The sequence below is a fragment of the Lepisma saccharinum genome, chromosome 14, assembly GCF_977018435.1.
Source record: "Lepisma saccharinum chromosome 14, izLepSacc3.1, whole genome shotgun sequence".
NCBI lineage: Eukaryota > Metazoa > Arthropoda > Insecta > Zygentoma > Lepismatidae > Lepisma > Lepisma saccharinum.
This window is the reverse complement of record NC_139242.1, coordinates 40,377,208-40,449,296: the sequence shown is the minus strand read 5'-3', so window position 1 is coordinate 40,449,296 and position 72,089 is coordinate 40,377,208.

The window sequence follows — 72,089 nt, the reverse complement described above, 5'->3', positions numbered from 1 at the left end:
ATTTAAGATATTTAGTTTCAGATTAAATTTCAAGGAGTCCAACATAGGACATCTTCTCTTTCTTCTATTAATCAACGACTTACCAGAACATTTGATTAATTCGAGGAAACTGTTATTTGCAGACGACCTGAAATTCTTTCAAAGAATAAAAAATATTGAAGACTGTGTTTGTCTACAACAAGACATACATAGGTTGAGTGCGTGGTGCTTGTGCAATGGTCTTTCTCTGAATGCAGCAAAATGCTATTCCGTTACTTATTCTAAACAAAGAACGGTCTTAAATTTTCAGTATATAAAATTAATAATACCAATGTAAAAAAATCTGAAACGGCAAAGGACATAGGAATAGTTTGACTCTAAGCTAACTTTCACTCACCATATTAACGAAGTAATAAGCAACGCTTACAAATTTATCGGGTTCATTATTAGAATGGGCAGAGACGTTCGAGATACCCAAACACTGAAGGTATTATATTACCCATTAGTACGTTCAAAACTTGAATTCGGGTCTGATGTATGGAACACTGACAGTATAGTACAGACTACAAAAATAGAGCGAGTACAATCAAAAATGTTACGTTACATTAAGTATAAACTTGAAGGTACTTATCCCAGATTTGATTCGTACAGTAAACTAATAGAGGAGCTCCGAATGCACAGGCTTGACGATCGAAGGACAGTCCGCGACCTGCTGCTGCTCTGGAAAATATATAATGCAAAACTTCGCTCTCCTCTTTGGATCTCACAATTTAAATTCCGCGTTCCTAACAATAAGACGCAACCCACTCATCAAACCTTTTTTGTGAATAGAGCGCGAACAAACATTGTCAAGAAATCCCCTATCTGGAGAATGAGTGTTGTCTATAATGCCTTAGAAAAGCGTAAAAAAATATTGATTTGTTCTCTATGCCATATATACAATTTAAAAACAGTGTAATGAAAACAATATCAAATAACGCTCACTGAAGCATGTATGAAAACCTGTATCTCTCAACTCTCTAACTGGGCGCCAGCCTGTTGACTTCATTAATGTAAATAAATAAATGGTCCAAAATTCATTACAGTTATCGGAGTCACAAAATTCATGACAAAATTCATTGCCTTTGCCCCACTTCTCCTCCTAAACATCGTGATATATTTCAGCCTTTTTATTATCAAGTTGTAAGGCAACTGATGACGTAACGATCCTATGAGTTGCGCACCAAAAGTTCAAAAATTGTAGCCTACACAGTGATTTCAAAATGTCCAAATTGTCAAAGGTGGAAATCTGTTGCACCGCATGCGTGCGTGTCTTGTATACGGATGGTTGTTTCCAACCTCTGGTAACAACTTTCATTTGGATTCCATCTTAGTAATTTCCATGTATCCACCATGGACCATGCTCAATTTGGTGTCCCTTCCTGTAGCTATGGCTCTGCAGCTTAATTTACATTGCATAAGGCTTTTCCAAACATGTTTATTTGATCCCACTCCTCCTTACGGGCTTTCCGTAAGCCATCTACGGTGCATGGACGCCTGATTCCCAATGCCCTTTCCAGCAGTCTAAAGGCACAAAAATCTATGGGAGGCTCATCAGGTGACTTCACTGAAATGTTATTGAAAGGAATAGCATGTATTTCTGTTTCCTGCTCCATTCTCGACAGGAACGTAAGAGTTGAATGATAGGTCTGACTGAAGGCTCTATCCTGATGAACACACACATGTGTTCACCATACAGAACCTGGATTTTGATGTGGTAAATTGGTGTCAGAACTTTGATTTCATAACATACGGAGTTGACTTTATCCTGATGGCAACACGGTGAATGGTTAACCTCACATTTAGATGTATCTAGGATAATCATGAATAATTTTGGCAAAGGTTCCTTGCATTCCGAGTACCATGTTTGATTTTTTTTCTCCCTTTCAACCAATGGTCTTCAACCCGCGCCCTTCTGGTTGTAATGTCGCGGTCCGCTAAAGCCCGTAATGAAATAAATGAACAATTTTAAAAAATGTAAACCAGTGAACTCAAAATACGTGAAAGAGTCAGAATTTCCAGTTCTGTACAATCATGTCCTGTTCATTGTTCTCTATTCAGCATTACTTATGTCTGCGAACAGCTCTCTTCCAAACTGAAGAATGTGCAATCAAAATTGAAGAATCGACTGAAAGATACACGTCTTCAAATCTGTCTGCGAGTAGCCTCATGAAACTTCAAGGCAAATATTGACATGCTAGTGAAGTAAAAATAATATCTTCTCATGGAGGAGGTAAATGACAATTCTTGTGTATGAATGGTTATTTTTATTTTAAAAATTGTTTCATTATGTTTATTGTTAAGTTGCAGTGACTAACATCAATTGAGACAGTGTTGTTTGCAATACTTACCCATGTTGATATATTACCAGTTATTTGTAAAGCTCATCTATGAACGTGCGATCTGTCAGTTCCTCATATAATATAAATATGGCCCGCTATAGGAAAAACATTGAAGGCCACTGCTTTGGACGGTAGTAAATCGCGCTGGGTTTGTAGCAGTCACTTACAGCAGATAGATATGTGCTTCTTCCAGTCACCACAAATTAGGAAGAAAAAAATTAGAATGGATGAATTAGTCAAGGTTTGAGTTTACTTTGTGTCGCTTTTCTGCCACTTGTAACGCATGCTATTTTCAATGGCAAGTTCTGCCTTCGTCTTAGGGAGAATTCACACCGAAGAAACACGCGACACGCGACACGCGACACGCGACACTCAACACGCGACATGCAACACGAAACACGTGTCGCTTGGAAGCCAACACTCAGTAATCAATGCAACCTTTCGAACCGAAGAGACACGGCAAGATGCACGTGTCGCGTGTCGCTTACGTGCCTCTCGGACTGTGCCGTTTTCTCATTACCGTGAATCGTGTTGTTTCAGTTTGTTGTTCGCGCATGCGCAGCGAATGCTTCATTCCAAGGAGCTGTGTTTAGACTTTAGAAGAGAGCACAACCGGCATTATGTTTGAGCCTCTAATTTGTTGATATAATAAAGTATCGATATGTACAATGTTTTAACAATGTTTTAAGATTTAAACACAACGTTCATTTCGCTTTATCAAGTTTTTTGATGCAGTTATCTATCGACTGTAATTTGCCTTGAACATCGTGTAAAGAGGCCGTGTTTTGGCCATTTACCTGACTGCTTTTATTTGAAAAAGCCAGCTTATGGAGGCACTTTAGTCCAAAATATATTAGTCAACATGGTAAAGTACTCTAGTGCATTGTTTTTCAACAACCGGGCCGCGACCCGATACCGTGCCCTCGTATCAACTATACTGAGCTGTGAAATGTTCTGCTGAAACTGGTTGACAACTATCATAATCCCAATATCATATTTGATTTGTGAGTTTTCGTTTTTCAAGTCCATTTTATGCACAAATAGACTATTCAGAATTGGATCTGCCCGGAGCCTCCCCGGTTATCGAACCCGGGATCACTTAATTACAAAGAGAGGACGTTACCACTTTGTCTTCCATATTTTTATATTTGTCAACAATTCTACACACGTAATCAAACTATTATTACTCTTTATGATTATGCTAGAATTTATTTATCAATATTTAATTTCATAGGTACATCTCAATTCATGCATAAAATCTTCAATATTGTAAAGATTTACTAGGAAAATTATCCGGCTAAGGGCATTGACTTAAAAAGAAATACCGTGACATGGTTTCATGAAGGTTGAAAACCATTTCTCTAGTATTTAGGTATTCGCTTTATACAGGCTGAAAAGTCTAGCATATACAGTTTGAGGTCAGTGAATATTATTTCTCAGTTTTCTCCCAAGTTTCAATAACTTGCACAAATTTTACAACGCAATTTACATGTAACAATGTCTCTTGTTACGTTATTTTCGGGTGACTAATAAACTGATTAATGCAAATATATCGATACCATCATGCAAACTGAGCAAAGAAACCAGTGTCGCTTGAAGCGTGCATCTTGTCTCTTCGGTGTGAAACACTTGTGTCGCGTGTTGCATGTCGCATGTTGCATGTTGCGTGTCGCGTGTTTCTTCGGTGTGAATTCTCCCTTAGAGTTAGGCAACACACGCAGCGCCTTGCAGGGAAGCAGATATTTCAGGGTGTAGGTGTCCCATTTTTATTACAGGTGACTGTACATAGGTAAATCTGCCTCTGTTACATCCATAACTGAAGGAGGTTTTTGAAAAGTATATAACGGAAAAATAATTACCGTTGACATCGAATGTATATGGATCTTCAAGCATAACAACTAAAGAAAAAAATCGTCTTGATACATGCAAGCGAGAAAATTTTCTGTGTTACTGGGCAAACGCCTTTTACCTGTATCCTCTTGCGACTACTCGCATTCTCGAGTGCAATCTGCGATTAATACCAAACTCCGGAAAATACTGATTCTCTGATTCATTTGGCAACCATGATTAAGCTTCCAAGCAAATTGAACACAGATCATCCGTTTGACAGTATATTCAGATAATTCCGTATTGGAATCACTATTGACGATATACCAAAAGGAAAGACTGCTATTCCATTGGCTTTTTAACCTAAGTGAGACCCTATAACGGTACAATTTTTAAAAGTCGATGCCCCGATCCCAATAATTTTACATCTAAATTATTTTCTATTTTTTCTCACTTCATACATTAATTAATATGTACCACTGAATTGAAATATGAAAAAAGAAATTATATCATAATCATAGAGTAAAAGTTTCAGTGTTGTATCATGATATGATACAAAGAATATGACCACACTAAATAGTTATAATAATTACATGAATGAAATACAACGAACACACATTAAGTTACTGTTAGTTGGTTACTCAGTTTAATGATACATTATGAATGAGATAAGCATTTCAATAAGATTCGAACATTATCTAATTTGAGTTTAAGTCTATTGGGAAAGAAAAACTGGTATCCAGCAGTAATTCGTATTTGAAGAAAAGGCATTGATACGAACACATGAAGGGCTGGCGCAACAACATGACAAGCCACATTTTTGGCGAACATCGTTTCTTTGGCCGAAGTGGTATGCTGCCTACTACCGTATCCAACTATATCAGTTGTTATTTCCGTAAATTTCTAAGAGATAGCAGCACTGTACAGACTACCATTTTGTTGCCCAAATGCATTTCCCTCTCTTTCTTGAGAAAAAACTTGACAAGCCATTGTGTAAGATTACGTAATGCAATGACGTGTTTCTTAATCCCAGGAGGAAATTGTTTAATTTTGACACTTCGTTCCATAACTCTAGTGATGATTCCAGTTTCCTTGTAGTTGAGGACATTGACTATACACCATTAGGTGGTAATTCATAGTCTTCAAGTCAAGTAAGTAAACAATAAAATAATTTGTGGCTTTGCATACTATTGTCCATCGGATATCTTCATAACAGTTGGGCTGAAAAGTTCGTAGGCTGACTCATAGATGGCGATACTAGAATTAAATCCATGTGATTTTTACTTAGTACTAACCTTCAAAAGATACGTGTATAAATTTCACAGCTGCCGGATAATTAGTTCGTGAGATATAGCATTGTGAGTGAAGCAGCTTTTGTTATTGTGAAAAAATGGATAAAAAAGAATTTCGTGTGTTAGTAAAGCATTGATTTTTGGCAAAAAAAAATACTGTTGAAGCCAAGGCTTGGCTTGATAAACATTATTCGGACTCTGCACCAGGAAAATCAACCGTTGAGAAGTGGTTTGCTAAATTTAAACGAGGCGAAATGAGCATCGAAGACGATGCACGCAGTGGACGCCCCAAAGAGGCTGTTACCGACGAAAACATCAAAAAAGTCCACAAAATAATTTTAAATGATCGTAAAGTGAAGTTGATCGAGATAGCTGAGACTTTAAAAATATCAAAGGAACGTGTTGGACATATTGTGCATGAATATTTGAACATGCGAAAGCTGTTTGCAAAATGGGTGCCGCGCGTGTTCACAATCGATCAAAAGCAACAACGTTTTGATGATTCGGAGCAATGTTTAGCGATATTCAACCGTAATAAACACGAATTTTTCCATCGATATATTACAATGGATGAAACATGGCTCCATAACTACACTCCAGAGTCCAATCGACAGTCAGCCGAGTGGACTGCACGTGATGAACCGAATCCAAAGCGTGGAAAGACGCAACAGTCGGCTGGCAAGGTTATGGCATCAGTATTCTGGGATGCGCATGGTATTATATTCATCGATTACCTCAAAAAGGGTCAGACCATCAACAGCGATTATTACATAGCGTTGTTGGAGCGTTTAAAGGATGAAATCACGAAAAAACGGCCCCATTTGAAGAAGAAAAAAGTGCTGTTTCATCAAGACAATGCACCGTGTCACAAATCAATGAAAACGATGGCAAAATTATATGAATTAGACTACGAATTGCTTCCCCATCCACCATATTCTCCAGATCTGGCCCCCAGTGACTTTTTCCTGTTTGCAGACCTTAAAAGAATGCTCGCTGGAAATAAATTTAGCACTGATGAAGAGGTAATCGCCGAAACTGAGGCCTATTTTGAGGCTAAAGAGAAATCGTACTATAAAAATGGCATCGAAAAATTGTATGACCCCTATAATCGTTGTATCGCCCTCGAAGGCAACTATATTGAATAATAAAATCGAATTTTGTCAAAAAAAAATATTTTTCACTATGTTAGCCTACGAACTTTTCAGCCCAACTGTTAAATTAACAACTGTAGCTTCTTAGACACAAATGAGCTTAATGTTGTAATAATTATTAAAGTTATTTAAAGAATGTGAATTATCATATTGTTGCCGAGAGGCTTTCAGTTGGTTTATTATATAAGGGCAAGAACATGCGTGTGTATTATTTTAGAAAAGAATTAAATTTGAGTAAGGTAACACTTAAAACATATTCCCGTTTGACTATAGAGATACTATGTCCATTTCAAAAATTAAAAATCGCTTCACTGAAAAGTTTACCAGATGTGGCTTTGTGATGTAGTTGTACCAAGTCCTTCATATACAGGGTGTTGCAAAATACCTGTTACAACGCTTGGGAGGTGATTCTACAAGTAAAAACAAGGAAAAAATGTCATGTGAAAAAATGTCGAAATCGGCACCGTTTTCGAGTGACAGGCGTGCGAAAATCGCCTCACACCATGTGTAAAGTACAATAACTCAAGAAGGAAGAAATATATCAATGTCGGAATAAAATAATACAAACAAAATCGTACCTGGTGAATACAATGGTGCATCAATTGAGGCCCAGTGTAAATTGCGCAAGGGGACTCTCAAAGAAAGTGGGGAATCCCCTGATGGAAAATACAAGAAATTTACTACTATCTTCTACATAATGTTGAGATCGGAATGTAGCCAGTAAAAAATGGCGACGTATGTCCACATGTCCCACTACTGCTGGGACACCGTCCCACACCCTTGAAATAGGAAAATAACTGCAAATCTCCTGTTGTACATGGTTCACATTGCGGTTCGAAGAAAAGAAACCAATTTGTCGCATGTCTCACTACTGCTGGGACACCATCCCAAATGGAAAAAAATACTGGAAAATCATAAAAAAAAGTTTTCAATCCCTTAATGTTGACACACTACTTTGCAGTACGAAAAACAAAAGTTAAACAATGGCCACATGTCGTTAGGCTGTACATATACTACAAGAGAGCTCCCCAAAGAAAGTGGGTAATCCTCGAAGGAATGAAGACGGAGAATGGCGAGAAAACGCACACAATGGCATGTAACATTTCCAGGCACAGCACATCTGGAAGGGATTCCACTGAGAAGCGCACAACCTCCGCACATGCAGATCGACGGTATGAAGTACAGCGATATCCAGCATCTTCACTCGTACCTTTCACTAAAGGACACTATGTGGTGCTGATAGGGGCTCACACAAACACCGGTATACTCAGAGACGTTGTTGAAAATGTCCGCCATTGACTTCAAGACAAAGATGGCATCGGCGAAGCACTGATTGTCTGGTACGTGCAAATACCTCTGGCATGTCACCAATTGTCCCAGCAGCGGCACTAACACGAGCAACGAGATCCTCAGCACTTTCCACAGGGGTTTCATACACGAGCCTTTTCATTTCTCCCCACACAAAGAAATCCAGTGGTGTGAGGTCGGGGGAACGAGGTGGCCACGGTAAAGGTCCACCCCTGCCAATCCAACGATCGCCGAAAATATCGTTGAGTAAGGCTCTGGCTCCCCGGTCGAAATGTGCGGGGGCGCCGTCGTGTTGAAACCAGATACGTTGTCTACCTGCCAGTGGCACGTTTTCCAAAAGTTCAGGTAATACGTCATGTAGAAACACCCGATAATTCCCACCACACAAAGTAGATGGCAAAATGTACGGGCCTATCAAGTGGTCACCTACTACGCCACACCACACATTCACTGCGAACCTATGTTGATGATGGCGCACAATGATTGCATGCGGATTGTCCATATCCCAGACGTGGCTGTTGTGGCTATTGAACATGCCGTCCCTGGTGAACATTGCCTCATCGGTCCACAAAACTATTGTTGGGAACTCTGGAATGGAAAGAGTTTGTTGCACGTACCATTGGCAGAAATCCATGCGTAGGGGAAAGTCCGTGGGCAGTATGTGGTGCACCTTATGCAATTTGTATGGGTGCAATCCCTCCTCTCGAAGAACGCGGAACACATTGCTATGGTGGGTTTGTTGAGTACGAGCAATGACACGTGTGCTGGTGTCGGGACGGTCTCGTATCGCGTCCAACACGTCCTCTTCAAATTGCACAGTGCGCACAGTGCGGGGTCTTCCACAATCCCACCTACGGGGTAGTAGAGATCCAGTTTCACGCAGTCGAGCATCAAGTCTTTGAAAGAGTGCATGTGCTGGTAATCGCCTATTGGGAAAACGTTCGTGATACAAACGACGTGCTTCACGGCTGTTTCGGTTTGCCTCTCCATAAACGAGATGCATATCAGCAAGCTCGTGGGTAGAGTACTCCACCATTGTCTTGTTCGAGAACTGCCCAGAAACAGGGGCACTTTCCCTCCGAGTGACGGATCACAACTACCGTGATTAGCACCCACGTAATGTCACACAGGTGTCCACGCAGTTGTTGCAAACCGAGAAAGAACACGGGAATACGTACTCTACGTACAGTATTCCTTAGCGCAATTCAACCATACACACACGCCAGACTAAACTCCACGCTGCGAGACGCAGAACAAGACAGGAAAAACAACGGTCGACTACAGTCTCTACGTAGTATCCACCAACACTAATACGTAACAGGTGACCTACACTCACAGCGCCTCTAGTGGAGCTTTCTGTACCAATTAGCTGAAATCAATCTGAGCGTAATTTGACGGCATAGCGTCATTTTCGAGTGAATTTCCTATTTCCCGAGTGTGGGACGGTGTCCCAGCAGTAGTGGGACATGTGGACATACGTCGTCATTTTTTACTGCCTACATTCCGATCTCAACATTATGTAGAAAATAGTAGTAAATTTCCTATATTTTCCATCGGGATTCCCCACTTTCTTTGAGAGTCACCTTGCGCAATTTACACTGGGCCTCAATTGCTGCACCATTGTATTCGTCAGGCACGATTTTGTTTGTATTCTTTTATTACGACATTGATATCTTTCTTCCTTCTTGAGTTATTGTACTTTACGCATGGTGTGAGGCGATTTTCGCACGCCTGTCACTCGCAAACGGTGCCGATTTCGACATTTTTTCACATGACATTTTTTCCTCGTTTTTACTTGTCGAACCACCTCCCAAGCGTTGTAACAGGTATTTTGCAACACCCTGTATAACTAAGAGTGCTTTGACAGGAGCTTTGATCTTAAAGTACGTACACTGTACTATATACTGCCGATATATATATATATATATATATATATATATATATATATATATATATATATATATATATCCCATTCAACATAATCATCTCTGGAACAAAGGTGACTTTCATGTCCCCTACAGGGAAGCGTTTGTCTCTCTCAGCAATATTACTTATGTGACCCATTTGAAAAGCAAATGTTTTCCTCATTTTCAAATGTAATTATTACGTCTTGCTCATGATACAAGTATCGTTTCGTGCTTTTAAATGTCATTGGTTCAAGTGTTGGCAACAACTTTGGTAATTGTGGAACTGAAACTAACAATAGGTACGTTACTCGTACCTAGTAATTATCAAGTTTTAGTTGGTTAGAAAGAAGTATTATGTTTATAAATGCAATGCAAGGCATTTATAAGACGGAATTGCACTATTATTGCAAGCCTTTTCATCATTCTCACGTATATTTTTACAAGATGATGTAGTTATCGCCAGTTTATATATTTACAGAAATATAGTGATTCAGTAAATGTTAATTTCGTTTAAATATTATTTTCTATAAAAAAAACTTCTAAATTTGGCGTAGAACAAAAGAGGTTAATATTTATGTTACAATGTGTATTACAAATTCGTATAAAGTGAAAATGTCAGCATACCAACAATGGAACAGCAAGCTATTAGGAAAGAAACTAGTGTGGATCATGTTTTAATTTTTTTTATTTATTTTATTTTATTATAATATTTTTAATTGGAAGTTAAGTGTACTTTAAATATACTAGCAAGACGTAATAATAACAATCAAGCATCGGGCGGATAAAGACAGTAAGGTATTTGGGATACTTTTTCGAACAAAGTCCCTACATAAAGGATCCATTACTTTGTATCCCCTTATGTTTGTACGACCAGAACCTTTTTTCCAAAATATTGTATTATATTTACACCCCCCCCACACACACATACATATATATATATATACTACTAAGGAATATGAAAAGTAATTTCGTACCTATCAACTTACCGACGGTAAAGAACTCAATATTGGTTATGGAGTAAAGTCTAATCTTCATCACTGGGTTATGCTGTTATCTATATGAAAAAAAATTGCTATTTTTTTTTACTATTTTGCACTATTTTAATTTTTTGTACCCATCATAAAATGGGTACTTTGTATGTAATTTCTGTATCGTCAGAACCTCTTTTGCAAAATATTGTAATATTTTTTGTACTGTTCAGTAATGCATAAAATATTTTTTGCACCAGTCAATTTACTTTACTGACCGAAAACTCATTTTGGGAGTTACAGAGTAACATCTGCACCACATCATTGGTTTCAGCCAGTTAACCATGTCAAAATATTGTACTATTTTGAACCATTAGTTAATATTCTTGTAACCATCGGAAACACAAAAAACGGAGGGAAAATTTCGGGTTACAAAGTAACGACTGATCATAAATTCAACTTTATATAGCTTTATAGCGAAGGATTTTGCCGGGGAAAGTGAAATTTCCAAAATCGACATACATGAAAGGATGTTGTTGAAATATGATTTTTACGTAATTAGTTCAAGAACTTATTTTTTTCACAAGGAAGCTATTTTCAATTACATAAATCTCGGGGTCTAAACAAAGAGACAGAAACGTTTTTTGAGCTCGTCGTAAAGCGGGAAAACAGTAGTATCTTGTGAGGATAATTTGTTGAAAATTACAAATGATCAGATTTCAAGTTGAAACAGATCAAAACACTCCCAATTGATTTTTCTCATTTTGGAATGTTTTTAACTACCGTCATTCTTCTTTAGACTGAGAAAGTATTATCGTTGTGTTTTTCCATTTAAGGAAGAAAAATGAGATTGAAATTGGTCTCGCCCTGCAATCACATGAACCCAGCGAACCTATGTTGAACCACGCAAGGAATAATTATGTACCTATTGTACAGATATATCATAATGTTCCACGTCATTATTGGTTTATTTATATTCTGTTATTATTAATATAATTATACCTTGATTTTCCATATTTTTATCCACGTTACTTTGTTACAAGATACGAAAATGTCAAAAGTAATGAGACGTACGACCGTTTGTGGGAAGAACTATTATATAATATGTCGTTTTAAATGTTCGGCACATCCTTCATTTACAATGTGCCGATTTCAATTTCCTCCGACAAATTTTTAACCTTTCCAGCGATTTATCATCCATGTTGGGAGACAATGAGAGTGTTTTAACAAATATTTCTAGCTTTGTGAGAAGAATGGGCCCTTTCCACACTCTCTGAATTTTTTTTTAGTGTGTTCTTACCTTTGTAATATGTTGTTTGTCTCGTGCAGGTCCCTTTACACCCTGTACTTTTAAACTTTCCCAAGGGAGTTTTTACACTCCATTTTAACTTAAGTTGATTACCCCTGTATACATTGAAGGGTGTAAAATGGCCATATGTGCGATTCACCTAAAGTTCTTGATTAATTAATTAATTCTATTTATTTTTGTTATATTTAAATTTATTACATATGAATACAAAATTGTAACTTTCATAGGATATGCAGACATGGAGAACGGGACTGAGTGTAATTCATGGACCTTTGTGAAATTAACGTTATTTGGAAATGTTACATCCATGTTAATATCCTTCCGTTTGTTGGTGGGGTTCACCTATGTGATCACCACTTTTCATCTCTTTGTGGTCAGGTTCCTAAGTTTTATTTTCCCCTATCTTCACACAAGGAAAGCGTCTTTATTTAATCCGTATTAACCAGAGCTGCTGCACGGTATGATCTCATTTCATGAATAGATGATGCAAATGAAATCTCTCTGAAAGGTTCTCGTTGTTGTTGTTCACTCACGACAGTTATGGTAATTTTGTAAATATTGTGTACCCCAGTTGAACAATTTTTGATGTGCTTGGATTAGTAATTTGTAAGGTATCTGTAAATTTTGGTGAGCTTTTAATTTCTTGAGAGTGCCTACTAATGCATTGCTCCAGCCTTTTTTATTCAGCTTGTGTCCCGATGTGCAATAAATTCGATACGTTGAACTTGCAAAAAAAGTTTTAAAAATATTTACGAAATTTTCCAGTGGGAATTAATTTAGTTACTAGTTACAAGATTCATCAGCATTATTTCTTCCAGAAATAATATTTCCTCTCTTCAGAATTTTACACAGAATATGTAGATTTTCCCCTTCGTGAACTGTCCGCATTCGAAATGTATTGATATGGACTATTTTAACATCCTGTCCTTCATTTAAGTTAAATTTTAACATACTGTGATTAATTTCATGATCACCTTAGAACCTCCTAAGAACATCAAAAAATAATTTTAGAAAGATCTTAGCTTAGTAAAATGTAAAAATATAATGCTCCAGGGGGAAACTTTCCACTCTGTGGACACTGTTAAAAATTTACTATAAAAGTCCACAGATTGTATCACTCTTCACTCCACATCAGGGAATGGACGCCATTGTGATTTCAAGAGACAGTTGGAGTTGCTTGTATTGCCTTTTGTATGAGATTTGTGCGATTACGTGCAAAGGTTCCAACTTTGTGGAGATCAGATTTCCACTCCATGGACAAGCTTCTAAAGGCGAGGAATTTTGCAAACCATTCATTAATACGATTTCAGTTAACATTATGTACGGTGCCCATCTGAAAATTTCTGGTTGTCTACCTTGAATTTCCATGAAGTAATACAACAAAAGAAGAAAAAGTTGTACCCTACTTGGAATTTCCCTTCCTTGGACATCTCGGTCCACGAAGGGGAAAATTTCATGTTTTTATCATTTGTTGAATCCAAATTAATAAAAATATTTGTAATTTTAGGCTCGCCTATCCTTTTAAAGTGAGTTCTTGTAGATTCGAATATTTCTTTTGTTTTCTTACATCTCTTGTTTACCAAATGAATAATTTAACTTATTGGAAATTAAACTTGTTATTGATATTTCCATTTTTTTAAATAAAAAGTGAAACTTTCCATCATAGTAAGCCCTTAATAAATATTCTGCAATTTTATGGATTACGTGTAAACAATTTCATAAAAATCATGTTTGATGTAATTTATTTCTGCTCCAACTCCACTCCGTGGACAATACAATTTTACAAATTTTAATTTTCTGATTAACTAATGGCAAATTATATTGGCCAAGGCTAACATTTGATTGGGTTCCTTAAGGACAGAATATTTCATTATTTTTACAAATTTTAAACAGTTTAATTTTTTGTAAAATCATAATCTCGTTTCTAACCCCCCTTTTTTTTAGAATGGTCGAAATATTTTTAAAACTTCACGTTAGAATAAACATAATTGCATACCACACCAATTTACAGAGAGACTAACTGATATATTTAATGGATATTTCTATATCAATCCTTCAGCATCTATATCGCTCTAAGAATTGCAAAAAATAATTCTGAATGAAGTTCAGTTTAAAACGAAGTATAAAACCTCACTCGAAGTGAAAGTCGAATTCCTTACAGAGAAGTGTAGAATTATGAGCGGAAGATTTGCGTTCAAACCTATGTACTAACAATGTATTTTAGTGTAAAGCAACGTTAGATTCTTGTACAGTTTCAGAGAAGAGAGTAAAATTGTATGGCTTTAAATTGTCAATTTTCAATGACCTGCGTAATTTCACACAAATTATCAAATAAATGACATCGTCCTTTGATATCATGTTTATGACATTTAACTATCACTGCACGTAGGAGGATTACGACTTTATATATTTCTGTGAATTTTCAGGAAAGTCGATGCATTTTCCAACTTGGGCAAAATCACGAAATTTCATGCAAACTGAAGGGGGAAAAAATAATTTCACAATATTCAGTGCCATCTCTGAAACATTTCAGTTCAACCATATTCAATCGTATTATCGAATATGATAATTTTGATTTATGTATCATATACTGCAACGCGAGAAATATATTTTAAATTTCTATCAACGACGAGTAGTATCAAACGAAATAAATACATTAAGCAATTATTGAGGTTCATTTGGTTTGATTTGATTTTTATTTAGCGTCGCTTTTCTGCTTCTTGGGGCTAATCGCGACAATGAGGATGAATGATGACATAATGAATTTGATGAGACATTCGCCGTACCTAGAGTAGAATTCCCGACTAGCGCGCTTGTGTTGCTGTGTTAGATGTGGTTTCTTCTTCGGAGTTTTCTTCTTCATCTCTGTACACCTTCTTCTCATTGGTCGTTCCGATACCTTTTTCCCGATTTCACCGCTCCAAATGTCAGCTAATCGGCGGGTAGGCAGTTAACGAGAAAGCTTGTCAGCTTTTGTTATACATTTCAATTCTCTATCATCCCTGATTGTTGTAACTCGTTTCCTTCCCCTGCCTTTTCTATGGTCTGTACTTCCAGTCTCTGTATTCCGCCGAACAACATTTATGACAGTTTTTGGATGAATATAAAGTCTTCGTGCAATTTATTTCTTGGACACATCATCCTCTAGCATTTGAAGTATCCTTCCTTGCTTTCTTGGACTAAGATCTGTAACACCCTGCTTTCTATTCATTTCGATTTATTGTACTTTGTGTGAGCATGAAGGAAGACTTCTGATCAAGAAACATCTCAGCAAGGTTATGAAACTAATCCCTGAACAAATGTAACAATTGAACTATACATCAGACCAAACAAAGGTAACTAAACAATAGCGGAAGGCAATAAAGGCCATACAACTTAACAATTTAATCAACTAACCGCTTTCTTTGATGATTTCTTCATTATTACCTTCATTGTTAAAGTAAGTAAAATATCAGAAAACGTTAAAATTACGTACAGTATGTACAATTGTCAAAATAATTACCAAAAAATAAAACATACTGCTTGAAAGAAAATATTAGATTTTATCACTAGGGGGCGATTCTTTTTTGCAGCGGAGTGTATTTACGAATTTTACCACTTAAGGCTAAGATATGGCATTTCTAGAGAAATGATGATGAAAAATATATTATACAATATATCGTCGCACCAATGCCAAAACCACCAATATATTAAATTTTACTTTAAGATAAAAGCATTTTAAAATTCAATTTCCTTGGATTAAACACCTTTTACATTTGGATAAATGTTTTCATCGGTCAAATATGTGCCTACAGTATTTCTTACTGACTATTGATTAGGTCACATAATTCGTGGTTTTGGCATTGGTGCGACGATATGAATGTGTACCTGTGATTTTTTTTGTTGAACTCTCCATTTCCAGTACGGTGACAGTTATCCTTGGAGTAGCTGCCCGTGCCTATTTGAAGCCGAAAAGTAGTATTTCTCTGTCTTTGCAAACTCATCTCATTTCTTGATAAAAATGTCCATTGCTTTCAATGTTTGCAAAAGTTTGTTTCAATCCATCACTCTCATGCATGGTACGTTATTCTTGTATAAAAAATCATAGTTTTGCGTCTGTACTGTGCTCCAAAGCTTTACTTACAGTTTTTTTTTAAAACATTCTTCGTTGATCTGTCTCTAGCCCGACCCTGTGGCCGAGTGATTAGCACATCGCGCTGCGACGCCAAGGGTCCCGGGTTCGAATCCCGGTCGGGCTTGGTTGTTTATGAATGTCCATTCATCAATTTCATCATTTAATCACTCATCCCCATCTTCGCAAATTAGCCAAGAGGCACAAAACGCGAAGTAAAATAAACTAAGTCAATCAATCAATCAATCAATGTTGATCTGTCTCTATGTTGACAATGGCATTTGTACAAAAAAAATCCCTGATATTTAACCGTACAGTTTGCAACACTACGATAGCTACAGCAGCAGACCTTACTGATGGTACTGCGGCTATATTTCAGCCCTTGCCGATTGGGGAGTAAAGGTATCGTGTATAGAAACTGGCCTGTTATTGGATGGTTCAAGGTCACCTAGTCCCGTTTACAAATCCTGTTTCCCCTGGGCGAAATACACAAACTTTCGTCAAATCGCCACAAGATGGTGCTAAGGGTTACGATCACAAAAACAAACTGAATGGGAAGACTACAATTTTATTTCTTTGAGATTGTAGAACATTATAGTTGAAAAAAATAAAGTAGAAATAAAGTATTTTGGAACTGAAATGTTATGGGCCAGCACCGCTGGCCTTGCAGTACAGGAATGAACGTGCATGAGTAGATTAAACAGTTTATCTATTTTCTACAGTTCGCGAAACTTCATAACGATTCTTAATATTTTTGAATTTATCATATTCCGCCGAATGTTACTTTTGAAAAGTAGTTTCAGTTACTTGGTTCAGAAGTAGCTGAATAACAGTTAAATGGTTGATTGAATTGGTTTATTTTACTTCACTTTTCTGCCACTTTTGGCTAATCGCGAAGATGAGGATGATTGATGACACAATGAAATAGTTGAAGGTATAGCCTTTACACAAAGAACATTCATGCCCAGGCTAAGGTTCGAATCCTAAGCGTCGTAGCGCGCTGTGCTAACCACTCCGCTACGGAGCTCGGCGAATTACAATTAAATTTACTCATTTTAAAAAGTAACTCAGTTACAGTTACTAGTACTTGAAAAGTAACCGTAAGATACTTTTACAGTTACTTTCTGTTTGAAATTTTGTTGCAGGCAAGACAACACACAGTGATCATTAATTGTAACAAAATAAATATATGAAGACTTACGGAATATGTCCCCATGTATTTATATAATTTCAATAAACAAATTATGGAAGAAGGGGTCATTGCTTGAATGATTTGTTTCCTTTCTTTCTTTCGAAAAATCGTTCGATGGCCGGCCACGCTATTTTGCATGTGGTGGCAGTTCCACGTACACCTGTTTCTTTCTGGGGGTGAGAAGGCACCTGAACGTAAACCTTACATCCACGCAGTACGCCCGGGTAATGCATTGTTGCAGGCCAACGAGGTTCTGGCGTCTGGATCTACGGCCAGTATAATCCTCTGTAGTGTTGTCTTGTGTTTTGTAGTGCTGAGTGCCTTTACAGCCTCAGCTTTGAACTCGGGAAAGGAGCTTTTAGTCCCCTGAGACAGGTAGTGATTTTAGTTACGGTAAGGGACTGGACTCGTATAATGTGACGGGTGCAAAACAACCCAAATGTTGATGCACCCACAACTTTTATTTCAATCAATCAAAACCTGTTTCTTTCTCGTCCATTCCAAGCTCAATATCAGTTCCCTCGACAATGACTTCTACCTAACTCGACTACTGCGATTTTCACACCTTTGTTTCTGTAACCCCTATTCAAGGGTAGTTCAAAACAGGCATTATTTTTCTGAAACTTGACTTCGTTTAAAAAATGGCGGCTATTTTTGTTTCATGACTTGCGACATTTCTGGCCTTTGCAGACATTTGTGAACTTAGCTAAGAAAAATAGTAGAAAGCTGGGATAAAGAACATTGTTTTTTGACTTTCTAGTTTTGCATCCTTCACAGCTAATTCTGATGTCCTGCAAGAAATTGCCTGTCATTCATCAGTTTGCTGCCATGAAAGTCTGAAGCAAACAGTTTTAGGCGAGTGTTCTCTTGGTAAATCTAAGTATATTGTTTTATAGAAGTTTAATAATTAATTTTAATCAGATGTGTGTATATTTTAAAGTGTACAAGCGTTATTAGTGCAGAGCATGCAATTAGTAGAAGTGAAGTAGCTACCATGATAACTGTTAATAATAATAATAATTAATGATAATGTTGGCAGTGCCAAAACCAAAGGATACGCTAGGGGCCCAAATTATATAATCCCTTCAGGCACACAGGTGTAGGTGTGTCGCTTACTGTCCAAGCTGCATAACATCAACATTTCGAATGATTACGTAAGTCTAATGGTGGGGCAAAGAATTTCATTTGGGGGTTCGAGTAATGACTGTAACAGAGAGCTGCGTACGCCTACGTGTATAGCAAGAATCATGCACATAGCATGCAGTATCATACAATAACAATATAGCTGAAGGAAGACGCCTTAAGCTACTGTCATTAGAGTATCTGAGCGTGTGTTTATGTGTGTAAATGTAATCTCCACATTATTAACATGTCTCCATTTCTACATTAAATAGCTTTCAACCCACCTCCCTTTTACACATATTTCTCATTACTTTTCATTACCTAATCTACAATAAAAATATTTTAAAATATACAGATTTGGTGAAGGCAACTAAAGGAAATCCAGGAATATAAATATCAATAGTCAATTTATCCAACATTTCTTGTGGTTTTACTCAACTTCGTCATAAACTTAAAGTTAAAAACATATTTCTCTCGTTGCCTTAAATGGTATAAAAATCAAAAGTAACATAATTAAAAATACGATTGCAGTATGGACTCAACTAAATGTTTCAGAGATGACCTTGAACATTGTGTAATTTAAACTTTCTTTCAGTTTGCATAAAATTTCGTGCTATTGAGTTGAAAATTTACACAAATATTTTTCGAGTCTCCTGAAACATTACAAAAAAAAATGTTATATCAGGACTGTAGTCTAAGTTCTAGGGTATACCCCATATACCCTCTGGTTGACCTTACTGATTAGCGTATACCTTTAGCTTTTTCCCAAGTGTTTCATTTTTAGTGTAATTAGCAGTATTATTAAAGTTGTTAAGAGTATATAAGAAGATATACACAATAGAAATATCAACAAGAAAGTAAAATTAAAAAACAACATGCTGTTCTGTAGCGTATGAAATACTACTATAGCCTCTACGATTAATTGCAATATTTCAAATACGCGCTTCATATTATTTTATTTTAAAAGTGCCTTCTACATTGTAATATGCTATACAATTATACATTCTATAACAATTATGGGTACATTTTCATCATCAGTATTTTGTCATCATTTTTTGTAGAAGTTTATTGATTTTATCTGTATATTGGAAACATAATCCAAAGTTAATACAAACATAGTCTTAACGTTTCACCAAAGTTAGCGCATACCATGTGAAAATTTTTTGTCTACAGCATTGGTTACAATCGTTAAGTGTGGTGTCAATTAATTTCAACTTAAATGTCATAAACAACTCTTAAAAGTTGGCGATTTAAAGATATGCACTATTCTTTGTATTCTTAAACTGTACAAGAATCTAAGATTGCTTCATTCTAAAATATCGTCGTAGCATTTTACATAAAGTACCTATTGCGTAGTACATAATCTTGAACGCAAATGTTTCACTCATGATTCTAAACTTCTATGTAAATAATTCGACCTTTATTTCCTGTTTGTTTTTGTACTTTGCTTGAAACCACTTCATTCTGAATAATTTTTCGGACTTTTAGAGGGATATAAAAGCTGATGGATACTGAAAGTGAAGGTACGAATATAGTTCACCTTAAAGAGATACTAGTTGATTTCTCTGTGAATTGATATTATATACCCGAATATTTAATTGTCCTGACATCTAATTAGCAGTTTCAATTTTTTTTCATTTTTTCAAATCCTCTTAAAAAATGGGAAAGTGGTCGTTACAATTACACTAGATTTCTAGTGTAATTTTAATATATGTATTTTTTTTATTTCAATCATGATCCAACCAGAGTGCACCATGACATTTCCGTTTGATATTCTGATTTTTTAAATATATTTTACAAGTTCAAGTTATAAGTTGAAAACCTTATATATAATCAGTACCAGATTTGCAGTTTACATCTACAAAACATTCAGCAATATTTGTGTTATGATGTTCAGTCGTTACTTTGCAACCCGAAATTTTTCCGTCTTTTTGGGCTGTTTTTGTTGTGTATAAAAATTTTGACTGTTAGTGTAATAGTAATACACTATTTGATATGGATAACATGGCCGAAAAAAATTATAAGGTTCTGATGTTGTCGCAATCTAACGCACAGAAAACTAAGTTTCCTTTCTGTCTTTAAATTGGACAATTTCTCTCTTTTGTATTTTTGAGTAGTACAAAAATTTAATCGTACAAAAATGTGGGGTTACCAAGTAACTGAATCCTACATAAGGTGCTTTGGGGCTCACCCAGCCTCTAATCAATAGATACCTGGGTCATAAAAGCGATCGAAGCGTGGTGCTGATCACATCACCTCCACTATGGCCGATATCGAGATTGTGTAGAGCAGGGTTTCCTTTCGTTTCACGGCGCCCTTAGTATTTAAAGATTTTTCCGCGGCATCCAGTTAAGATTGTAGGCATATCTAACACTTGCAATGCTCAGTTAGTGTGGTTAGGTCCCTTTCCTTAAGTTAAATAATAACCACATGTTTCAAATTCAGATACATTTTATGTAAAGAATTCTAAAACATGTGTAGACTGACAAGTAAGTGTCATTTCGCTGAAAGTATTAGAACATTTGGCGCCGCCCCTGTAAGCCAGCCACGGAGCCCCAGGTCGCCGCGGCGCACACTTTGGGTACCACTAGTGTAGAGTCCTACCTCCACATTCCCATATGCTGGCTGCTTCATAACTTGGTGCAGGTTTATTTATGATGATGATGATCATGATGTGTATTTATCTCTACGCTATTGACACCTGAATCGAAATATCTTAAATTCCCTAAAGATAAGTTGTTTTCTAATGCCAAGGAATGGTCGCTACTTTGTGTAGTTTTTTCCTTATCGAAGTTGTATCTAGCTACAGCACCATTATTTTTTATACTTGTTATTGATCTGTATCTTTGTGTCTGTTCTGTCATCTATTTCATTAAGTGCGTTATGCAATTTGGCGTTGCTTTTCTACCACTTGGGGCTAATTGCGGCGGTGAGGATGACTGAGATATGATGAAATTGATGAACGGACACTCCAAAAGGACAACCATTGCCAGGTCGGGATTCGAACTCGGAACCCCTGGTATCGTAGCTCCCTGTGATAACCATTAACTCAAGGTGACATAAATATTATTATTGTGGCATTGTTATTGTTTTTCTAATATTAAGTGCATTTCTCGGCAATTTTTTATCTTCGCGGCTCTATTCTATAGAACGCAATTTATGAGACACCCTGTACGTTATATTTTTTTAAAAAATCCTGGTTCTCGATCACATCAGCACCATGTGAATTTGTCAGTAGTCCATTCGGGAACCGGCCAATGGCAGTCCTTAATCCTTTCCCGCCTAAGGACGATTCTACAAAATAATTAATTTCCACAAATTGCGGTGTCGTGTGCTTTTCGCCCGCACCCCGCGTCCACCCCCCTCCCACACATACACGATAGGGTTTCGGTGCTTGTTTTTGCGCCCAGCCAGCATTTCGCTGCGATTTTTCCCCAAAATACCAAATAAAAAGTACCTCCAACAAATGAACTCCGCTTATTATTCGTCGCACAATATGCTCATCAGAAACGCTTGATGTTGGTGACGTCATTGGGGTTGCCATGGCAAGGATTATCCTGATGCTGTGTCATGAAAAGAGACTGGGATGTTTTTTTTTCTCTTTCCTTTTTGGCCAGCGCTTGTTCTACTCGTTACCCAACTGGTATTGGCTTCGAGTCGCGCATGCGCCAAGCATTCGTTGCAACGAGAGTATGCGTTTTTTTGTTATCTTTTAAAATATAATCCTCCCCATCCCGTCTCTTGACGTTTATTGACCAGCAAAATAGTTGGAAATAATCAATTAATAGTGTACGTTGCTATCATCAGAATTTCATGGAAAATAATTACGTGTATTCGTTATAGCCTGTATGAAAATAAAAGAGATGCACGTATAATTTCCTAATTTTTGCAGTTTTGCAAAATATGCTATAACCCCTTTGGGTTACAAAATTTTCTTGCGAAATTCCTTTCACACACACACACACACACACACACAAAGAGTGATTCTGTGAATAATACCTTGAATTTTTGTGTTTCAAAATTTTGTGTAATGATTTCGAGTTAATATGATTTTCTCATTAAACAAACACATGTAAAAAGGCAAATTTCCTTACTCTACAAGTTTCAAAATGAATACCTTTACATAAGAAAAGAAACAGACAGAAAGATTGAAAACTTCAGACGCATATTTTGAAGTGTTTTTGAGAAGGTACTATGTAATATAATAATATAATATGTAGAGGATCAAAAAGCACTGACGAAAGAACGAAACGTAATTGTAAAATAGAGAATATTAAAAAATACTACTATTTGTCGTGTTTGAAAATATATTTTAGGTATGAACAAAAATCATTCTGATTCTGAATTTATTTGTGATCTATCAAAAGCATTTGATTGTGTAAGTCATGTAATATTTGCTAGAAAAACACAAATATTATGGAATCTCTGGAATATCAAATAATATCATTAATTTTGTGTAAGGAGTGACCATTTCCGAAGACACCCAAATGCTGACCTCCCTTCCACTGGACTGCATTTTGTAGACTATCGAGGCTCTGGCGTCTTCGTGGGGCACGTGCTGTGTCGTCCCTGTTGTCCTTTCATCCATATCATCCTATCACCGTTCATCCTCATCTTCGCGATTACCCAAAAGTGGCAGAAAAGGGAAGTAAAATAAACCATATTAATCAATCAGTATTGGGCTATTGTTTTCATAATCTAACTGAATAATCTAATCGTCTACGTATATGTTATGTGCGCAGTCCACATGTTATGATTTAAAGAGCTCGGGAGTTAAACATGGCAACTTACTTTTTGGTCATTATTGAGTTACAAAGTAAATGGAGCCATCCTTCAATTTTCGCTTGTAATTGCCATGTCATTCAATATGCATTGGACTCCTTGAATTGTTAAACACAGCACGAAAACAGTTTATCTTCAGTATAGCTTCTAGTAACAGTTTTTTCTTAATAAAGTCAGTAGTGACCAAAATGTGACTTACCATGTTTTCTTCCCTTCACTTGTAATTTGTAATGTAGAAGGACCGAGGCCCCTCAGTGGCATATAAGTTGTCGCAAATTAGCTTAGCTAACGAGGCACAGGCGATCGAAATCTCTGTGTTCGTATTCAGAAAAGTATGGCTTTTTTTTCCCTTTCCCCTTTCCCCCTTTCCAAGTGCCTTCACCAGTTGATTTTCACCCATATTTTTCTTCAAATTTATTTTCGGTTCCAGTTTTAACAATGGAGAAAGTTTATGCTTCAAACTTATCCCGTGCTCTGTAAACTTTCTTTCAAATTACTTCTGCCCTAATTCATCTTGCGCTTCCAAATGTTGATGCACCATTTTTTTCGTTGTCCCGTGCACCTATGCTAATTGATTCCTACTGTTGCTGTTGTAGGTATGCATCGTGCTGTTGAAAACCGGTTCTTCGCTCTATTCAAAAGAAGTCTCGCACGCGCTCCTGTTCCCTAGTAGCGAAATCCGGTTTTCATGACTCTCAACAAACTCTTTTAACCCTATTGACCTTCAGCCTTCATCTCCTTTTCCACAAGCATCCAGTTATTGTTTTTTAAACGCGATGACTTTGCAAAGGAAATGATCAAATGAAGCACTTCCCGTCAGTTTTGCACCAAATAAATACAACATGATTGGAGTCTCAGTTCTGTCAACTTATTGAGAAAGTACAAGTGAGCTCACAGTCCGTACTGGTTTCTTCTGCCACTGCATATAACTTCCCTACGTTTTCACCCTTAGAGTGGCCTAAATTGACTTTATAAGCTTTTCTTCTGTCTCCTAAACATGCTGCATGCAATACTAATTAGGGTGCGTTAAGATTTAATGCATATATTACAATTGGGGCAGATGGATGAGTGATATAGGCACATCGTTAAAATTACTGACAACTTTACGAATCGGATACATCTATAAATAGTTGGGCCAATTCATGAGTTCCGGGTGTGATAATCACGCTTCAATATATTTTGTGAACAAAGACATTGAGCTCATCCATATCATAATTATAGTATTCAGAATGATGACATTGTTACTGTCCTCAAGAGTGAGCTCTGTGAATGACGTTGTTTTGGAGCGATTCAAGAATAACGGGAGTTTCGGGTGTGACTCGCACGGCGGTAAAAGCTTACAAAGCTACCACCATACAACTTGAAAACTCTGTGAATTTTTACAACTTTTTTATCAATCATATTTTTTTGAGGGAAATGTAGATTGTGACCTTCCATCTCATGTCTTTTTTTCCAGCGAAAACATTTTTATATTTACTGTTATTAATTTTTTAGAAAGTTCCGGGTGTGACCTATGTGAACACCTCATTAATAAACCCCATTTAATACCATATTACTCACCTAATGCTTTAATTGAACAATATCAAAGGGGAAAAGAACCTCCTCAACTCATAAATTTTAAGAATAACCAAATGTATTTGTGAAAATTACAAATTTATTGAGCATTGCTTATACACTCAAGTCTTAATGTAAAAAAGACAACCTTTATCACATTTTGCACTTCTCTTTGTTAATATGCATTCTTTAAGCCATTCAAGAACATGTAAATATCAAATTAGTAACTATTTAGTGTCCCACACTAAGCTAAAACTAAAGCATAAGTTTAATCCTGTTTAAATAGTATTTGGACTAATTTAATTTTTGAGTGGTATGGTCACTTTGTCATATATTGGCCCAGTTTTTAATTTAGTGCAAAATTCTGCCAATTTGTTAATATTTTTATGAATATAAACGTATAATTTTGTAAAGTGTCATCCAGTGTGTGAATTAACAGGGGTGGATGCCTGGGATTGCCCCCACAATTTTTTTATCCCTGAAAGAAGTATTTCTTTTTAATGCCTGCCAGGAGTGATTTTATCCCCCCCACAGAAAATGGAATTTAAGGCATAACTATGGAACAAACATCACTTAAAAATCATCCGGGAAAAGTTATTTAACCTTTAAAACAATTGTATCCTTGGTATATTGGTAAATTTTATGTTGATGCTTTATAAGTATCAGTTAAGTTCCATGCCGGAAAATCCTATAATATATGTTTATCGGTTGTTGACTATAATTGAAGAAAATTATTTAATTGGTGAACCTTGTGTGTTCCATCACTTCCTTCAGATTAAAATATTCTCCCATTTGCTTTATTTTAAGGCATTCTTAAATGTTATTCTTGTGCAATAAACAATTGTGGGTTAATTAAGGTGATATGAATAGAATTTTTGCGAAATAAATATATTGACGAATCCATGGTTTTTTTCTACAATTTGAAATCGTACCTCTGACTACCTGAAGCAAACCCCTATTCCACGATCCAGGAACAGCAGACCAAATTTTACATATATGCTGTACACAGAAGAATGTTAGAAATTGTACATATGCTTATCTTGAATGAGAAGAGAAAATTTAGATAAATATTTCAGAGAGAAGTAAATGCGTCAACTGAAACAAAAAATGCATGTAGCCCAGACCAAATGATTAAGTGCATCATCGAGAAATATGCAGGGAATTCATAAAAACACATCAATTGTTATATTAAAGTACATGTCGAATAGAAAGAAATACTATATTGCATCATATGTTACCTTTACAAATAATATACGAAAATGTATCAAACTGTAAACATATTTTTTGGCAAAGGCCGAAAAACACACTTTAGTGCACAAGTTGATGCTTTTCTTGTATGTTGAATATGATATAAACTGATGAAACTCATCTACCTTGATCTTATTAAGTGAGTGTTTTTTTTTTTTATCTTCTAGATATGTATAAGAAATGCCTGATCAAATGCTTATCATCGTAGACTGAAACATTACTGACAGAAATACACCATTTATTTTGATATTGGCGCGTAAAGTGGGACAAGAGGGCTAAATCGGCCCGGCCCATTTGTGGCAAAATAAAATAAAATGAAAGTGTGTGCATAATCAGGGGTAGAAAAATAATAAAACTAATTCAGACGGCAGCTTTTTTAGGGTGGGGCAAATATGTTCTAAGAAAGGCATGAATCCAACTAACATAAAGTTACACATTCTCAAATATGATCTTAAAACATTTAATTTATTAATTAATGCAAGATTGGATTAAAAGTAATTAAGTCTTGCGCCAGAGTTGCATTCCCAAAGAAGTCTCAGCCGATAACAGCATGAATAACTATGCTATATATTCTAACGTATGGCTGACTCTATCATGTCGCAGCAGATTTTAAAATTCGTTTAACAACAGTGAAAATATTTATATTGGCATGTTTATTATTCGGATTTAATGATACATTAAACATTAATATAATAACATTAAAAAATACATACTGTACTCGTTAATTTAAAACAATTCAATGGAAAATTCCATAAGCGAACTGAATTTGAAAATTCAGGCGCCAGGTGAAAATTTTCAGGCGCCCTGGCGACTGGACACCGTGTAATTTTTATACCCCTGTGCATAATAATGAATATAGTGAGAGCCTTCCTTGATTGGATTATATAACAACAATGTTAATGTAAGGAAAATATTTTTATTTGAGGATATGGCCCATCCAAATTTTTGACAGTCATCCAGTGGTCCACCCATTCCCGAAGTCTGGCTCCGTCACCGTCTACAAGTCAGTCACAATATCATAGTATATAGAATACATAACTGGCGGTATAAAAGTGGTAGAAATTAAACTAGTAAATAACGTTGGATATTCCTTCTCATTATCAACTCACTATTCTTCAGTCCTTTTCCAAACGCGTTGAAAATATGGAAACATACAAAATTGACTTTTCTCTCAAAATTTAATCTCCTCGGTGTGGTGTTAAAGTGATTATTTTGACTAGTTCTTAGAAATGTGAACTAAAATTGTAACATGAAATTAATTATGGGGAATCAACAATAACATTATTTTTTTAATACTTTAAGAGTTACTGTTAAAGAACACGTTTAAATTGCTACGTGATTTTGTAAAATACTTATTATGTTATGCAGCAGTAACTTCAATTAATTCTTGTCAACAATAAATCCAACAAACAAAAAACAAACAGAAAACAAAACAAAAACAAAAAGCCACGCACCCGGTGGAAGTGCATTGTGGTTCGGATCTGACTGCATGTCTAGTGCCAATTATCTTTTCTGTGCATAATGTAGACTTAAAGCAAAACTGGAAAAACAAATAGTCATACGTGCAATAATCACAAATAAGGTTTTGGTGCTAATCAAGCGGGACAAGCGGGGCGTTTGGGTCCCCCACGAGTACGGCGTCCCGGGCAACCACGGCCCCTTAAAGCGCCCCTGAGAACCAAGAACACTCTTTTTCCAAGAAATTTTTATCGCTACTGGATTGATATGGACGAAATACTTTGTAAGTCGATTACATTTGATAGGTTACTTAAGCCATGTCAAAATTATTTTGTTCATATTTCAACCATTTGTTCATTAGGTAACAGTTGTTATGAAGTTGAAAAAGTAACTCACCAAAGGATCCATGTTTTCCACCTATTTTCAATGCAGAAAGAAATTAGGTGCATAGCCAAGGAATCATTCCCAACAAGACGTTATTATGTATTTGCTTGCATTATGCATCAGCGTTTTAGTCTCTATACATGATTTTGTACCACTTTGACTACAGCTTACTCATCCTGTTGGCTGAAGTGTTGACTAAATAAAAAAAATGTCTTTCAAGTGTTCTCATAATCTCTTTTGCTTTCGAGGAAGAAAGTTAAGGAAGTGGAAAGACAAGCTAAGCATATTTTCATTTAACAGGTATTCAACATCAAGATATTTGCTTGCTACGATTTTCAAAATGTTACTCAGTAAACTAAAAAAAACATCAAATGACAGTAAAGCGTGTAAAGCGTGTACGGCGGCGGCTGGTAGCTCTGAATTAGTTGAAGGGCTGGTAGGAAAAAATGGGGAAATAGAAGAAAATAGATCAATAGTTGCGCATACTCATTAGAAAATGGGGGTTATTTTTCTTTTGCCTTCACCTAATTCAGAGCCACCAGCCTCCGCTTGTGTATATTTATAGCGTCGATAATAATGACAAGAAAATATACGTGGAGTGAAAACTCGAATATACATATTTATTGAAGCATTCGTATTTTTCTTAAATATAACTTATTTGGGTAGGTAGAGAAAATTTTAATGTCGGGGCATTCCATGTCAAAGTACCTCTGAATCTCTGAATCTCAATTTTTAAAATTAAATTCAGTGCTGCAACTTTATCATATCTTGTGAGTGAACAATCTAGACTTGTCGTTTGGATAAGAATTCAAGTATTACACATAATTAAGTTTGAAGATAGAAGAAGATATCTTAGATATTGTTCGTTTATTTTAACTTCTTGATTTACTTTTATGTTCTATTGTGTCCCACCCGTTACACTAAAAACAATTCATTTCACCTTTTATTCTTCATCATTTGGAACTTCCCAGAAATTAAAATTAATTTCTTATTAAGTAAAGAGGCTGTGTTTTATCATTCCCACCCGTGACACAAAATTGTTCACTTGTAGCTAGCTTTAAATTTGGAAAAGTATTTTAAGGGTTGTTATGTTTAATTAACAGTGTTTCGTCTCGTAATTCATTGCACAGAAATTGTAAGAAAAATGTTGCTTATCTATTAGAATAGTTACTTTAATATAAAAAAAGTGTAGTCTGTGTGCCCCACCCGTGACAATGGAATGCCCCATCGCAAAGTAATTAGAATCTACGTTCTTTCTTTACAGTTTTTACAACAATATACCACCATGAGCTTTCGTTATTGCAGTGGCACCAAAACCTGCACGAAGACATGGTAAGTACTAAAAATATTTACTTTAACTCATTTTGTAGCTTCGAATACTACACTTGCTAATCAACATTGTACGAATTAATGTGGGGGATGATGCTTGGAATTTCCCTACCCTTACAAGTTTTCCTGGTAACAAAGGTGACTTTTGAATTATACTTTTTATGCTCCTCATAACAATGTGATAGTCACACACATTTGTAACACAAATATTTCCATTAGGATTTCAAATGTAAACGTGATCACGAAGCAATTATCGTTTTGTGAATTCAAACGTCATTAGTGATGTAATTGCTGACAACATATTTGGCTATTGTGAAACTGGTAGTATGTTGCTGAGCAGACTATCAATATTAAGGAGTTTTTATTGTTGGCTAAAGAAGAGTAATATCTTAACAAACTTATACCAATACATTCAATGGACGAGAAAGTATAATTCAAAATTACGTGGGTGCTAATTTGACAATAGGTTCAATAAATTTTGTATATAATTAGAAAAATTAAAATTTTAATATGTGCCTGAAAAATGAAAATTCTGTGGAATCAATGGTGGAAGAATTCATACTTGGTAAACATATTTTCATGATAATATGAATTATTTCTTCTGAATTGTCATATTATTCTAATGCTACTATCTCTCCCCCAAAAGAAATAACTAGAATAGAAATATGTTTCTCTTAGTGTTCCTGTATACAACATTGAAAATATATTTTAAAACAATACAAGGTACAGTATACAATCAAACTATGTAATATAAAATTTAAACCATAAGTTAATATTTACAATACTTTCAATATCACACATAGATACAGAAATATAGCTTTGATGACCTAAATTCACTGAATAATTCACAATACAAATTTTTAATTAAACACTTTACGATTATGATATTGATTCAACTTACTGATTATGGACAAATAATGTCTACCAGAAATTATAGTGACACTGGATATATAGTGCATTGCATACACGCATTTTCTAATGTATCCAGTAATGGACGATAGCCCCCTGCCCTCCACCCGCAAATAAAAAGCTAAAAAATTATTTCATACACTGCTAAGAAAACATGATGAAGTTAGTTGCCTCATGATTCTGGCAAGGACATATCTTCCTTTTTTTAGTGCATTTACATCATGGAATCATGCAGAATTTCTTGTTTCCAAAAAAAACAATATAAACTGCGGGTAAATTTTCTGATTAATCTTGAAAAACTAATACAGTCGACTGCAACAGATAAACTAATTCAATACCGTATTTCACCGCATAATCGTCGCACCCTGTTTTTTTCAATCTCAAAATTGGTTTATAATCTTTCTTTCCGTAATCGTCACTTCGGCATGTCAGATAAACGAAACCAATGATAGCGGCGCAGAATATTCGGACGCAGAAGAATAAATTTTGTAAGTGCGTACTTCGCAAAACTACAGTAATTTTTGTCAAGTGTAATATTTCGACTATAATAAACAATTCAATAACAATTAATATGTTAACTTTGTTCTCAGACCTGAAAAATTTTCGCTAAACTGTCACGAAGAAATTATGTGCGTAGTTTGGACTATTTTAACGTGTATTCACGAGTATTCCGTGTATCCTAATTTTGCACCAAACACAGTTTTCCTAGTAATAAATTATTTTTAAGTACCGGGAACATCTACACATTTTTTTAAAAAAACTAAGCTTTACATAATAATCTTACCCGATGGCATAAAATCTGCTATGATTATGCTGTGAAATACGGTTCTTCGAATATGGAGAACATTTTAAGTCATAATTATCACATTAGTTTGGCGATCATTTACAATGGCATTAGAAGATATTTCAAACAAAGTTATAGTAAATACTCTTAAAGTTTTCAGTATGTTATATATACTGTTTTATTTTCTACTTAATATTGATGAATTTGGAAATAAATGACTAAAGATAGGCAATGATGTTTTCAACTTCTAGTATTAAAATATACAAGGGAAGCATGAAAAAATGTTGGATTTTTGTAGTTGAAATTTTCAAAATTGCAGCTTAAAAACTTGTAAGTGTAACAGTATCTAAAATTACATTTGTCCGAAATTTCCCCCTTTCAACTAAAGCATTTTAGACAGAAGTCCTCCCAAGAAATGATAACCGAACAACATAACATCTGGAATGTAACAAATTTCACAAATGCGTAAAATTTTAAATCCGTGTAGGCGTTATGATATGGTGATATCCCAACAGATTCGAAAAACATTTTTTTTTCCACGGATCAACGGTATGGTTGCATTGTATGAACATAATTTCAGAAACGAAGTACGCGATATTCACGGACGTTCTCAGGGAGTGTCAAGAAGTACCACGTGATCCACTTTGGATAAAGGAAAAGTTAAACCACAAACACGTCTATTTAAATATTACAGTTTTCTTATTTTCTAGTATTTTGCTTTTGTTCTTACCATTTTTGTTCCCCTTCATGCTTTTCATATTACAGTACCACATGCAATTTAATAATATTCATTAGGGCCTTCCCGATGGCGCAGTGGTAGCGTCGTCGCCTTGTAATCAAGGGGTCCCGGGTTCGATACCCGGTGGAGGCACAAGTGGTTCGGATCCCACTTTAAACTGTAGGTCCAGTCCCGATTAGCCTAACTGTGCATAAAGTGGACTTAAAACAACATATCAATCAATAATATTCATTACTTGAGTACGGAAAGTGCGCTTGAATTTTTTATCAGATTTTTGCAGCCTCAGTTCAGGAAGGCAGCAGAAGAGGTTCCTTAGAATCGCAACCTTGTTTATGGCAACTGCGTCAACACAATATATCGATTCACAAAATTAGATGTTAGAATGAACAAAAATGTTGACATGAACACATAATAGTTTAACATTGGCAGTGTTGAAAAATGTAGCGCATCACACATTTTTACCTCAAATTTGCTTACCACTCAAAAGGCAAACTAGTAGGGCTATATTTTTATGGTACATTACGGGTACAATGACAGAAGTTTACACCTTGTAATGAATCCTTCTCCATGCGGTTTTGAAAATTATTCCACTTTACTAACTAGCTGAATAAGTCAAATCGCTTTCGTCTCAATATTCAAAACACGAAACAAATTTAGTCTTTACTTCAGGCTTATCACTAGAAACCACATGTTAGGCATTAAAAAAGTTCAAAATAGACACGCAAAAAGGCCCACAAAACTAGAAAATAGGCACTTCTGAGTAGAAATGTGGATTTACACTTCATATAGTGAAACCAAATCGAAAGACATTCTGATTAGAACACTATCACTGTTACATAATAACTCTTGGAAGTCATTAAGATATAGTCATTGATGGCACATGTCAACAAGATTCTTCAAATTTTGAATAAAAATGATTAACAGTTTAAGAAAGGGATGTTGATGGCGTCGCTTGTTTAACCTTAAGTAGAAGGCTGACAGTGTACAATAGACGATATGAATTTGGAAAGAAAGACATACTTCCAGAAATAAATTTTGGATTGCTGGAAATGCAACGAAAATATTAAGCGGATTTTTTTATGATACGGAGTGAAAGTAATTAAAAAATAGGAGCTACTGTATATTTGAATTATTTTAATGCAATGAGAAGTTCATTTCGAAAATTTGGTAAATACACGAAAATAGGCAAAAATAGGTAAAATATACTTTTGTGTACGAAACCCTGATACCCTGACCTGAACTTATATTAATTCTTTTTTATGACAAATGTAACAATAAAGAATAGGCATTTTGCCTAACATTCTGTCTCTGCTTATCACGTTTGCATTAACCTAACCTCTCTTTGGTCATAAAACAATCATAAATATTAGGAAATTACTGTTACAATAAATACATTTTCCCTAAATTACGTGTGTAAAAGAATACTAACAATAAACAGTAGAACATGTAATGCGCTCCTCGATTCTGATTGGTAGTTTCGTGCAATTCAGGATGGATTTCAAGTACGGTTTTTACTTACTTACTTTTTTTTACTTACTTTACTCAGGGCGGAATTAAGTACCGAGACTGAAAACTCTTGCTTTGTTGTTCCGAGTTTCATTTTCTCTTCTTCTCTTAATTCTTTTATAACTTTCCTCTTCCCTCTTTACTCTTTCATACCATTATTTCTTCTTTAATGTTCTATTGTTTCTCTCATTACTTCGTTTCTGTGTCGTATGACTTTTACAGGAATTAGTTATGAATCCAAATCTCGCGATTACCCTCGTAAACATGAAGTCGAGCGAATTTCACAATATTTACACTTTCAGGATGCATTCACGATTTTGATTCCAATTCCGAAAATTTCATGCCGGCTCCCTTTGGCTTCTTCTGCTAGATTGAACTGGTTTCATCCATTAAACCCATTAATTAATTTCGAAAATCCTTCATTGAATCCCAGAAGAATAAGTTGTCTTGTAACTTACCTAGAACATGGTCGTCTTGACATAGTCTCAAGGTCAAATAAAAGCGAAAATAAAACTATAAATTATGTTCAACATTCAAGGACACCCGCAGGAAGATTTCATATCTTACCCCTCAGACATAGAACTTGTATTTTACCTTTTTTTTATTATTATTATTTTTACATCATAAAATATAAATTTAATGACAATACCTTGGCGTTGTCAACAGATTCTAACCTGAGTATACTATTTAAATCGAAACTGGATTCGCCTTGCTTCCATTCCATAAACATTTCCCACTTTGGTGATGAACAATTCTTTATCATTTTTGTATTTTTTTTCACGTTGTATAGGGCCACTTAATCTGCTTTCCTTCATGGTACTTATGAACCAAGTTTTTACGAGTAAAAGAGTACTGTATAAAAAAAAGTAATTAAAAATTACGGCGCTTGAATTATCAAGGTTAGATGCCGCTGTGGGAAATGATTTCCGATTTTGCAGGATCTCGAGCAGTGGAGAAATTCCAAAGGATCATATTTGAAGGTGGTTAATTCTTTGTATTTTTTGTGCTAAAGGTGTCTAAAATTTGTTGAAATTAACAGTTTTTATTCCAGAAGTATAAAAGCAATCACTTGAGGTGGGGGAGGGAATAGTGTATAGAATTCGAGATTTTCACCGCGTCGGAAAATTTCGTAAGCTTTCCATCCAAAAATCTATCCTGAAATGGCAATTTTCTTCAATTCAGAACGACAGGATCATAAACGTTTGCCTTCCGAATCCCGCCCCAACCAAAAATTTTCGCCCCCATACTCCTAGTTACGGCAGTCAAGTAATGCCTGTGGTGAAAACGTTCAATCGTTATTTTGTTAGACATGGCAGTAATTTCTATAACTTATAGCCTGTAAATCACAGAAAAAAGTATTAATATAATAAAATATCACTGTTCGAATTACACTTTTCCCAGATATCTCATATGGGCAAACGCCCCCTGCCCCTCCCCTGAGGGTACCCATGCTAATAGTGATACCCATAAAAACGACATGAAAGCATAAACTGTATAGTTTCAGTATTGAACACGCTTATTACCTTAATATCCTTTTGAGTGCATCTAATTCATTAAATGTTCTGTATCTTGCAGAACTTTTTCCTCGTCGTAATTTTCGAAAAACGATTCTTGAACATTTTCCAACTTCATTTAATATTACGTATTTCCCCAAGTTTACCGAGCGTAGAGAATATTAAGGTAAACTATTGTTAAAGTATTTTTCCCTCGTCGAGCTCTCGATAAACGTATTTTCTATCCGGTGTGGATGATCCAGGGATACATTAATTACAAGGTGAAAGCATTATCAGTATGCCAGGCCACATTGAAGGCAGACTGTGTACTACTGCAGAAGGCGCATTTGGAATAGAGTGGCGAAATGTACCCTGAAAGTGTTTCTACTGAATAACTTATCCCTTTTAGTATATTGTCCTCAAGTGATCGAGTTTCAATCTCACCACTGAAGTTCCCGAGTTCGAGTTCCATCCTTGGCACGGTGTTCTTTGCGAGTATCCCTTCATCAATTTCATGTGATCATCACCCCTAATCATCACGATTAACTAAAAAGTGGTATAAAAGCGACGCGTAATATTCAAAATACAAAATACAAAGTCCGAACGAAGTATATGCATACTATACAATGCTCTTTTTACTAGCGATCGTAGCATCGAAATGAAGCCTCATTCGAAAAAAATACGTTATTTAGGGAAATATTCACCTTGCTGTCCTCTACAAACTATGAAGGTTTGCCAGTGTTGCACGACGATAGCCTAGACAGTTTTATTTTTTATTTTCTTGTGTAAAACAACCGAATAAGGCCGTTTGTTTGAGTTAGTTTGTTCACATTTAGGGCTCTTCTTTTTCTTTCTTTTCTTTTTTAAGTGATCATAACTTCCGAAACCAACACAAATCTAAAGTTGTATAATCCGACTATTGTTTTCTCCGACAATACATTCCACATTATTATGAGACTTGATTGATTTCTCTGAGAAAAGTTTCTGTGATACGTTCTGTGATACGTTTAGCACGAAAATACACTTCCTGGGAGTCTCATTTCCACGAAATTATTATTTTGACCCTTCTGAACGTATCCAATACGATTTAAATTGAATGATTCATCCATTGAAATGTTTAACCTTTAGTCGCTAATATTTAAACACGTTAAAATGAAAACATTTATGCTGCCATTTCTTGAAATTCTACGTAATTGAAATATTCTGGCCATTTATTCTATGCTTGTCTTTTGTTTCTCTTGTATAGCTGTTTTCCTAATAGTTAGGCAAACTCGTAATTTAGAACCAGGGTGTCGTAAATAAAACGTTTGGGACTCGAGTGCATGTCATAGTTTTGTCCATAGGCGGAGTTCTGGAGGGGCCAGGGGGGGGGCTTGGCCCCCCAAGAACACTAAAAAAAATAACACATGATTAAGTTCAGTTACTACATTTTTGTTATGAAGCCATACAGCAAATCTTGACTTTTGGCATGATGGCATGTGCGGTAATTGTGCCGGAATAGCGGGTCATAGACGATTTTATTGATGTGTACAGTTTGAAGAAAGAAAAATGACTTTGTGTTGAGTCAACAGTTACTGCTGAGGCATCAATAGAACTTTTCAATTTAATTTTTCTAAAATTTCCTGAAGCTTACTATTGTTCCGTAACTTTTTAAAAGTAATACGAGTATTGTATCAATAAAAAAATAATGAAATGCAAAATGCAATAATCGTACTGTTTTGCTTCTTATAAAACTGACAACCAATATTAATTAATATTTGTTTACTTATGCGAGGAAATTTAACATTTTCAAATCTAAAAGGCCTAAAACTCAGTGTTTTTAAGTTGTTGTTTTTTTAAATTTCCGGGGGAAGACCTCCGGACCCCTTATTAACTATTCATCATTTGGAACTTCCCAGAAATTAAAATTAATTTCTTATTAAGTAAAGAGGCTGTGTTTTATCATTCCCACCCGTGACACAAAATTGTTCACTTGTAGCTAGCTTTAAATTTGGAAAAGTATTTTAAGGGTTGTTATGTTTAATTAACAGTGTTTCGTCTCGTAATTCATTGCACAGAAAGTGTAAGAAAAATGTTGCTTATCTATTAGAATAGTTACTTTAATATAAAAAAAGTGTAGTTTGTGTGCCCCACCCGTGACAATGGAATGCCCCATCGCAAAGTAATTAGAATCTACATTCTTTCTTTACAGTTTTTACAACAATATACCACCATGAGCTTTCGTTATTGCAGTGGCACCAAAACCTGCACGAAGACATGGTAAGTACTAAAAATATTTACTTTAACTCATTTTGTAGCTTCGAATACTACACTTGCTAATCAACATTGTACGAATTAATGTGGGGGATGATGCTTGGAATTTCCCTACCCTTACAAGTTTCCCTGGTAACAAAGGAAACTTTTGAATTATACTTTTTATGCTACTCATAACAATGTGATAGTCACACACATTTGTAACACAAATATTTCCATTAGGATTTCAAATGTAAACGTGATCATGAAGCAATTATCGTTTTGTGAATTCAAACGTCATTAGTGATGTAATTGCTGACAACATATTTGGCTATTGTGAAACTGGTAGTATGTTGCTGAGCAGACTATCAATATTAAGGAGTTTTTTATTGTTGGCTAAAGAAGAGTAATATATTAACAAACTTATACCAATACATTCAATGGACGAGAAAGTATAATTCAAAATTACGTGGGTGCTAATTTGACAATAGGTTCAATAAATTTTGTATATAATTAGAAAAATTAAAATTTTAATATGTGCCTGAAAAACGAAAATTCTGTGGAATCAATGGTGGAAGAATTCATACTTGGTAAACATATTTTCATGATAATATGAATTATTTCTTCTGAATTGTCATATTATTCTAATGCTACTATCTCTCCCCCAAAAGAAATAACTAGAATAGAAATATGTTTCTCTTAGTGTTCCTGTATACAACACTGAAAATATATTTTAAAACAATACAAGGTACAGTATACAATCAAACTATGTAATATAAAATTTAAACCATAAGTTAATATTTACAATACTTTCAATATCACACATAGATACAGAAATATAGCTTTGATGACCTAAATTCACTGAATAATTCACAATACAAATTTTTAATTAAACACTTTACGATTATGATATTAATTCAACTTACTGATTATGGACAAATAATGTCTACCAGAAATTATAGTGACACTGGATATATAGTGCATTGCATACACGCATTTTCTAATGTATCCAGTAATGGACGATAGCCCCCTGCCCTCCACCCGCAAATAAAAAGCTAAAAAATTATTTCATACACTGCTAAGAAAACATGATGAAGTTAGTTGCCTCATGATTCTGGCAAGGACATATCTTCCTTTTTTTAGTGCATTTACATCATGGAATCATGCAGAATTTCTTGTTTCCAAAAAAAACAATATAAACTGCGGGTAAATTTTCTGATTAATCTTGAAAAACTAATACAGTCGACTGCAACATATAAACTAATTCAGTGCCGTATTTCGCCGCATAATCGTCGCACCCTGTTTTTTTCAATCTCAAAATTGGTTTATAATCTATCTTTCCGTAATCGTCACTTCGGCATGTCAGATAAACGAAACCAATGATAGCGGCGCAGAATATTCGGACGCAGAAGAATAAATTTTGTAAGTGCGTACTTCGCAAAACTACAGTAATTTTTGTCAAGTGTAATATTTCGACTATAATAAACAATTCAATAACAATTAATATGTTAACTTTGTTCTCAGACCTGAAAATTTTTCGCTAAACTGTCACGAAGAAATTATGTGCGTAGATTGGACTATTTTAACGTGTATTCACGAGTATTCCGTGTATCCTAATTTTACACCAAACACAGTTTTCCTAGTAATAAATTATTTTTAAGTACCGGGAACATCTACACATTTTTTTAAAAAACTAAGCTTTACATAATAATCTTACCCGATTTTTTTTCTAAAAAAAATTGGCATAAAATCTGCTATGATTATGCTGTGAAATACGGTTCTTTCGTTACGAATATGGAGAACATTTCAAGTCATATTTATCACATTAGTTTGGCGATCATTTACAATGGCATTAGAAGATATTTCAAACAAAGTTATAGTAATTACTCTTAATGTTTTCAGTATGTTATATATATTGTTTTATTTTCTACTTAATATTGATGAATTTGGAAATAAATGACTAAAGATAGGCAATGATGTTTTCAACTTATAGTATTAAAATATACAAGGGAAGCATGAAAAAATGTTGGATTTTTGTAGTTGAAATTTTCAAAATTGCAGCTTAAAAACTTGTAAGTGTAATAGTATCTAAAATTACATTTGTCCGAAATTTCCCCCTTTCAACTAAAGCATTTTAGACAGAAGTCCTCCCAAGAAATGATAACCGAACAACATAACATCTGGAATGTAACAAATTTCACAAATGCGTAAAATTTTAAATCCGTGTAGGCGTTATGATATGGTGATATCCCAACAGATTCGAAAAACATTTTTTTTCCCAATGATCAACGGTATGGTTGCATTGTATGAACATAATTTCAGAAACGAAGTACGCGATATTCACGGACGTTCTCAGGGAGTGTCAAGAAGTACTACGTGATCCACTTTGGATAAAGGAAAAGTTAAACCACAAACACGTCTATTTAAATATTACAGTTTTCTTATTTTCTAGTATTTTGCTTTTGTTCTTACCATTTTTGTTCCCCTTCATGCTTTTCATATTACAGTACCACATGCAATTTAATAATATTCATTACTTGAGTACGGAAAGTGCGCTTGAATTTTTTATCAGATTTTTGCAGCCTCAGTTCAGGAAGGCAGCAGAAGAGGTTCCTTAGAATCGCAACCTTGTTTATGGCAACTGCGTCAACACAATATATCGATTCACAAAATTAGATGTTAGAATGAACAAAAATGTTAACATGAACACATAATAGTTTAACATTGGCAGTGTTGAAAAATGTAGCGCATCACACATTTTTACCTCAAACTTGCTTACCACTCAAAAGGCAAACTAGTAGGGCTATATTTTTATGGTACATTACGGGTATAATGACAGAACTTTACACCTTGTAATGAATCCTTCTCCATGCGGTTTTGAAAATTATTCCACTTTACTAACTAGCTGAATAAGTCAAATCGCTTTCGTCTCAATATTCAAAACACGAAACAAATTTAGTCTTTACTTCAGGCTTATCACTAGAAACCACATGTTAGGCATTAAAAAAGTTCAAAATAGACACGCAAAAAGGCCCACAAAACTAGAAAATCGGCACTTCTGAGTAGAAATGTGGATTTACACTTCATATAGTGAAACCAAATCGAAAGACATTCTGATTAGAACACTATCACTGTTACATAATAACTCTTGGAAGTCATTAAGATATAGTCATTGATGGCACATGTCAACAAGATTCTTCAAATTTTGAATAAAAATGATTAGCAGTTTAAGAAAGGGATGTTGATGGCGTCGCTTGTTTAACCTTAAGTAGAAGGCTGACAGTGTACAATAGACGATATGAATTTGGAAAGAAAGACATACTTCCAGAAATAAATTTTGGATTGCTGGAAATGCAACGAAAATATTAAGCGGATTTTTTTATGATACGGAGTGAAAGTAATTAAAAAATAGGAGCTACTGTATATTTGAATTATTTTAATGCAATGAGAAGTTCATTTCGAAAATTTGGTAAATACACGAAAATAGGCAAAAATAGGTAAAATATACTTTTGTGTACGAAACCCTGATACCCTGACCTGAACTTATATTAATTCTTTTTTATGACAAATGTAACAATAAAGAATAGGCATTTTGCCTAACATTCTGTCTCTGCTTATCACGTTTGCATTAACCTAACCTCTCTTTGGTCATAAAACAATCATAAATATTAGGAAATTACTGTTACAATAAATACATTTTCCCTAAATTACGTGTGTAAAAGAATACTAACAATAAACAGTAGAACATGTAATGCGCTCCTCGATTCTGATTGGTAGTTTCGTGCAATTCAGGATGGATTTCAAGTACGGTTTTTACTTACTTACTTTTTTTTACTTACTTTACTCAGGGCGGAATTAAGTACCGAGACTGAAAACTCTTGCTTTGTTGTTCCGAGTTTCATTTTCTCTTCTTCTCTTAATTCTTTTATAACTTTCCTCTTCCCTCTTTACTCTTTCATACCATTATTTCTTCTTTAATGTTCTATTGTTTCTCTCATTACTTCGTTTCTGTGTCGTATGACTTTTACAGGAATTAGTTATGAATCCAAATCTCGCGATTACCCTCGTAAACATGAAGTCGAGCGAATTTCACAATATTTACACTTTCAGGATGCATTCACGATTTTGATTCCAATTCCGAAAATTTCATGCCGGCTCCCTTTGGCTTCTTCTGCTAGATTGAACTGGTTTCATCCATTAAACCCATTAATTAATTTCGAAAATCCTTCATTGAATCCCAGAAGAATAAGTTGTCTTGTAACTTACCTAGAACATGGTCGTCTTGACATAGTCTCAAGGTCAAATAAAAGCGAAAATAAAACTATAAATTATGTTCAACATTCAAGGACACCCGCAGGAATTTTTCTAAAGGGGGCCAGAGTAAGATTTTATATCTTACCCCTCAGACATAGAACTTGTATTTTACCTTTTTTTATTATTATTATTTTTACATCATAAAATATAAATTTAATGACAATACCTTGGCGTTGTCAACAGATTCTAACCTGAGTATACTATTTAAATCGAAACTGGATTCGCCTTGCTTCCATTCCATAAACATTTCCCACTTTGGTGATGAACAATTCTTTATCATTTTTGTATTTTTTTTCACGTTGTATAGGGCCACTTAATCTGCTTTCCTTCATGGTACTTATGAACCAAGTTTTTACGAGTAAAAGAGTACTGTATAAAAAAAAAGTAATTAAAAATTACGGCGCTTGAATTATCAAGGTTAGATGCCGCTGTGGGAAATGATTTCCGATTTTGCAGGATCTCGAGCAGTGGAGAAATTCCAAAGGATCATATTTCAAGGTGGTTAATTCTTTGTATTTTTTGTGCTAAAGGTGTCTAAAATTTGTTGAAATTAACAGTTTTTATTCCAGAAGTATAAAAGCAATCACTTGAGGTGGGGGAGGGAATAGTGTATAGAATTCGAGATTTTCACCGCGTCGGAAAATTTCGTAAGCTTTCCATCCAAAAATCTATCCTGAAATGGCAATTTTCTTCAATTCAGAACGACAGGATCATAAACGTTTGCCTTCCGAATCCCGCCCCAACCAAAAATTTTCGCCCCCATACTCCTAGTTACGGCAGTCAAGTAATGCCTGTGGTGAAAACGTTCTGTCGTTATTTTGTTAGACATGGCAGTAATTTCTATAACTTATAGCCTGTAAATCACAGAAAAAAGTATTAATATAATAAAATATCACTGTTCGAATTACACTTTTCCCAGATATCTCATATGGGCAAACGCCCCCTGCCCCTCCCCTGAGGGTGCCCATGCTAATAGTGATACCCATAAAAACGACATGAAAGCATAAACTGTATAGTTTCAGTATTGAACACGCTTATTACCTTAATATCCTTTTGAGTGCATCTAATTCATTAAATGTTCTGTATCTTGCAGAACTTTTTCCTCGTCGTAATTTTCGAAAAACGATTCTTGAACATTTTCCAACTTCATTTAATATTACGTATTTCCCCAAGTTTACCGAGCGTAGAGAATATAAAGGTAAACTATTTGTTAAAGTATTTTTCCCTCGTCGAGCTCTCGATAAACGAATTTTCTATCCGGTGTGGATGATCAGGGATACATTAATTACAAGGTGAAAGCATTATCAGTATGCCAGGCCACATTGAAGGCAGACTGTGTACTACTGCAGAAGGCGCATTTGGAATAGAGTGGCGAAATGTACCCTGAAAGTGTTTCTACTGAATAACTTATCCCTTTTAGTATATTGTCCTCAAGTGATCGAGTTTCAATCTCACCACTGAAGTTCCCGAGTTCGAGTTCCATCCTTGGCACGGTGTTCTTTGCGAGTATCCCTTCATCAATTTCATGTGATCATCACCCCTAATCATCACGATTAACTAAAAAGTGGTATAAAAGCGACGCGTAATATTCAAAATACAAAATACAAAGTCCGAACGAAGTATATGCATACTATACAATGCTCTTTTTACTAGCGATCGTAGCATCGAAATGAAGCCTCATTCGAAAAAAATACGTTATTTAGGGAAATATTCACCTTGTTGTCCTCTACAAACTATGAAGGTTTGCCAGTGTTGCACGACGATAGCCTAGACAGTTTTATTTTTTATTTTCTTGTGTAAAACAACCGAATAAGGCCGTTTGTTTGAGTTAGTTTGTTCACATTTAGGGCTCTTCTTTTTCTTTCTTTTCTTTTTTAAGTGATCATAACTTCGAAACCAACACAAATCTAAAGTTGAATAATCCGACTATTGTTTTCTCCGACAATACATTCCACATTATTATGAGACTTCATTGATTTCTCTCAGAAAAGTTTCTGTGATACGTTTAGCACGAAAATACACTTCTTGGGAGTCTCATTTCCACGAAATTATTATTTTGACCCTTCTGAACGTATCCAATACGATTTAAATTGAATGATTCATCCATTGAAATGTTTAACCTTTAGTCGCTAATATTTAAATACGTTAAAATGAAAACATTTATGCTGCCATCTCTTGAAATTCTACGTAATTGAAATATTCTGGCCATTTATTCTATGCTTGTCTTTTGTTTCTCTTGTATAGCTGTTTTCCTAATAGTTAGGCAAACTCGTAATTTAGAACCAGGGTGTCGTAAATAAAACGTTTGGGACTCGAGTGCATGTCATAGTTTTGCCCATAGGCGGAGTTCTGGAGGGGCCAGGGGGGGCCTGGCCCCCCAAGAACACTAAAAAAATAACACATGATTAAGTTCAGTTACTACATTTTTGTTATGAAGCCATACAGCAAATCTTGACTTTTGGCATGATGGCATGTACGGTAATTGTGCCGGAATAGCGGATCATAGACGATTTTATTGATGTGTACAGTTTGAAGAAAGAAAAATGACTTTGTGTTGAGTCAACAGTTACTGCTGAGGCATCAATAGAACTTTTCAATTTAATTTTTCTAAAATTTCTGAAGCTTACTATTGTTCCGTAACTTTTTAAAAGTAATACGAGTATTGTATCAATAAAAAAATAATGAAATGCAAAATGCAATAATCGTACTGTTTTGCTTCTTATAAAACTGACAGCCAATATACTAATTAATATTTGTTTACTTATGCGAGGAAATTTAACATTTTTAAATCTAAAAGGCCTAAAACTCAGTGTTTTTAAGTTGTTGTTTTTTTAAATTTCCGGGGGAAGACCTCCGGACCCCTTATAAACTAGGGGATATTCAATAACCCTCAGGTACATCATATGCTTCTCCCAGAGTCTGCCCCCCCCCCCCAAAGCAAAAGCTCAAACTCCGCCTATGGTTTTGCTCCCATCATCATGGTCATGCTAAACCACGAATGAAAATTGGGAAGTAGTGTGGGATTCTAGACATACGTATAAGTCAATGAAGTAACAATGAAAAGAGGGAAAAGTATATTGCACTCCACATTCAGCAGTAAAATGTATTTTTTCTTTGACATCCTCCTCATAAAGTTATTGATATTTCATTTTCGTTGAAATTCAGATTTCTTGAAAATGTATAAAAAACGTATATGGACTAAAAATTTTGTTCATTACTATACCTATATCAAATATAATTCAAACCTTACTTGGTCTCAGATGGGATTTATTGTTTTCTATTAAGTCGTGCATCAACAAAATAATACTAACATTAGAGTAATATAATTATTAAGGTAAAGTTCCCCGTGGATATACTGTGCCATGAAGACACATTTAAGGGATGTGGGGGTATGTTCCCACACATTTTCGATCTCGGTCATTTTAGAGGTGATGTGATCAGCATCACGCTCCGGCCAATTTTACCCCCCCCCCCCCAGGCACCCATTGATTTGAGGCGAGGTGAGCCCCAGAGCCTCTTTATGCAGCGACAATGCCGCAATAATTCAGAGCTTAGATCACCCACTCCTGAAATCGAACCCAGGTCAGACGCCTACCGACTATACCACCGCGGCTCTTAATATATATAATTGTTATTCGTTCTTCATGTTCCGAAACTATATTGACAGTTATGAGCTTAACTTATGTTTTTGCATACAAACCAAGATCGATTTCTTTATTTGTGGCTGCACAGATTTATTTTTATCCTGTTACTTTGAAAGTATAGCTAAGTTCTTGCGCGTGCTTTCCAGTACAGCAAAGCCAGCAGTGTTGGTCTACAGCATTAAAATTAAATTTTTTTCTGACCTGAAATTTTCCTGTAATTATTTTCTACATTTCAAAAGAATGACTAGTTCTACTAGTCGTAGTTTGTTTGTTTTCGAGATGGAAACTCTTAGCACCATCGTGTGGCGATTTGACTAAACATTTTTATTTGTGTATTTTGCCCAACTCCTGGGCCAATAGGAAGCAGGGCATGAAAATTAGTACCAGCAGAACGCTACAGCTACTCTTCCAAAATGTAGCTTCGCTTCAGCTACAGCTACTCTTCTTAAATGTAGCTTCGCTTCAGCTACAGCTACTCTTCCAAAATGTAGCTTCGCTACAGCTACTCTTCCAAAATGTAGCTTTGCTACAGCTACTCTTCCAAAATGTAGCTTCGCTACAGCTACAGCTACTCTTCCAAAATGTAACTTCGCTACAGCTACTCTTCCAAAATGTAGCTTCACTTCAGCTACAGCTACTCTTCTTAAATGTAGCTTCGCTTCAGTTACAGCTACTCTTCTTAAATGTAGCTTCGCTGCAGCTACTCTTCCAAAATGTAGCTTCGCTTCAGCTACAGCTACTCTTCTTAAATGTAGCTTCGCTTCAGCTACAGCTACTCTTCTTAAATGTAGCTTCGCTTCAGCTACAGCTACTCTTCTTAAATGTAGCTTCGCTACAGCTACTCTTCCAAAATGCAGCTTCGCTACAGCTACTCTTCCAAAATGTAGCTTCGCTTCAGCTACAGCTACTCTTCTTAAATGTAGCTTCGCTTCAGCTACAGCTACTCTTCTTAAAAGTAGCTTCGCTACAGCTACTCTTCCAAAATGTAGCTTTGCTACAGCTACAGCTACTCTTCCAAAATGTAGCTTTGCTACAGCTACTCTTCCAAAATGTAGCTTCGCTACAGCTACAGCTACTCTTCCAAAATGTAGCTTTGCTACAGCTACTCTTCCAAAATGTAGCTTTGCTACAGCTACTCTTCCAAAATGTAGCTTTGCTACAGCTACTCTTCCAAAATGTAGCTTCGCTACAGCTACAGCTACTCTTCCAAAATGTAGCTTCGCTTCAGCTACAGCTACTCTTCTTAAATGTAGCTTCGCTTCAGCTACAGCTACTCTTCTTAAAAGTAGCTTCGCTACAGCTACTCTTCCAAAATGTAGCTTCGCTACAGCTACAGCTACTCTTCCAAAATGTAGCTTCGCTACAGCTATAGCTACTCTTCCAAAATGTAGCTTTGCTATAGCTACTCTTCCAAAATGTAGCATCGCTTCAGCTACAGCTACTCTTCTTAAATGTAGCTTCGCTACAGCTACTCTTCCAAAATGTAGCTTCGCTACAGCTACAGCTACTCTTCCAAAATGTAGCTTTGCTACAGCTACTCTTCCAAAATGTAGCTTCGCTTCAGCTACAGCTACTCTTCCTAAATGTAGCTTCGCTACAGCTACTCTTCCAAAATGTAGCTTCGCTACAGCTACAGCTACTCTTCCAAAATGTAGCTTTGCTACAGCTACTCTTCCAAAATGTAGCTTCGCTACAGCTACATTTTCCAAAAAGTTCGCTACTTCGCTACTTTTGCATAAAAAAACTTAACTACCACATGGATATTCCAAAGAGGACCGTAGTATGATAGTTGTACTTACTGGAAAATAGATTCTGTTATTTATTATCATGATTCCCGTCATTCGGTAATTTTGATATCAGTGCTACTTCAGTCACTTATTTTCAATTTGAGAACAATGTAATGTAAGCTTCAGATCAATTCAAATTTGATATATGAGTAGTGCAATTAGGATAACACAAAATTAATGATTACAACTATACACAACTAAAATTTGGTAGAATTATTTACATTTATATATCAACATCTTTTCCTTGAGAACAAATATTGAGTTAAGTCACATAGTGGTTCGAAACCAGTCTCGATTAGCTTATCTGTGCATAAAGTGGACTCAAAATGAAAAGTAGGAAAGACGCTTGGAGGATGGGACCCTCCTGCTCCTCCATTCCCCACGCTGCTCATCGTCTTTCACCATTCTTCCTCATTCTCACAATTAGCCAAAAGTGGCAGAAAGCGACTCTACATAAGAGAATTACTAAATAAAACATTCATCTTCATTGCCATGATTAGCTAAAGTAACAGAAAAGCAAAAGAGAAATATATTGTGGGAGCTGATGTGTTAATCCGAGGGTTCTAAACACATTGTAATTTGAAAATTTGTGAACAAATATTATGACAAAAATAATTGTAATTCCAGAAAGTGTATGTCTACCATTCTTGTAACATTAATTTCTTGCTGGTGAGATCCTATATCCTGACAAATGTCAATGCTGTTAACATACTGAGCCATTCTAGTGGAAAATGGATCGCACGTTTTTGCACTGCAAGTTGTGTTTTACACAGTAATTAATGACATTTTGCTGCCTCTTACACTAGGGATATCCACACGATATGTTCCGGGGGTGGTGCAAACGAGGTATTTTTTATTTTCAGGGATGCCGCAAATGAGGCATTTCCCGAAAATCTCAAAAAAGTAGCTGTTAGCCGGAATATAGGGCTATTCATGTATGTCAGTTAGTTATCTGGATATTAGAATTATTAAGATACTAATGAAATAAATTATGCGGATACCTATATTGTGATATCAAGATATTTATAATTTACATTATCCGTATATCCATGTAATAGACTTTGTCTTTATGAACCTCCTGCAAAAGTAAGCGTTTTTTATGCTGTTGCCACATTCAAAATTTACCTCAAAATTCTGAGAAGAAGTGTAGCTATACCGATTTTTTTTTTGCTACAACTACAGGAATTATATAGCTTCCCTACCGCTACATCTACAAATTTTGTAGCTAGCTACTTTCGACCACTGGGTGACCTTGAACTGCCAAACAGGTCAGCTTCTATACACGATACATTTACTCCGCAATCATCAGGGGCACATAGGCGCCGACTCCATGGGGCTTGGGGGGGGGCTCGAGCCCCCCCAATGTTAACGATGTGGGGGCAGAGCCCCTCCAATAATTTTGCTTAAGAGGATCTAATGTATTATTTTGCTTCTCTCGTAAAGTTTACTCTGAATTGTGCAACATGAACTTAACTTTAAATACACACTTGAAATGTTCTAGACCATCAACTTTGGAGGGGCTGAGACCGCTAAACCATCAACTTTGCGGGGGCTATGACCAGAGACAGCAAAACACATGATTTATTACTATATACTAAGTATATAATTATGAGCATTGTTAACATTTTTACTAAAAAGAGTTTCAAAATAACGAGGTGATATGACAATTATACCAGTATGTTGTTTAGTGAATTCTGAACAATTTGAGGTCGTAAACACGACTTTCAGGCAATATTGATATGTACGATATTTAGTTATCCTCGAAATCTCTTCCTCTAGTCCAAAGAATAAGGGGATAATAATTCTAAAGTCTTTGAGTTTATTTAACACTGGCTTGCAGGAAAGTACGCAAGGAAAGCTTATAAAAAGTCTGTATTGCGAAAGCGGGAACGGCTATGATCAAAGGCATTATTGCTAAAGCACGGCGTGCTGTGTGTTTTTTTATTATCGCAAAATTAAATTTAAAAAGTAAAATACTGTAGCGAGAAGAAAAAAGTAAAACTATTTGCCTGCGATTTGTGTTAGCATTTATGTAAATAATTAAATAAAACTGTTAAATATTGTAAATATTCGCTATTTTTATTAGTACGTCAACACTAAGGTTATTTGCACCCGTCACATGTCCTTTCTTTACAAGTCTGTTGCGGACATTAAAACACACCCATACCCTCGCCGGAACTCGAACCCGAGACCTCCGGATCAAAGCGAGTTGAGTCGACCACCCAACACGCTCGGCTACCGAGGCCGGCATAAAACTGTTATGTTGGCCTCTTAATGTAAATACATAGCCTACTTTTAAATAAAAATGTTAATTGTTATCTAAAAAACAAATGAGCAGACACACGTTTTTCATGTTACATTTCATTTGCATGAGGAATATAATAGCTGCTTAAAAACTGCTATACGAAGACGTAATTTTTATTTTTAAATAAGGGAGGGAGTGAGTCATTCATTCATTTACTGTATTTCAGTGATCAGAGCCCCCCCAATAATTTTGACAAGTCGGCGCCGCTGGACTGAAATGCAGTCGAACAAGGTCTGCTACTGTATCTACCGCAGTGTTGTACGGTTAAACACATACGTGCATGGATTTCTTGTGCCGTGTAATGCTGTGACCAGCGTTCTAGCAAATCAGCGAAGCATTTTTAAAAAAAATTATATGTAAAAGCTTTGGACCGCAGAAAAAACACAAAACTTTGATTTTTGACAGAAGAATAACATATCATACATGAAGGTGATCGACTGAGAAATAACTTTTGCAATCATTGAAAGCAAAGGTCAATTTTATCACGAAATGACCAGGGCTTGAAAGGGACCGGAACGGCGTTCCGGTTCGTGAATATCTTGAACCTTCCCGTTTCATCTCGTCAGAAATGGCAACGGATTGTTCCTATTAGTTTATATTAGACATTTTACTTCATTTTCGCTGTCAGTGTGAGCAAAATTGTTAATACTTTTTAATTATTTGTACTTTCACATAAGTTTCCTCTCTACGTGGAGATGCGTTGTTGCCGCAAGGGTTTAGCAGAATATGATTTTCTCTTCATATTTTGTGCATTGAACTTCTCTTTATTACGTTTTAATTATTATTTTTTGTCGTACTGTGGATTCGATTTTTCTGACAGAGCTATCATCATGCGCAAGATCTTTACACAATTTCAGTTATTCTTTTTTTTTTTTTTTACGGTCATTCTTTTTTCTTCCATACTTTTGTATTTTATATTTTCCCTGATTAACCTAACAGTATGAAGTGGGTTGGGTATCTGAATCAATCAGTTATTCTTTTTTTTTTTTTTACGGTCATTCTTTTTTCTTCCATACTTTTGTATTTTATATTTTCCCTGATTAACCTAACAGTATGAAGTGGGTTGGGTATCTGAATCAAACCTCAAATCGTTCTTGCGACTTGAGTTTTATATTTCTGATATTAAGATGAGCATATAGCTAGATTGTTGACGTTATGAAGATAAGTGTTGTTAAGAATTAAAATGGGTCGTAAAGAACATTACTCAACTCATACTTTCACATTAAATTGATAAATGAGTGTCACATGTCATATTACAAATCTGTGTTTCTTAACTGCGGTTTGACTGTCGTTGGCCAAGATATCAATCTATATAATTTTAAAAAGGGAAGTGAATTCCAGAAAACACGTGTCCCATTTATTATATATTATTTTATTTTTATGTGAATAATTCAAAATTAATTATTGTTAATTGTAATACAGTGCGTTATTTCACTAGTCGTTAATCTCGTTACTGTAGTAGTCAGATACAAAATAAAAATCAAATACAACAACTTGTTAACAAAGGAAAAGCATTCCGTTTCGTGAAAATGTCCATGTCCTGTTAATGATTAATGCGTTTGCAAAGGCAGAGAAAGTCTACTTCCCACCTTCAAATAGCCACTAATTGAAGGTACCTTTCAAAGAAGAAAGACCTTAAGAATTTTTAACTTTCTTGATTGTTCTGGTGTTCCCTAAGGATAAAAGTCACCATACACCATTGTAATATGTTCATTGTACTTCTAGCATTTTTGCATATAATTTATCGTTTTATATGTTGCAGAAAGAAAGCAATTTCTAACCACTTATTTTATTACCTGATTTATTTTATTTTTGAGTGCTTATTTCTTATTTTCTAATATCTTTTAAGTCCATCCTTTTAGAGTATTTAAGTACCTCTTCCCATCCTTTAATTTTCTACGTGCTTGTTTTCCTATATTGGTGTATATTTAAGATATCCATTATTTCATTTTAGTGGCCAGCCTTAACATGATTTGATGTGGGCGTTTACAACCAACAACTGTACTATATCCACTAAATTTTCGTAATATAAATATAGTTCGCGATTTTTTATTACAATTCATTTATTAGTTTCCTGGTAAAATATTTTCACCAGCATCCATTTCTCATTTAATTCATATTATGTTTTCCTGATAATAGCAACTGAATAAAATTAATTCACTGTTGAGTAGTTGCAATTAATATTCATGGCATTTTCCGCTTTATAGTAATGTTTGTAATTAAAATTGTATTTTCCTGCACCTCTTAGGGAACAAAATTTATATCCAACAATATTTCACTTTTTAACTTCACAATCATTAAGTGCTAAACATACGTACATAACATCTATTTCTAAAAAGTTGAATAGGCATACAACCAGAGTGGAAAAAAATCATGATTTATATTTATAAAATAATTTTATATGATTTTTAAAATTTAAATCGGATTTTTTCATTTAAATAGATTTTTTATTTTCTAAAAAAACACGATTAAAACTGCTTGTATGTTCTTTGGCACCATAGATATAGATATATTTTTTGTAGAAAGCCTTTTTCTGATAAACAGCCATGTACTATATTTGAACACTTTGATTAAAGCAAATAAAAAATATATGTAAATTTTTCTATTTCTGATACGGTACATATGAAACTACTGTGGAAATGTTTGTTGAGCGTGTTTATGAAACTATAAAAATTTCAGTAATATTCAGCGAAAAAATAAAACATTCTGGATGTACTATATAATTGTAACTTAAAATATTTTTTATTGCCTTTGTAGCTGAATTTTGGATTTTTTTTAAAAAATGATAGTTTATAATATATCAGTTGCCATGTTTATTTACAGTTTAATGATAATGACAGTATTTACGGTTTAACATGATTAGTATTTTGCATTTTATTATACACAAAATATTTGCTATTTTTGCCTGTAAAAATTATTGAATTTAAAATTAAGAGAAATTTAATTGTGTTTACAGTTTACATGTTACATTTCTTTTCTTATGAGCTTCACCCCACCAGTACACATAATTTGTTTCCTTTTTTTCTTTTCTTAGAGCCTAATAAACACCATTAAATAATTTCGAGATTAATGTACTTTCACCAAAAGTTATTCTGATATCTTCAAAATCCTCATGTACATAATTCTATAAATTATCTCTTTAAATTGATTTAAATTATTGATTTCTTTTAAAAAATCATTGATTTCTTTTAAAAAATCATTGATTTCTTTTAAAAAATCATTGATTTCTTTTAAAAAATCATTGATTTCTTTTAAAAAATCATTGATTTCTTTTAAAAAAAGTTGATTTCTTTTAAAAAATCATTGATTTCTTTTAAAAAATCATTGATTTCTTTTAAAAAATCATTGATTTCTTTTAAAAAAAGTTGATTTCTTTTAAAAAATCATATGATTTAAATCAAGATTTAAATCAATCCACCTTGCATACCACTATTATCTGCTCTTACAATTCTTGATTTTCTTTATATTCTTACAATTTTGTTACACAATGTTCTGGCAGGAAACATGATGTAAGTGGAATACAGTGGATTGTCATTACATTCAAATGGCATGTTGTTGTTGTAGGAGAAAGTAACGAATGACAACAAATAAATAAATAAATAGTGACAAAGTAGAAAGTAGAAATTGTACATTTATAAATACAAATATTTTGACAACAACGTATATTCTGTCAGTAACAATGCTCTTGTTAATTTGAAATCCACCCATACCAGCTTTGTAATATTTGGCTTTATGAGACAATATGTTCTTTGTATCTACTGTCTTCAGAACGAAAACGAGTTGCAGTTTTAGATACCTATCTCGAAAACATATTTAGGGTAGTTATGCTACCCTAGTTAGAGAGAGGGAGATATTCCTTAAATTCAAACTGTGCCTGAAAAATAACCTTTCCTTACATTTTACACAAGGGTGATTTATTGAAATTTGATGTGATCAGTGTCCATATTTATTGTATAACAGTGTTTGTTCGAAATGTTTTATGTTTGTATTAATTATACATGGCCTAATTTGGTGCGTTCTTCGAATAGATTTTCTGTACTGAAGCAATATAGTTTTATGTTATGCTCAGTCCACAGTTTTAAAAGTTTAGAAGAGAAACGACAGTTAATGATAACCTACATTATTTGTTTGAAGTTTTACAATTGATATTTTTAGGTGGGTTACTGCAGAAAACAACTTGAAGTTTCTTCGTTTTTATTATGAAGCAAGTAAAAATGTAACAAGGTATGTATATTGTTTCTTCTTTAACACGACTTAGTTATTTTAATTTTTCGATTACTCGTGTCAGAAAATCCAGAACTTCTTGGCTACAAAGATAAAGTCGCGATGAGAAAATATTCATTAATTAGTCCTGTTTATTTAATCTTTATTTTTATTTCACACTACTATTACTCGATCCAAATGAAAGTAATTTGAGTAATCATATTTTTTAACTTCGGGATGTCGTCGAATCGTGATAACAAAAAATCGTACAATTAATGTAAATCCAACTCGGAAAACGTTATTTTATTGAATACATATTCACATATTTTGTGATGTTAGCATCCCCCCCCTGATATATTATTATGAGCTGCGGTTTGTTGTGTAAGACTTGAGCTTGTGCTTGTATTATTTGGAAAGAAATTCCAATAAAATGGGAATAAGTGCTACCTGATATTATATTTAAATATCTTTCAATATGACATTGCATTTACACATAAGATTCTTTTAAAATAGTTCAGTTTTATTATTATCCTTAAAAGCTACTTAAGCTAACTATGAAGATCCGAATAGCCCTTTTCTATTTTCTCAAATTAAAAATTCAAATAAATTCGCCATCTTTCACACCGGTAGGGCTAATAGGTTTCGCAATATTCCATACCATTCAAGATAAGTACTTTGAGTGTCAGTACAAGATCTGTGGTCTCACATAACTTAACCGCACCTTAACCACATTAAACCTTAAGATTCGCTTGACACAAAAATTGGATGATATTTGAAATGCATAGATAACAAATTGTGATTGACACTCATGACTATCCGAACGAGAAAATATACTAAAAGTAGATTTTGTACCTATGGAAATGTCCCCGATGGCGTAGTGGTAACGTCGTTGCCTTGAAATCTAGGTGTCCCGGATTCGATACCCACTGGAGGTATAACACACTGGCTCTTTGCCACTTTAAACTGTAGGTCCAGCCTGCCCATAAACTGCACGTGAAATAAAATTGGCCAACTAACTTTTTCACCAAAAGGGATGACAAGTATCGCCCCTACTATTAATGAAACAGGGTTGAGATCCGCATCTGACAGTGCTAAGATGGTTGTATATGTAGTGACAAGAATGGACGTTCTTGCATTGTTCTTGTCTTGAATGCTAACATCCTTCTTCATTCCACTCCACATTCTAATTTTTCGGACAGATGGAATTTTTGTGCTTTCTGCATTAGGGTAGTGCGTTCGAGCTTCTGTCCCTAACGTAGTGGACTCCTCGGTTGCTCGATCTCAATCTTCCCACGAAACACTATAGATTCATGTCCCGGCATGAATGTTTCTCCCATCAATTTCATCGTCGTGCACCATCATTAGCAGAAATGAACCTGAAGAAGCAGAAAATCAAGATAAATGCATGAAGAGAAAAAACGAATACCTCATCATGGTATGAGTTGTATGTAGGCTATATGGCGTGACACATGTACGCTTGGTTTAACCGCTGCAGTGCTAACGATTGATGTTGATGGAACACAAATGCGAACTTGGAATCGGATTTCGCTGCACACTCCGTTAAACTAATAGTTCTTAACCTGTAGACCCTCGGTAAGGTAAAAAAGGTAAAGTTCCCCGTGCATATAGCACCCTGCCATGAAGGCGAGTTTAGGGGATGTGGGAGTAGAGATCCACATATTCTTGATCTCGGCCATTTTGGAGGTGATATGATCAGCACTATGCTCCGGCCGCCTTTACCCGCCAGGTACCCATTGATTTGAGGCCGGATGAGCCCCAGAGGCGCTTTGTGTGAGGACAACGCCGGAAAAATTCCGACTTTAAATCACCCATCCCTCTGAGGTTTTTATTCTTGTTACAAAGGTTCGAGGAAAGTAGACTGCCAGTTATTACATAAATCGGTCCACAGATTGCTAGAGGTAGAAAGAACCATTTGTATTATTTTTCATAATATTTGGGGTTGTTTATAGCATAGAACTCTTTAATATATACTCGGCATTTTAAGATCGTAAAAGAAAACCGTTTCCAATTTCTGTACAGGATTCAAAATGCATCAGTTGACAAATATGTTGACACATAGAAATGCATCAAAGGGTACTTTTATCAGCTGCTATTCCGTGCGATTCATTAAAATGCATCATTATCATTTCAATGGAACCAAAATTACAAGTTTCACTGTGTCAAACAAAAATGCATCAACTTTACTTTGATGCATTTGGAGTTCTGACTCCTTCACCAGAAGACTTTCTGAATAGCTCAAAGATGTCTCTGAAGGCATTGATGCCTTTCGTAACGACATACTTGTGTGTAAATTAAAATGTTTTTTGATCTCTTTAATCTTAAAAATAAGTACAAAAACCGTTCGATAAATGTAGAGTGAGAACCTGGTTTAGAAATATTGTTCACTTACAAGTCTTGTTATGTGCGTCTTAATAGCCGAAACTTCTATATCAAATTATATAAGTATTATTGGGCTATTAATGATTGTTCAGTAGTGCTGTATAGTCAAATAAAAAAGCTTTGGTCAGCAACTTTAGACATATTTGATGTACTTTAGGACTTAAATTAAGTTCTAAGATTCCCAAAAACAAAAATGATTATTTCATTTAGTTTATTAACGTCGCATTTTTTTACCCTTTTGGCTAAACGCGACGATGGGGATGATGTGGATGAGCGGCAAATACAAACGCATATGGACGACACAACTAGACTTGCCAACTCTCCCGGAATGGCCAGGAGTCTCCCGGATTCGAACTCGCTCTACCTGTTTCCCGGACAATCTCTTTTATCTCCCGGAATGACATGATTTAGTATTATTACTTCTTTATTTTCTTTTGGTATGCATTTGCCGAACGAAGACATTTGTTGTTGCAACATCAAATATTAAACTTCACATTATTTTGAAGACTCGTGAGAAATGAGTAATTTTTTGTGTTGTTGTCATTTTGTTTTGTTCAGTTACAAATTGTGGTTGCTAGGTATTCAGGATATTAATCTTCCAGAACATTTTAATCTAAACTGTTTGAAGGCTGTAAAGATATCTCCCGGATTCTTTAAAGTTTTCAAGCCTAGGAACAACACAAGCTCCAAGGACTGACTGTGAGACTAGACGCCAGAGCCTCAATAGTCTTCAAAATGCAGTCCAGGGTGTACTATGTGGAAGAGAGGTTAATACTGATGTGTCCAAAAGCTTAATCCGCAGGAACAACTACTTTAAAACATAGGGCAGTTCGTCACAAGCATAGTGATAGCTTCTAGCAGCCAGACACGCAAATAGTCACGGTGCTGACGCAACCAAATTTGTTTTCATGAAGCACCAGTAGGAAATTGTGAGGGCAATCGAATAGATTTTCTCCCATTCGACATTTCCACAAATCAGAACAAATTGGTTCGCAACTTACTTTTTTACCCAATCCTGCTGTTGTAAATATTAATGTCAGCAAACTATATTTTGCAGCAAAATTACACAAACGAGAATCAAAATTGTACCAAACACTTACCACATCTTCTACACTACCGGTCACCAAAGCACGAAGACAGATCACGACTGTGGTTGTACGCTGGTTCGAATCCGGTTGCCAGCACTTTCTTTTACTTCTTTAAAAGGTGACAGAATTTTTTTCGGTGATTTCTTTGGTTCTTTTCGTGCTTAAACAAAGAACTTTACCGTCGCTGGAAAGAGGGCACAGCTGCGATGTCTGTAACTAAAAAGTACAAATTATTTTAAGCTGTGATTATCTGGAGTTTCTTGGTTTTAGCGACGAAGATTTGACGTTTCCTGCATGTCGAATCATTAACAGCTGAAGTACATTTTTTTTTCCTTCAAGCAAAGCATCTTACGGTTTGTATAGCCGTGGACGTGGAAGTTGAAAAATCTTGGACGCTTCCATTGAAGCACCCCAGAAAGAGTGCTGGAATAAAAAGTAACTTTTTAACGCTACAGCTCAGGTCCTCTGAAAAAAGTCTTTGCAGCAGCCTTTGCACGCTGAGCTTCTGCTCATTCAAACCGTGCACAGGGTCTAACGGTCCGATCAGGTTTCGAACCCAGTACTCTCGAGCCAGAGCTTCTTCCCATCCAGTTGCAGTCTAAATTATTACACAGGTAATAACCCGATCTTCAACACCAGCGTGTCGATTCAAATGCTCACGGAGGGCTTTTTAGAATCATTAAGAAAAAAAAGGGCTCTGCAACGGAAGGAAGACTTGCAATCCCTTCCCCTCCGGGATATCGTCTTCCCTGTTCCTGCTCGGCTCATCGGGAAACAGTATTATTCAGTCTTTCAGCCTCCACGTGCCGCAGTGTTCAGGTGCCATTTTCACTTCTGGCCTTTGGTACCATTCAGGACCGGTTCTCTATCAATGTTGATTCGCGGCTCACTTCATTTTTTTCTCTCTCTCCTGTCCCCTCTCCTCCCCTCTTCTCGCCTTGATGGGACCAGAATAAAACTTGCAGCCAAGTGGACGACCTGGAGAATACCCGACAATGTGTGAGGATCGAAGGGAAGGACAGGAAGTGTTCTAATTCTCGCACGTCTTGAAGTTCTTCATTATTTGTAAAACTATATTCTATGACTTGAAATTGATTTCTGTGAATAAGATATTTCTATCCTTCTTTTCTCCCCTCTCTCTCTCTCTCTCTTTCTCGGAGAGAGAGAGAGAGGTGGAGAGAGAAGAAGAGAGATAAAGAGAAGAAAGAAGAAGGAAGTAGAAATAGGAGAAAGAGAGAGAGAGAGAGAATAGGAAGCAAGAAGATATTTCTCTTATTCTCTGACTTCAGGTCCATTCAGTTGACCTCAGTGTCGGAGTAGTCAGCACAATACGCTACGACGCCAGGGATTCCAGGTTCGAATCCCGGCCTGGGCGTTCTTTGTGAGTGTCCCTTCATCAATTTCATCATATCATCACTCATCCTCATCCTTGCCAATAGCCAAAAGTATTTATTCGTTCACGTAATTCTTATTTGATTATTATTATTTATCAATTTTATGCCAACGACCCCCCCCCCCCCGCCCGACCCTACAAAATTTTCTGACAACGCCCAGGATTCACTCGTACCTGTTTCAAGTCAAAAGTAGATTTTATTGGGCGACAACATTTGCTTGTAATTCAATAGGATTTGAAAAGGAATACTAAATACGGTTAACGACGAAGTATGCGTGCTCAATTAGGAATAGCGAAATTCGGATGCTCCACATTCACCACACAACAAAGCAAGGAAACCGGTTTTGTGTCAACTACATGGAATTGTACCTGTATATTCAGCACATCCCATCCTTACCTCCCCCCAACTTATTTCGTAAATTTTTCAACAGGTGCTTCCACGTGCCTCGTCGCTATTATCTTAAGAGGTATTAAGGGCATGCGGAACAGTTTTCGCCCGGCTCTTCCCTCCGAGTCAGTGTTGCCAACTTAGCTCCATTGGATCCAGATTTGGCTCTTTCGTGCCCTCGTTTGGCTACGAACTGAGGCGCCCGCGCCCATGCTCCGGCTCACATAGACCAACTTTTGCCATGAGTATATGAAATTTTGCACGTGACGTGATATTTTTATATCGGATGCGTCGCCCCTCCCCCTCTTTCCTCCCCAGCTACTTTTTTATAGCGCCGTGGAGATGACATAATATTGTTCCCAATGACGCAGTGGTAGCGTCGTCGCCTTGTAGTCTCGAGTTCGATATCTGGTGGAGGGACATAGTGGTTCGGAAATCGCTTTAAACTGTAGGTCCAGTCCCGATTAGCCTTACTGTGCATAAAGTGAACTTAAAACAACAAATCAATCAGGCATAATATTGTTTTTCGGGAATGCTTTATTTTCGATTTTATACGACCATCAGCGGATTATTGAGATGGGTGATGCCGCCGGAAAACTGAGAATAAGTTGTCATTACTTTAAAGTTAACGTTAATACGAGCAGTGATCCCACCCCTTTGACACTTAAAATTACCCTTGGAGGTACTTTATCCAGCCTTCGTAAATCTAGCTCCTTGAAAGTTAGTTTTAACTCCATTTAAGCTGAAATTTAGCTTTTTTATGCGCAACAGGTTTGGCAACACTGCCAGGATGGCTGTAGGAGGCTAGGAGAAGTGCATTGTGCTTATGGGAGTATTATTTGATTTGTTTTCTTGGGAATATCAAACTTCCGATGGCATAGAAAAAGGTATCAACGGATGCACGACAGATTGATGATGATTTTGACCAGCGGAAAAGTCGAAACTTCCATTTAATTATCTGCAACTTGAAGTTGTTGAGTTTAATTTCTCCATAAGAAATACATGGGATTCTGAAAATACTCATCATTTTTTTAAAGTATCGTGTCTAGCTTAATAATCGACATAAAAAGAACTCTTCCACTTGCATGGCTAGAAATTCATACTCTTGAATAACCCCAGGTTTTTTAATAGCAGTGCCCATTCCGACGATATTGAAATTAATGCACACGTGGTGCGTAACTGTAACCCCATCCTATTGGCGGCGATTAGAAAGGGGACGTGCCTCCCCAGTTTTCGCAACTTATGCCCCCACACTATGCTAAACCTTATATACTAAAGGAAATACGCTGTCTTTGCCTCCCCCCCCCGTTTTGGCACCTTGCACCCAGGTTTTGGAACCCAATCGCCGCCACTGCTTCACCTTAAAGCAGCTTAAAATAACTGAGATTGAAAGAAAGGTTCCATATACCAACTTAACCTTCTAACATGGGCGTATATATAGTTCACGTAAGGGAGGGGGGGTTCAACTTTTGGTATGATTACGGTTGCTATATTTTATAAGCGAAAATCTGGGACACTGCTGACCGAAAGCTTGTTTTGAAGCAGGAGGAGGGGAGGGGGTTGTGCTGGACCCGACAAAGTTGTGTGTATGTACATATCCATTATCATATTCTTTACACTTCTTAAAAAAACAAAAAAAAAACACTTCCAATTCATTTTCGGTGCCATAATGAACTAAGCTGCTATCTCACAATGTCGAAACTTTATTTGGGAACTACGGACTGAACAGTGTTGCATTGACTAGCAGTAACAACCTGCAGTTTCAGCGCTTCAACAGATATCGCTGTGTGCAGTGTTGCCACGTTCCGCGTGCAGCTTTACTCCGTTGAATAAAAATCTGTATAAATTCTTTTTCGCAATGTGAATTGACAATGAGAATGGATTTTGAAAACACATGCAAAGAGCTTCAAAACAAGACAAATACTGAAATACGCCACCGAGTGGGCATCCCCCGAAATTAGCAAAAAGCTTAATTCACACATTCTCACAGTAACGTTCATCTAAGAATAAATTGATTTAGGATTCAGACAGCAAGGGAAGAGGGAGTTTTTTGGAAACGTTTTCTGACACGAAGTTTTAATAAAGGTTATCTTCTTTGTAATCTGTTAATTGTACTTTATTTTTTACATTCCCTGTATAACGGCTTTTCACTTTTTAATGTTTTACCTGTTGCATTATTGGCAAGCGTACTTTTAAACAGCAGTGACGTGCGGTGACGTCGACACTTGGGGTAGCAATGAGTGGCGTGCCCAACGGGTCATAACGCCCCCCCCTCCTTTTACGGCCCAGTATTCCTAAAAGAAGAACGTCAAATACAGGAAAAATTGCAAAGTTAGGAATGACTACAAAAAATTGTATACATAACTTCCACCCACTTTCGAAAATAAAATACGATTTGATTTGACTACTGAGCCAGAAATGCCGGGTTTGAATCTCGGCTTGGCAATGAGTGATCTTTGTGTGTCCCTTGCCCTTCATTAATTTTATCATATCGTCTTCGCGATTAGTAAAATATGGTGGAAAGCGAGGTAAAATCAACCAAATCAAACAATCAATCAATGAATGATTTTATTTGATCCGCTTTTTTATACATTTGGTTAATCGCGAAGATGATACGACAAAATTAATGAACGGACAAACACAAAGAACACCCATGTCCAGGTAGGGGTTCGAACCAGGAACTCCTGGTGTTGTAGCGCGCTGTGGTAACCACTCCCCCACGGTTGGTTGATTTGATGGTTGATTTGACGTTTTAAGTCCACTTTGTACACAGAAAGGCTAATCGGGACTAGACCTATAGTTTAATGTGGGATCCGAACCACTATACCTCCATCGGGTACAGATCCGGGACCACTTCCACTCCCCCACGGAGGTCGGCCGACAACAAACATGTGAGGAAGGCGCTAACCATTCAGATACGTGGGTATCGGTAAACCAAACTGCATTTCTCCTGAGTAGTAATTTTCAATTGAATTTTTGAAATACCATCTTTATATATGATTAACGTTTTTTCAAAAATTTTGCATTGCTTGATTTCCGTAATTTCCCCATCTCACGATCTCGTTACTGAAGGATCCGGGCTCGAGCCCTGGCCTTTGCATGAGTGTTTATTTGCAACCACTCTTCACCCGTTTAATTTAATCAACGTTCATCGTCATGGCAGAAATTAGGTAAAGCGATGGAAGAGAGAAGAAAATACAAATAATTTCCTCCCAGTGCATCTGCAGGGCACTGTGAAATCAGGAGCCTATAATTCTCTGTTTATGATTGTCCCTCACGACTTTCCAAGCTCTTAGCTACTTATTCCGATTAAATCTATACAGCTAGAAAAAGCGATGGGTAACAAAACACACCTTTAAACAAACCATTTTTCTACTTTCTTCAATGATATTCATTTGGCTTTTTGAGTTCTGGGATACCTTTTTCATTGCTAATTGTCTCATTATTTACTGCAGGCAGAGTATAACACATAAGAACAAGAATGCACGCTCGTCACGAATCCCGGCCTGAATTGTTCATTGTGAGGTGCCTTCATCAGTTTCATCATATCATCACTCATCCTCATTTTCGCGATAACCAAATGTGGCAGAAAAGCGAAGTAAAATAAACCAAACCAACAACAAGAATTAGAACGCGCGTTCTCTTGCCCAAATAAGTACATCCGTATTTATGATTGTTTAGCTTATCCATTTTTTTATTGGAGGCCAAGAGATTAGTATATTTAAATAAAACACTACTAAAACGAGAGCAAGAGAGAGCGTGAGCAAATATTTGTTATTTAATCATTATATATTCCATATTTTTTATAAAAAGCATAAAATTTTGTCTGCACATAAGACGTTCCAATTGCATAAATGATAAAAGTACATCCCATATTATACATACATATTGTACAACGTGTAAAGAGTAGTGTAAATACAGACGACAGAAGTACTGCAGAAAAATTTCCCCTTAGTTCTTTAGAGGATTTACAAAGGAAGCGAAGGGAATCCAATCCCCTATCTGTCCTATAGGAGATAGACTGGAGGACCTGAAAGCACGGGCTTTCAACCATTGGAGCGGGGGCGAGGGGGCAAGGGGGCAAGGGAGGTAGAGGCAGAAATCTTCCCTTTCCCTTGGAAAACTCGTTTCTACCTGGAACTGTGAGGCGGAGAAAGAGCGAGCTAGGCCGCTGAACGCACCGAGGGACGAGAAGCGCGTGAAAAAAAGTGTTGCATATGAACTGTGGCTTCAACAAAACAATAAATATTGTGATTTGAAAATAATTAGAGATTTGAGATTTATTGATCTATCTCTGCTAGACTAGCTACTCCTCAGTGCACGTCACTGTTAAACAGCTATTCTCACCCGCTCTAACAAAAGCAACTCGGTGTATTTACCACGCTGGATCTTGAATTACTCATTGATTTTATTGCAAAGTAATCGACAATAAACGTTTTCCTGCTCCCACAAAATTTACCACATAAATAATACTACAATATTTTGGAAAGAGCATCCAAGAGCACTATAAAACTTTATTTTCTGCCAGTGATTTGTAATTTTCAAACCTTCTGGATGATTTCTCTCTTATTTCTAACTTTGTGCACGTCAAAGTCAATAGTTATGGCTACCCCTAGGAGCATGAGTACAGGGAAAGCCTCACCATTTCATTCGATTGCATGCATTACCCTCTAGTGACAGTATTATAAACTCATTGTTACTTTAATATCAAATTTTATATACGTTTAGGTAAATTATTTTGCATTTTAGTATCAATCCGCATACATCACGTTAACAATAAATGTTTTCAAACAGTTTTACAATACAATTTAAATTATTTGTCATCATGTAAGATAATGTAGAAGCTGCATTCAATCCATCGCCGTAAAGTTAAGGAACATTTTTACAGTTTATGGGTGCACCATATAAAAGCCAAAACTTCCGTTTTCCTGTAGAAAATACGTCAAAACAACGACACTACTGGGAAGAAATTAATGGGGAAGATATTTTCTGACAGGCAGTGTGGATTTACGCACATAACCCAAAATGTGTCAGTTGGCCCAAATATGTTGACTGGTAACACATTAAAGTGCATAAAAAGCTAGATAATGGTCCATTTTCGGTGTATCAAAATGCACCAAAAATGCATAAAATGGTACTTTTATCAGCTGCTTTTCCATATAATGCACTAAAAGTGAATCAATTGAAAAATCAAACAAAGAAAACAAATTTACACTTTTCACTGTCATTTGATGCACAAAGAGTGAATCAACCTTGATTTTATGCATTTGGAGTTTTGTGTGTAAATACAATACAAGAAATGCATACTTGAGGTAAACGAGCATTTATTTGTGTAGATTGTTTTGTTAGTTTCAGAGGGGAATACAATATAATGCATTAACGGTACTTTAGTATTATACGGACTACCTCATTTCAGACCCTCCGTTTTCTGCTGTTCAATATATGCTTTCGTGGTTAGGTTAGGGAATTTATTTTAATGCTAAGAGAACCAATACTATAATACTAAAGTACAGAATTAACTATTGTATTGAGCCTTGTCCTTAAGAAAAGTGACAGGTTCGCTTATCTGTGCAAATTTTTATGTACATGTAAAAGCAAACAAAGTGTTTTCATATTTCTGAATTAGTCACAGTAGGAAGCTACATGTGTGTTGCGGCATGTGAAGAGTTAGCTCATTTTATTGTTACACTCAAACTTCGAATATGATTGATTGATTGAGTTGGTGTTTTAAGTCCACTTTATGCACAGTAAGGCTAATTCGGACTGAACCTATGGTTTAAAGTGGGATCCGAACCACTATGCGCCTCCTTGATTACAAGGCGACGATGTTACCACTCCGCCATCGAGGAGGCCTTACTTAGGATATGATGATACAAAGAGTAACATCTACATAAGAAGATTCAGTTCAATAATTGATATTGGTACCCAACAAGAAAATTTCTACATCGTGGCTGTTTTAATAAAATGTTTAAACGCACAGAACCCAAAACGTGTCAATTGACACATATTTTGATTTCAATAACACGTTAACGTGCATAAACTGCAAATGATGAACCTTTTAATGTATCAAAATACACACAGAAATGTATAAAAGGGTATTTTTAATAGATGAAGTTGCGTGTGATGTACTAAAATGCACCAATTTGGAAGATCAGACAAGATCATTTCGAAGATAACAAAATTGCACATCTATCTGTGTCAATTGATGCATTAAAAGTGAAATTTTGTTATCTTCGAAATTATCTTCCAAATTGATGCATTTTAGTGCATTACACGGAACTACATCTATTAAAAATACCCTTTTATACATTTCTATGTGTATTTTGACAGATTAAAAGGTTCATCATTTGCAGTTTATGCGCGTTAACGTGTCAATTGACACGTTTTGGATTCTGTGTGAAGGTACAACAATTATATTTCCAGTTTTCCATGTTTCATGTTCACCATGGGAACTGACGTTGCTAGGAAACTTAAAGAAAGGTTATTTTCATCATTAAAACTACGGTGAGTGAGTGATACTTGAATTTCCGTACTTCAAGATATGAGCGCCAGAATTTATTACTGAGGCAAGGTAGAAATATGCGGGGAATGACGGAAAACAATTCTTTATCAATTATGTTTTAAAATGTGAAAGTGACAAAATAAAATATTGCTTTCTCAATTTAGTGTCGCTATTAAATTCGTTTATATAAAACATCTATTTTGAAACGGATATTACTTACCCAGTTTATTATTAAAAATTAGACAATAATACTTTGAATATTTGTACAATATTAGCGCCCGTACGCACGTAACGTTATGTTCTAAACTTTTCAAATAAGGGAACGTACTCACTCGATTCCCTCCTCTAACAATACACGGTGACATTTTCAAAGACATTAAGAGCATTGAGGAACGCAAGACGTGGCCGAAATCCGGAAGCACAAGACGTGACCAAAAACCACGCCGAAAGTGCGCGAGTCCAACATATAAAGCCTCAATCTCACCACTCACTCACTGACACAAATGCTCTCCATGAAGGGAGCCCCGGAGGCAAAAATTCTCCATTACGACCCCTCAAGAAATTGTTTCAAACGAGAAAATTATATTAAAAAAAAAAAAAAATCACCCGCCATTTTTCTAAGGGTGAAAATGCCCTTCCTTAACGTCTCTAGCAAGGTCCGTTTCGAGGGGCTAAAAATCGAAATTTTTTCCTCATACCCTATTCTCGAAATCAACAACAACGCAGATGATTCAATTCTAAGTTAGAAAACGTGCTTGAAAATAGGAACGGCATCTACATAAGAAGATTCAGTCCAGAGATTACATAAACAGTCATGGCTATTTTAATTAAATGCTTAGAGATGTAACACTGTCGTATTTGCTATGTGTGTTGTTGATAATGAAAACCGACGTTGCTAGGGAACTTACAGAAAAGTTATTTTAACCCCGAAAACTACAGTGAGTGAGTGATGCTTGAATTCTCGTATTCCAACACATGGTCCTCAGAATTTATTACAGAGGCAAGATAGGAATTTATGGAGAATGATCGGAATTGTGGGCTAATATTCAAATTTTCAAAACAATTATTTCTCAATTGTTTGCAAATGTAAAATTGACAAAACAAGTACATATTGCTTATCTGATTAGATGTTAAATTCGTTCATCTAAAACAACGAAACTATTAGTATGTATTTACCAAGTTTATTATTAAGAAATATACAATAATATTTGAAGTATTTGTTCAGTATCAGAGCACTTATATATAACGTTGCGTTCTAAACATTTGAAACAAGCGAATGTGTATATTAACAACTTGTTTCCCTTTCTTCACTACTAAATGCCGTCATTTCCCAAGTCATAACTAGGATTTTAGGTTTTAACCTATTTTTTTCCTTTGCAAGTAAATACGAAATAAGTTATTTCAGTGTTTTATTAAAAAACGCAACAACTGACGAAATTGTATAGTGCCTAAAATAACATATTTTGCTTGTTGGAACTTCTTTTTAGGTCTATAAATTTTTGCGGGAACTTACAGGATTTTCATATCTCTCAGAGGTATTTACTCAGTTTGGTAACGAAACAATTCAATGACTGGCGTGTTAGGAACATGATTTCTGTAGATCCCCCGCCCCCCTCCAAGTCTATGATATTTTCAAAACGCTAAACAAAACAAAATGTCTGACTCCACTGTTACCTGCACACATTGGCGGTGATTAGAGGGGGCAGTTTTCCCCGCACCATAGACCCTTAATGCTAAGCCCTAGCACCTAATGGACTCTACTGCCTGCAAAGTCCAAAGTGCAAACTTCTAATCCATGTGGTCTTGCTCACTTTCGCGCTTTTGTGGTATTCACGCCTTGCGAAGTAAGATTTCAGCATTCAAATTTGCACCACTGACTATGTTTCACTTGAAAGTTAATTAAAAGATAAAGATAAAATAAAACATCTTCTTTTACCTTTCTTCATGTTTTACCAAATTCCCATAGCCAATAATGCATGCATATTTTCCAGAATTCAAAGAATTTCAAGTGAGTAGCCACTCTGATATTGTGCACCAAATTATACATAAGTACTTTCATTCCAACAACTAACTTTTACTAACAGCACAAGCATAATATTACAATCATTTGTGGATAATTTTGAAAATGATGCATGCAAATGAAAATTTTGTTACAAAATTAACGTTTGGTTGTCATATATACCTACTAAAATTTCTTACGGTTCTTGTGAATTTTTGTTAACGATTCCAATTAGTAATTTTCAGGAAATTTTGTACCATTTAAGTTTTTCGAACCTACTTCAGGATTTTTCGAGCCTAATTTAATATTTTTAGAACCTATTTTAGAATTTTTAGAACCTATTTTAGGATTTTTAGAACCTATTTTAGGATTTTAGAGCCTATTTTAGGATTTTATAGCCTATTTTAGGATTTTATAGCCTATTTTAGGATTTTAGAGCCTATTTTAGGATTTTTGAGCCTATTTTAGGATTTTAGAGCCTATTTTACGAACCTAAAATCACACTTTTTAGAACCTAAAATTCCGATGTCTATTCATAACGAGCATTGAAGCACCCCATCCCAACCTGTGAGCGTACAAGACGTAGTCATGTCGAAAGTGCGGGAATCAATTTCTAAAATGCCAGTTAACTGTTGCAGACGTTAATAGGGAAACATTTGTGAGGTGAATCGCAATGTGTTTCTTTCTGGGCATGTATATTTTAGAATCTTTGCCCTAGGCTACGAAGAAAAGATTGTGAGAAGATTATATCGATACGATCGCACAAAGATCGTGACTAAAACGCCGACTTCCGTTGTGGAGTGGTTAGCACAGTTCGCAACAACGCCAGGGGTGATTCGAATCCCGGTCTGGGCACTCACTTCTTCGTGAGTGTCCCTTCATGAATTTCATCATTAATTCTCATCGTCGCGATTAACTAAAAGTGTAAGAAAAGCTATGCTAAAAAAAATCAGTCAATCGTGACTAGAACGAGACAGACGCCTAACTGAAACATACCAAAGGTATAAAGACCGACCAAATAAAAATTGCTTTACTATGGGACTTCAGACACACTTAAGATAATGGCTGATTACTTATAGGGAGGCTATAATATCTGTAGCTTAATGAAAAAATGTACAGTTAACGGCAAAGATAATGTTAGGCGAATTGTCCACCGCTAACATCCTGCGTTGTTTTAAGGAATGAAACTATGTTGGTTCGAAGCAGGCATTGCCCACTGCTTATTGACGTTATTATTTCAATTCATTATCATCTCACTGTGTCTGCTTCTTTTGCCGTTGGGTGTAAAATGAAAGGGCCTTTTTTTTTTAAAAAAAATGTAGATATTATTTTTAGACTCGGGTCAAGACCGATATGAGATCGAAAATTTCCCTTGGAGACGGATAACGAAACTTTTGGTGACACTGGATACGATTTTGGCGGAACTTTGTACTTCCGTGTTCTGTCGAGTTCGATTGATGGAAGGTTTGGTGATGTGGTGGACATATTGCTTCAGGAAAACCGTCAGCATCCTGGTAGAGTTTGATGTTCAAAATGTATCGAAATGGCCGACTGAATTGTAAAATTAAATCGGATGTCCTTGAATAAATCATACTTAGTCATGAGATCGTATTAACTCAGTTGAGCCTTTTGACGTTTCATTTTGAAAGTAACTATTTGTTACAAGTATACAACATTTACACCATTGCTTCGAAAATCATACCTTCAATGTCACAGAATAAAAACCTCTTTGTTCAAATCTGACCACCTACAAGAGTTAGCCAACTTTAATTCTGACAAGAATCCTGGCGTACGCACGGGGGGAGCTGATGGGGCTAAAGCGAAAATTTTCAATTAAAACAGTAAAGAACACGGGGAAAATTAAAATCACAGTGGTAAATGCAATATTGTTCCGATTCAGCCCCTGTTTTCTGCTCTTCGCGCTGCTCATGATATGGGCTCTTAAAATGGCCCAATATTACCATTTTCGTCTTTGAACAACTGTTACAACGAAGGTTGAAAATGGTAATTACGAAATATTTTATACTGTGCCCCCTCCCCAGAACGCAACTATATAATATCCACCTTTACAATTCCAGCTCCCCATCCCCGAGAAAAATCCTGCGTACGCCAGTGGACAGGAATGTCACGGTTGGATAACATTATATTGCAAATAAACATTGGAGAGAGTGAACGGAGTGAGTTCATGTGCATATTTGTAATAAAAATGTAGTTAGTGTTTTGCAATATCCCTGTAATTTTAAGTCAAAATTTCCAAGCTACTGATTGTGATGACTCTTCATTGATCTGTCACTAATTGTTTACGTTTTTAAGAACCAAGTCAATAAAATTTTTATTGTCCACTGTTGTTACCAAGACAACGTAAAAAGTCAAGTATAAAGAGCGTTTGGAAACACACTTCGGAATTCAAATATGCTTGTTCTGTCGTATTTGTGTCGTGTGCGCTGGTGTAGATCCTCAGACCGGATCCCCAGACATCTTTGATTTTGATTGGATTTTTGTTATTTAGCGTCGCTTTTCTGACACTTTTGGTTAATCGCGACGATGAGGATGAGTGTGATATGATGAAATCGATGAAGGGACAACCACAAAGAACACACAAGTCCAGGCTGGGATTCGAACATTGGACCCTTGGCATCGTAACGCGCTGTGCTAACCACTCCGCCACAGGGGTCAGCCACACACATCTGTAACTCAAGATGAAGCTCCGGGTCCATCTTCGCAAGTTAGCCAAGAGGCACAAAACGCGAAGTAAAATGAAAAATAAATAAATCAATCAATCAAATCAAGATGAAGCCAATGCTGCTGCTACTTCACGTTCGTGGGCTGGAAAAGGGCATTTCATTGTAAAATAAAATAACGTCCCTAAATGTTTGGCACCTGATCACGTAATATCTGGTCTCCAGCGAAGTGTGGAGCTTCGAATCCAGGCATATTTCTTATGGTTACTAAGTATAAACTTCAGAGTATGTGGGGTTTTCCCCTCCCTTCCTAACCTCTTCCGAACTTGAAACGTTTACTGGGGATTTTTGCTACAAATTAAGACGCCCATTTTAATGCTAAACAAACTAACTATTTAGCCTTGTTAAACAGGAAGGTTTATGTCTGTCCCTATCCTGGGCAAGATCAATCCATTCTTTTTCCCCTTACCGATTTCCTTTAGGTCCATCTCAACGTTATCTCTCCATCACCGTCTTGGCGTTCCTACTGGTCTCTTACCATCAGGTTTCCCAACAAGAATCCTGCAAACTCTTCTTTCCTCTCCCATTCGTGCCACGTGGCCTGCCCACCTAAGTCTTCTTGATTTAATTATTTTAATAATATCCTGACAGGAATGCAAATTATGTAAGTTTCTCCGCTCACCTGTCTCCTCAACTCTATTAGATCCAAATATTTTTTTAAGGATTATATTTTCAAAAAATAAATATTAATTGAAAATAAATGCTAAAGAACCGACTTCAAATTCGAAAATTCAATCTATATCAAGTACGAGTGTGAAATTATTTTAAAATAGGAAGAACATGTTCAGTCTTTTGTTCATAGCATTTCTTTGCAAGATGTTAATTTTATATTATAAATTGCGTGTAAATTGGTTACAGAGTCACTGATGTACCAGTCAATAGAGCATCAAATTACCAGGTGGGAAACCCGGGTTCGATTCCCAGGATGGAATCATACGTAATTTTTTTTAGGCTCTGATGTTCACACAGCTTCTAATAACTGTGTATTCTATTATGCGTGTTGCAATGCGCAGGGGGGGGTATCTTTACATTGAGTTCCACCAGTGTTTAGATTCAATTGTCCCATTGTTATGTATTGATATTGTGACGTAACTCAAGTTACGACACTATGTATCCACAAATTGAAAAAGATATTCAGAAATTAAAATAAGTAATTAGTTCGTTGATAATGAACTTTGCGCTACGACATTTTGTCAGGTGATATCGAGCACCGTCATGACCCCTCGGGTAGCAATAACTCAATTTCGTAAAAAAACTAAATATGTCATTAAGTCAGCCGACCGACGATATACTTCAAAGGAAGGTACATAACTAAGTCTTTCTGTCCTAAATCTCAGAACATAATTAATTTGTGAGCGATGTGATTCCATCTAGGTGGCAATAATGCAAATCCTCCCAGCCATTAAATTTACAATGAAACTTCAGTAGCACACAAAAAATATGCATCGGGCTTGCTTACAAAGTATTGTCTTGGGGGTTTTCGCAGTATTACAGCATTGTTTCACAGTAAATTTGTCAATTTTTACGTTTTAGTTATGGTGTGCAAAATGAGTGCATAATTTTATCATTTTTAGTGCGCATGCGTGACTTTTCGACACGCCTTTGGTGTTAAATGCGCGTTTTCAGTCACAGTTAAATGGTTTAATGAAGTTCACCACGACGCCAAAACGGCAAAAGACGAGAAGAAAGAAAAGTCGCATGTCCATGTGCAGCGTCCAATCGGATTGGAAGGCGCCAGTTACATTGTCACGTGCAATTATTAGCGCCCTGGCGCCGCATCGTTACTGCATTATAGGCCTCGTGCAGATTTGTCGTGCGGTGCGGGTTCGAATCCGCGATACTTCGGTCGGTGAATGTCTCCATGTATTGACCTGCAATATATGATGTACAATGCTTTCGGAATACAACACGGGGATGGTTATACGGTGAAGGCAGGTGGGAATGATTGTCAACCGGGATTTATCAACCGGGCTACCGGAGCATACTGAAAGCTATGTAAGTGGCCATTTGACAGACTTCGCAGCTCCCCCTGGACATGTAGATTCGCGCCCACATTCATCCCTGGAAGAGAAAAGACCATTGATTTGCGGCCGGTGTCCAATTACGTGTACATTCCTCTTCGATAGCCTGTCTTTCCTCTTGGACTCAATCTGGGATCGAAATGTTATGTGCACTGTACGAATTAAGCTTTTCCCTTTCGGGGGGCGTATTTGTGACTTCATTTCCGGAGGTAGTTTTTTTTGGAGGGGGGCGGACGAATTTGTATATGTTACCAGTCAGAAAACTAAACTACTACCTAAGTACTTTAGAACATACCCTAGAGTTCTAACCTAGTTATTAAATCTTATAACTAAGGCCCG